At 40.1% G+C, this 72,089-nt stretch overlaps 2 protein-coding genes across 3 annotated transcripts; one reads left to right on the forward strand and one right to left on the reverse strand.

The window, feature by feature from the left end:
* Positions 1–14,042: 14,042 nt before the first annotated feature.
* Positions 14,043–20,049, reverse strand: LOC147628964 (uncharacterized). 2 transcript variants are annotated; one of them, XM_086812144.1, is made up of 8 exons: positions 19,109–20,049; positions 18,430–18,584; positions 17,986–18,023; positions 17,633–17,860; positions 17,304–17,527; positions 16,948–17,105; positions 16,329–16,788; positions 14,043–16,170 (listed from the first exon to the last, which is right to left on the reverse strand). In XM_086812144.1, exons 2-8 carry the CDS (start codon positions 18,541–18,543, stop codon positions 14,402–14,404), a joined length of 2,991 nt encoding a protein of 996 aa, XP_086668270.1. In that variant the 5' UTR covers positions 18,544–18,584; positions 19,109–20,049; the 3' UTR covers positions 14,043–14,401. The 2 variants fall into 2 exon arrangements, with proteins under 2 accessions (XP_086668270.1, XP_086668268.1); XM_086812142.1 differs by lacking the exon at positions 19,109–20,049 and having other exon boundaries at positions 18,430–18,953.
* Positions 20,050–60,078: 40,029 nt separating this feature from the next.
* LOC147628965 (uncharacterized) lies at positions 60,079–63,024 on the forward strand. Its single transcript, XM_086812145.1, has one exon. The coding sequence runs from the start codon at positions 61,619–61,621 to the stop codon at positions 62,552–62,554; it is 936 nt and encodes a 311-aa protein (XP_086668271.1). The 5' UTR covers positions 60,079–61,618; the 3' UTR covers positions 62,555–63,024.
* Positions 63,025–72,089: the final 9,065 nt, after the last annotated feature.

Below are 72,089 nucleotides of genomic sequence, written 5' to 3' on the forward strand. Positions count from 1 at the left end.
AATTAAATTATAGCCTATTTTGTTGAGATATCGAGTATTTGCATATGCCTTGATTGATTGAGAACATATTTATTAGCATGTTTATCCTCAAGATCAATTATATCACTATTTTAATTCACTTTTTTATATAATGGAATGCATTAGTTGCATGTGGATGCATACTAATCAAGCACATTCAAGCAACTTCATGACCTTTTAAGTTATTCTAAAAGATATCTAAATTAGCATTTTTTTAGTAGGTCACTAGAAGTCACCTTTATAAACCACTTGCATATGAAGTTATTCTAAAAACATCTAAAAAAAACTCTGAAATATGATAGATTCCACACGTATATAAACCGCTTGTAAGGTCTTTGATTGATTAAGAACACATTTTTGGTTCTCCTCCATATTAATTGAATCATTACCTTTTTAATCAATATTACTTGCATCACTACTTTTTTCACATGGCTCTCCTCCATATTAGTTGTATCACTACTTTTTTAATCTAGATGAATTAGTTGCTTTCACAAATTTGTCGCTCATGTAGATGCATGCTAATCAAGCACATTCAAGAAATGGTAGAAACAATCTAGTTGAGAGATCAACTAGATCTTGCTATCTTTCTAATGGCCGAACATCAAAATAATGAAATAATAGTTACATTAACATCACATATATTAGCAGCAATAGTATGAGAAAAATTTACTATAACAATAGCTAGTATTGTAGATTTCATTAACTTTTAAGTTGATGTATGGTCATCCCATAATAATAACCACTAAATGAAGTCTTAGGAATATAAAAGGATATGGCCATAGTACATAAACAATCTCTTTTAAACTCTTAAGAGTTTGTCAACCTTAAAGACAAGTGAAACTATATCAAACTTTCATTTAATAGGATTCTTATATTATAAAGTGTTATAAATGCTAAAGGATATGGCCATAGTACATAAACAATCTCTTTTAAACTCTTAAGAGTTTGTCAACCTTAAAGACAAGTGAAACTATATCAAACTTTCATTTAATAGGATTCTTATATTATAAAGTGTTATAAATGCTAAAGGTTTTCAGTTATATATAACCTTGGATGGCTTTGAGGAGGTTAAAAGTTTCATGAAGTTGCTAGTGTTTTTGATAACATGAACTTGTGGATGCACCTTGAGAGAGGTCTTTGGGGGCTCAAGGAAGGGGGGGGGGGTCTGGGGAAGGAGAAAGGGGGCATACAAACTCCCGGTATATAGCATAGATTATAAATGAGTCATCAGGTGATCCTTTCACATATAGCTTAGATTGTGAATGAGTTATCAAGTGATCCTTTCACAAGATACTTGTGTGGTAGACTGGATGGGGAGGGCAACCACAATCCAGTTTTCATGGGAAGAATGCCCCATCAATAAACTTGATCAAACCAGGTATGGTGACAATATCATTGTCATTTTCAAGGTTGTGGGACATTAGCATAACTAAATTCTACGGGTAAAGTCATGGCTAGTTTTTGACCATTAGTATGGTTATACGAAGCTTGAGAAAATTTGGGCCTTTGGAAGATGAAAGAGGCCACATTCAATGATCATTAGCATTGGTCTCGGCAATAATAAATATGTAGAGTGACTTTTACATTTTTGATAGGAGGTGTTATAGAGGTTTTCATAGAATCTAAGTCCAGGAGAGTTTTCACACTTTGATGCTATGGAAGCTGGCTATGAATGGAATCGACAACAATCATGGGAGGCTCTTACTATTTGTAATAATAACTGATGTGGCATAAGGGAGATTGAGGCAAAGGAGGACTACTAGTCTTGCAAGTGAGAGTGGCAAGGAGAACTACTAGTCTTGAAAGTCAGGAGAGGAGGACTACTAGTCTTGAAAGTCAGGAGGAGGACTACTAGTCTTGCGAGTCAGGAGGCAGCCAGTCTGATGGGGGGGCCATGGTGTTGATATGTGATCCGATTAGGTAGGCAATGGCCATGTCAGTGGTAACTCCATGTGGATCATTGTGGGTGGTGTCAAAGAAAGAGGAAGTGGGGGGGTGAGTAGGGAAGTTAGAGGAAGGGGTAGAAGTATCAATATTAAAGTTGGAGTCACTAAGGTTACTAGGGCGTCGAGACGTGGCAATGGGTGGTTTGTCACCAAGCTGAATACGGACGGAAAAGGAAATGTTGCCTTGGAAGCGACAGGATCGACGTTGGAGCTGGCAGACGAAGCGCTGCCAGGTGCCGGTGAGGCAGAGGGGTTTGCCGGAGGAGGCGTCAAGGGGGCGGGTGATGTCGTCGAAGGGGACGAGGGCGGCGCCGACGAACTTATGGTTAGGAAGGAAGGTGCTGTCGGTGTAGACTTGGAGGAGGAGGTTGGCGTTTTTGAGGTCGGAGAGGTCCGGCCCCATGGACAGTTTGAGTTTCTGTTCCCACACGGGGTTCCGGCCGCCCTTTGGGTCCGGCAGCGTCCGTGTCTTCTCCGCATTCAGGCTGTCGCTGTAAGAGACGTAGATCCTCTGGATTTGTGCCACCACGTACGCATGCATGGTGCCGACCCTCTTCACGTCCTTGAGATCCTCCGCCGAGTGGATCTTTATCTCCACCACCCCCATGGCCCCTCGACACAGCAGTTGCGCCGTCCGATCGATCGAGCCGGAAGAGAGAGACCCAAACGATCACGTCTTTTCCCACCTCTAACCCTAACCTTTGGCGTTAACCCTAACCTCTCGGGTTAACCCTTTCAAACCAACTCGCTAACCTTATTAACTTCACCCTTTCAAACCAACTCGCTAACCTTCAAGTTTTTTTTTTGGCTGCTTTTTTGCTTTTTTTTTGGGGGGGGGGGGGGAGGGGGTTTTCCCCCTTTTGTCTAACCTTTAAGCATTTGGCTCCTCAATACCTATAAGCTTTTGTCTCGTCATGCCATACTTGTATTCACCTACAACCAAGATGGTAGGGATGTCTACATGAAAGCATGTAGACACCCACTACCTCGTCCTCTATTGATAATAATCCGCAAGCGGCACACTCATCTGCAATCAAAAGGCTCCCCTTATAACACTTGTATGGGCTCCCCTTATAAACACTTGTATGGGCTGTAGGAGGTGCGAGAGCCAAAGTAGAAAGTTGACTCCTCTACTTGTTTTAGCAAGTCATCCATAAAGCGGCATTACATAACCACTTCTTCAACAAAGAAATGTGTTGTCATATAACTTTTACTTCTCTATAAACAAAAATGCCAACAAAAAGGTTCAGCTATTTGAATTTAGCAAACTTGCAATGAAGCCACACTTGCATCCAAGGTGGCTGAGTGTACATCCGCCGAGCATGGCAAACCCAATGCTACTTTGCATCCCATGATTTGAGCTTTGCAATCGCATATAGAAACCTCGTCTAGAATTAGAGTCTTTTCCCAAAGCTGCATCTCTTCATTGGTCCTATTGATCTGATCTTACAACTTGCCTGACACCTTCAACTTTATTTTTCTTGCTTTTTGCCTCATCTAACGAGGCTCTAACCTGCTCTAGATTTTTCTTCTTCTCTTTGAGCTTTTCCCTTGTTGCAGTCACCATGCCACCTACCATCCGAACATAGCACTCACCATGCTACTATCATACCTACCATCTGAACATAGCACTCACCGTGCTACTATCTGAACATGTTATGAAGAAGCTGGCTACATTGAAGAAGCTGGCTACATTGAATGTGGCATGTTAATAGCAAACACGCTACAAGGTTGTCCTGAAAATGCATTGGTGGCCTCTTGGAGAGGTATCAAAGCTTTTATGCCCCATAAAGCCATGTGATGCTGAGGGGGTGCTAGCCATATGCACATTGCATGGACCATTTTTTTTGTTCTCCATCGGTCCAACTTGCTATGCAAGTTCTTCTGCCCAATCACATTCTTGATTACACCTCTTGGCAAAAACACTACACAAGAAATCTTATGCCTTCCTTTTTTCGAAGGACTCCGCAGTGAGCTACACTTCTCAAATGCAAATTGGTAGATGGTCTAGATGGTCTGTATATGGTGACTTCGTTGATTCATTTCTTGGCTATCATGATGGTCATGATGATGTATTACACACACATACACTATGCTGTATCGCACACACATACTCATGATGATATTGATACACATACACATGATGATACTACACATACACTATGTTGTATTGCACACACATACTCATGATGATATTGTTACACGTACCCATGATGATACTACACATACACTATGTTGTATTGCACACACATACTCACGATGATATTGTTACACGTACCCATGGTGATACTACACATGCACATGATAATATTATACACCTGCACATGACAATGATAATGACGCATATGAACATGGTGCACATGATGATGTATGTGGTATTGATGTGTGTGAGCTAGATCATGTGGACATGATCTCAAGGGTAGGTATGGAATCAAGTAGTATATCGTGGTTTTACACCTATGTCTACCTACCTTCCTAGGGATCATGGGGATGCATTAGATGTTGATGAGGATCTATAGAGGATCATGAGCATTTGACTAATGATGCATCCATTATTACACACACGAGGTTAGTGATACTTCACATGTGGTTCACGGGATACCTATGCTTGTACCTATGGGCATATATATGAGCTTCTTGTGTTAGATATGTTACGCTATTCTTCTAGGGCTTACACATGTGGGTTTATTCAACTAGTAGTCCTAGTTCACATAGATATGTTAGGCTATTCTTCTAGGGCTTACACATGTGGGTTTATTCAACCAGTAGTCCTAGTTCTCATAGTTTCGTGGCAACATTCATGTGGACAAAGTTCATGTATATGAGCAGTCAAGCATAGTTCATTCTTGATTCGAGCATTAGTCCTAGTTCTGATAGCTTACTTGGCAGCATTCGTGTGGATAGAGTTCATGTATATGATCAGTCAGGCATAGTGCATGAGAGTAGTGATGATTTTTTTGAGGTGAGGGTGTACTAAGAGAGGGAAGATTATACATATGGAGCACATTCTTATTAGATCATATGTCGTTGATCTTGATATATTTTTATTTAAGATAGGTATCATCTCATATTTTGTACTCATGGACATTGATCTATCAAGGGATATAGGTCATATAGGTAGACTATGTCTATATGGATGACCTTAGAGACCTTGAGGTCCATGGATGATACCACTTATCTCTCATGTGTGGATTCACTATCAACATTCAGTGATGATTATGATAATCTTGATGATCATATTTTTACTTTGGATTATTATGCACATGTAGATGGTCTCAAGGATATGGTATATGGTATGGATCATGCCTATATACATATTGATGCAGTGGATCGTGCCTTGAATTGTTCGAGAGGTACTACATGGGATGATGGTATTGATTCACATTTGACCTTGAATGATACCAACCTTGAGTTATGTTCATTTGGCTTCTATGATTGTCAACATGGTCCTATATTCTTTGGAGCCGGGACTTTTTTTAATGCATTCTATGCCACTTGGCATGTATGGAATTTGAAAATGTTGCATGTCATTCAGATACATATGTGGCACATTTTGGTTTGGGCCTGCATGACATCGACACCTAGTTATGGTCTACTTTTGTCTTTTATTTATAGCCTCTTGTATATGTTATTTGTGTATATGATCACCCTTTGATTTTAAGGAAAAAATCATTGTAGGAGAGGGGATGGTTTGTAAAAAAATGATTTTAAGGTGCACATGCACATGGGGCATGTGAATAGGCTGCGAAACATTGCCACTATTAAGTACAGCTAGTACTATTGCTACGTGCTTGTACTATTTCAAAAATGGGAGAGGTTGAATGCTTTTGAATCTATTGTATTAACTTCAACTCCCACTCGCACTATGCTTTTCATGTGCTTGGCCTACGATTCAATTGCCATGTACTTAGCTATCGAGCCTTAAAGTTCATGTTTTCATGTGATCGCAGCCTTGAAGAGAGACTCTAAATTTTCCACAGAAGTCGGGGGCCTAAAATATTCCATTTCAGGTGCATTCCCCTCCGGAATATTATTGTTTGGGTACGACTGGACAACCATTGATGTATGGATATACATATATTCATCGGACACACCTCACCAAACGTCCCTCAGCGATGGCGACGAGCTATGCCATAATCTCCTATGTGCAACATCTCAAAACCTGGTTGGGATAGAGATTCCCCTAGTCTCATTCCATGGCGGAAAGAGTCCTTGGCGTAAAGTTAAGATTAGAAGTAGAGCAAAAGAAATATACTTGGAGGAGGCACATAGAGCTATGCCATAATCTCCTATGTGCAACATCTCAAAACCTGGTTGGGATAGAGATTCCCCTAGTCTCATTCCATGGCGGAAAGAGTCCTTGGCGTAAAGTTAAGATTAGAAGTAGAGCAAAAGAAATATACTTGGAGGAGGCACATAGAGCTTTAGGGGCATTTACACATGTGGGCATATGGGAGTTGTGGTTATAAAAGGCAGTTGTCTTTTGTACTTGGGAACTTTTGACAATATTACATTTGTACTTTCTTGGAGCTATTAGCTTCTTGCACAAGCTTTCAGGGCTTTCTTCATGAACCTATGGCTCTACTCTAGGCAGAAACTTGTGTGCACTCCAGCCATTGAGTTTAGTTGTGAGGACTCCAATCATTGAGTTTAGTTGTGAGGACTCCAATCATTGAGGAGCAACTTGTGTGCACTCTAGCCATTGAGTCTAATTGAGGACTCCAATTATTGAGTTCTACTTTATCCCAAGATCCCTTCCTTATAGTAAGCTTCAAATACATCTAGGATATCAAAAATTGTAGCAAATGCTCAAGTAGCTTACCTTTTTCAATTTGTGAAAGAGCCAGCATACTAAGATGCCCATATCGCTCATGTCATAGTTTGCTGCTACCCAAATTAGCATGGATTGTAAACATAGAAAGCTCGTACAAGCTTGTACAAGCTTGTACAAACATCTTAGTTGCTGATTATTCAACTATTTACTAATCATAGGATCTTTGATTATGGCGAGAAACACTTTCACTGCTTCTTCATCTTCATTTAGCTTCTCTTGTTGAAAAGCTATTTTTTAAGGGTCAAAATCCTTGAGGGACTCATAGTGTCTGTAACAAAGCCCATGCTTTTGCAAAGAAGACATATTGAACCATGATCATCAACATGTTATCCTCAATTCGTAGAGAGCATTGCATCCCTTCATCACCAAGCTTGGACAAGGTCAATACTATGTGATATAGGGTTGTCATCTACATCCCTAGTTGGTGGGGGGTGAACATCAACATCAATGATAGTGTCCCAAAGCTCATAGGATGATATGATAGCCTTAACTTCCACCAAAGAGAATAATTGGTACCATTAAGCTTTCCATGGTGGAAAAGGTCTTGCAAAAGATACCATTTCTTCTAAGGGACTTCTAGATAGCAACTGGTAAAGAAGTTCTATACTGAGCCGGAGATCTGATACCATGTAAAAGGATATAACGTCTAGTGAATACAAGAGAACATTCACAAGAACTAAGATCGTTTATAACACAAAACTTTACACAATAATGTATATAGAGAAGAATATTATATTACTAAAATGATGAAGTGATACAAGCTCCGAACCTTGTGAAGGAATCTTTGATGATTGATTTGAAAGTGCTGAGATGGAGGTTGTATACTACTAGAAGATAGGGAGTAAACTTACAGAGTGATGAGTAATAAACTATGTGGAGAAGGGCTTGGGTTGGTTGTGTGGTCCATGGGGGCTAACTGTGTATATATTGACATATATACGTAGGGTGACCATGACCATGTAGGTCTCTGGTCACTCCCATTGCCATCTGGGATCATCTTAGGCCCCATTTATCAAGACATGTTGTCCAAGAGTAGGATTCTAGTAGAGCACGAATGTCATGGCCCCCATCATAGTTCGAATTGCGGTCTCGTGCATTGGATTCTATTGGGGCATGGCTGTAATGGCCCTTGCATAGTTGGAGAAATCATTAGGTGTAGGGTTTATTATTGTGTCTTGTAATGGTAACCATGATTACAATTTTAGTACTTGCACCCCCTCAATTGGTTCTTGCCCCTCGAGTAGTACTGGTTAAATTGATTCTTTTCTTTCTAATCAAAGTGGGTGTGTTATTGTCTCCCCAATCCATATTAGTGGTTAAATTGGTTCTTTTCTTTCTAATCAAAGTGGGTGTGTTATTGTCTCCCCAATCCATATTAGTGGGTCCCAAATCCATATTTGGTCCTCTTATGGGTCCAATGAAGTCAATGAACCGTTTCCATGACTTTGCTCTGGCATAAAATGAGTGGCTCTAGCCACTTTTTTCATTTCAAGTTGAACTCCAGGCCCACCCCCTAGATACCTCCTCCTCTAGATAATAACTCTCCTCCTCTCCTCTCTTGGCTTATCATCTCACTACTGTCTTGTTGATGAAGACTTTGAGTACTTAACAAATTCTACTAGATTGGTATGATGATAGAGCATTCTTCATTGGACTTTTCTTGTGGAGTGGATTGTACCTAGCAGCCCACCCTAAGCAAAGATGAAATTGAGTGCTCCTTTGAGTACTTAACAAATTTTGGTATGATAATTGAGCATTTTTTACTGCACTTTTCTTGTAAAGTGGATTGTACCTCCTGGCAACCCACCTTGAGCAAAGATGAGATTGTGTGAGAAATGGGCAAAGAAATACTATTCTTGGTCCAATTTTTACTTCTTGGGTAACTTTCGATTTTCTCAATTTACTAACTTCTAATAGAAGTATGAGGACTTCCATGATTTCTATGACCATTGAAATGCTCATATGAGCCTTGGGCATGCAATAAGAGGAATCTATTTCTACGATCGTGGTTTATCTAATTCCACAATTGAAGAATTCTTCCAAAATAATAGATATTCCGTGTTAAATAAACTTGAATTTCCACCTTTGTAAAAGTCTTGGGATTTCTATGGTCCAAGAAATTTCACTTCTTTATTTATTCAAGTGAGTCATACTATCATATGGTTATAGAAGTCTAACTTCTATGGTGGTGGAAATTGATTATACGTTCAACTTTCTTACTTAAGGCAGTCTATGAGTGATGGATGCTCTAAAGTAGCCATGGCAGTCACTTCCATTCTACAAATCGTAAAAGTCAAAACTAAAAGTCGTTACAGAGAGAAATTTGGAAATTTTGATGGCAAGTTTTAGGATTCTTCCCTATGCTCAAGATCCTAAATTAATCATAGTTCTACTCTAAATTTCAAGATTCTACCTATGTTAACGATCATAAATTAATCATAATTCTACTATAAATTACAAATACAATCAAATAAATCAAATAATGCAAGAAAAACAACAAATAACAAACAACAAAGATTAATTCTACCCACACACATTTTTAGAAACTCAAATTGCATAAAATTGATAAACATCAAGCTTTCCATATAGAATTATTCATTGTACTTGCCAATGACTCACACAATATCCTCCTTTATATGTGGAATATAATATCAAAAACATAAAAAAAAACAGCACAAAACTCAACCAAAATAACTCTATCAACAATTGTAATTTTCTCAACTTTGAGCCATAGTTGCTCCAACAAACCAAGTTAAAATGTAAGTAAGCAATAGAGCTAATACCTAGTAGTGGTGCCAAAAATGTTTAACCGTATTTATGCAAGGTATCTTGATCATTTTAAGCATTCAAACTTTGTAAACAGGAAGACGCTAGTCGTAGTACGAGAGCTAAGGCTTGTGATTTCTTGCATATTGTATACATCCCATTGTGAGCACCACTATTTTGATGGAAATGGATTTGGAACTTAGCAAATGAAATTCAAGTTCATGCTCATGCAAGAAGGCTTATGGGGCATTATTTTGAGTCATGAGGTATAAAACACTACTGATTCTTCATGGAAGAGTAGAGATGAGAAAGCATTGGTAGTAATTGCACTAGGATTGTATGATTCTTTCATTCATCACATTGCAACTACAACATCATCTCATAGTGCATGGACCATCCTATAAAATTTGTTTGGAGAAAAAGCATGAAAATAAACTTAAAGATTCAATTTTATGACATGGACTTGAAAGTTGAAGATTCTTTTGTGGCATACATCAACAATTTAAATAAACTTAAAGATTCAATTTTATGACATGGACTTGAAAGTTGAAGATTCTTTTGTGGCATACATCAACAATTTAAAGAACATAATGTACTAGTTAGCAAGTATTGATGTTGATGTAGAAGAAGAAGATGCATTGGCAATCTTATTGAAAAGCATGCCCAAGAAATCCAATCCTTTGGTGATAACCTTAAAGAACATGCCAGATCCCACCTTTGATGGCATTGTAAGTTGTCTTATGTAATTTCATATTTTTTACTTGAAAGAAGTGAATAGGGGCCTACAATGAATGGAAAAAGAAATTCCATTAAATAGTTGATGGCGTTTTTAAACCTTTGAGTGAAAACATTACTAATTAGTTGAATGCTTCGAATGAATTGAAGATTAAGGTTTGGTATTTTTTAAAGTTTTTTCACTAAATCAAACAATATGTAGCTGTGAAGGACACACGAAGCGTCATGATTTTGGAGATAGTTACCTTGCGAATACGGCTCACGAGCGCTTGGATCTCTCTCTCTCTCTTGATGGAGGCGATGGTTGTTTGCTGAGATGCGAGAGAAGGGGGAAACCATAAGGGAGGATTGAACGATCAGATCGGCCAGAATTTGCATGCCGCCAAACAGCCAAGTTGCAACCCCTCTTGATGGAGGCGATGGTTGCTGAGATGCGAGAGAAGGGGGAGGCCATAAGGAGGATTCACGAAGGACGATGCATTTTTTCTTGAAAGAAGTGATTAATAAGCTGATTTTGGCATCCAATAAGAATTTTCATGTGAGCCCTGAGATTTTTCATTTTGAGTTGCATCTTTCTTTTTGTAGGTTGGAGGTTTCGAGGAGGATTCCAAATAGGAAATGGGGATGTCTTCATTGCACTTAGGCTCCATGCATCTTGTTCAGATAGAGCATGCAGCTTGGTTATTTGGAATCTAGAAGCTGTGAGTATAAATAGGATATATTGCATACCTTAAGTTCCTTTTTTACACCCATCTATGTTTCAAACTCAGTTCAGTTAGAGCCAATTGCTTACGAAGGTGAATCTTTTATTGAGGAAATGGATCACCTTCGCAAGCAATTGGAGCCAACTATTGCTGAGGTGAATCTTTTATTGAGGAAATGGTTTCTTCCGTATGAATGATCAACTCATGAATCAACTGTGTTAAAAATTGATTCCTATGTTTCCTCATTAGCATTTGATTCTTCATGCATGATAGTTGGCCAGATATGAGTGCATTTGTTGTGAGCCATCCATGTTTCTTAAAATAATCTCCTTGGTCATCTATCCTGCATTCATAACAGAAAAACTATCTTCCAAGGGATTATTTCCAATGTAATGGCTCTACTCAGAGCCATTTGAGTCACCATCCCACGATAGATATAGCAGGATGGGAATTGAGCAATTCCTAACCCTATATCTCCTCAGAAACACTTGCTTTGACCTTGACAATTTGTCATCAACAAGTGAGGATTTCATAGAACCACCAATGGCTATGAACTGGCTCATCGATGAATCCTACCACCCATTCACTCATCTCCTTGATATAAGGCTACCAATGTGATGTTGCTGATGGTATAAAATAACAAAAAATTTGACAAGAGAAGAATCCTAAATCTTTGCATCAAGATTGGCTTTGGTCATCGTAGAGAACAAGCCTTCTTTCACAAAAGACCAAGGTACAAAACATCTAGGGTCCAAATATGAAAATGTGGAAACTCTAGAAAGTGGGTCATGCCTCTAGGTGTCAAAAGACTAGTGATAAGACATGCATGTATTTGTCAAGAGGGAGTGAAAACAAGTGGCACATGTCTATATGTGAAAAAACTATGAAATCTTGTAATCTCCTTTGAATTTTAATAATATGAAAGAAATAATGCTATTACTTTTGTGCATTCTCTTAATAAAAAATAGTTGCTAATTATCTTCTTAATGATGCTCAAATTTCTCTTTGATCTTGGCTAGTTTAGATAATTTAATTATGACATTACAAATGCCTTATAAAAGATTAGATAATGTAGATTCAAAGATGTTATAACCTATATGGTTATAACACATGAGTTGGTTCATGCAAAAACTCATTACCTTAAGTATGGGTATCTCTAGTAGTTGGAAATAGAAATACCATAACAATGGATCATTCTTAGTATATAGGCAAGGTAAAAAAGATCTAGCTAGAACCTAAACTTGCATGTTATAAACACATGGTTTGTAATGATGACGAGTGTGGTTCTCTTCATTAGTGGTGATGAATTTGACTATGTTTTGACATGTGTATTTATGTCATTACCTAGCCTCTGGGATTCAAACAAAAGTAGAGGTAAGTTCCATATGGAATTCACTTGGAAACTACTTATTGCAAAAAGATAAACAGATGATAATTGTTGCACACTACATGAGGGTTACCTACGGTTGTAGTCGAGTGTGTTTGTGTGTTCCCAAAGGTTTGGAGTCTTAGGGAAGGATCTCTTTAGTTCTTAATAAATACCTACATATTCTGACACAAATCTAGGCAAATAATTCTTTCATCAAAGTTAACCATGGAACTAACTTGTGAAAGAAGCATACGGTATGAGAATGAAATGAATGCTTGACTGAAGTAGAAACCTTTCCTATTATGTATGAGTGGGTAAATTTTGTCAACCACGACATTTTTGAGCATGAGTAAACTTTGAAGAGGAAAGATTGGACTACTATTCTTGTGGTGGAGTCATATTCACTCTTTTGAGTTAGTTAATTTTTGTGAGGCTCTCCTATTGAAAATTTTTGAAGGTCTCTTAAGGCTCAATAAAGTCTAAGGTTTTATTACTAAGGTTTATATGTAATTACTTTAAAAATTATCAAATTTAAAATTACTTAAAAAATTCTAAAATTAAAGGAAAATAGGCAATTTTTGAAACAAATGTTTTCCTAATTAAAGTTTAAAAAAACTTTTACCAAAGCTATATAAAAATCGCCTCCTTACCTTTTCAGCTAGACAAAAAAGATTTTCTTCCACACGGAAGAATATTTGTTGGGCAAGAAGCTTCTTCATCCAAGGAGATGGGGTTGTTTTTGCTACCTAGCACACATCATTTTCTTCACCTTCTCTTTCTTCTTCGAGGCCCATCACTATAGCTTTTTAGTTCTTCACTACGAAGACCACGACCATCCTTGAAGTATTTGAAAGAAACATTTTTTTAAAAGAAGATTTCATCAACGTCTATGCATTGAGTAACATGTGGCATTTTCATGACCTTCTACACTACAGAATGAAATTCTGTTCTAAAGAATGTGAAATCTGATTTTTTAAAATTTTTTCCATTTTTCTTAAGTAGAATGGTAAAAGAAAATGCACGGTTTTGCAAATATGAAACTCACAATGGCATGGAAGGATACCAAAATGGAAGAGTTGCAACCTGCATTAAAAAATGCCAGAAAGTAAAATGTGGAAATGAAGATATATGTGCATGATGATGCCATTAGGAGGGGCAAGGTATGCTGAGGAATTGCTGCCTTGGCGAAAGAAAATGCAGATATGCACGAGCTTGTGGAAGAGCTTGAGAAATCACAAGGGGAAGTAGTGGAAGAAAGGAAAGAACTTGCTGAAAAAATGAAAGCCCTTGCAAAAGAAACATTTGCTTGGAAAGAGATTCTTGTGGAACCTTGGATGAAGAAAGGTGGAGACAAGGTAATGCCCTTATAATCAATGGGACTAAAGGAGGCATTGCCTTTTATATAGAGACGCATCAAAATTTCAAAAGATTCACACCAAGGAGATGCTAGATTGTCAGGAGGTGGATGCACTGATATTCCCAAGTCCCAGAGCTCCATTCAAATGATATTATTATATAGCTACTACATGCTACATGAAATCAGATGGGAGAATTGGGGACAACATAGCCTTCTCTTTTGAGAGGAATGAAATATTGCCTGTCAATGGAGGTGGGAAGACTCATTGGAAATGCAGAACAACCAGCACGTGTTGCATTGTCAAAACAAGATATTCTCAAACCAAAACAAATTTCTGAACTTGTTACACAAAGTAGTGACCCATGCATGTATGGGATGATCTCGTAAGTCTTAAAGCTGCTGTATAACCTAGCTACAAAAAAAGACGGCCAAGTATGGCCAACCCAGGTCTGCAAGCCATGACCAGATTCAGAGATTCATAGGATTTGATTATACCTAAAAAGCTACCTTCTTGCAACTGCACAAGCACAAATCCTCACAACAAATATGCACATAGCATATGAAATCCAAAACCAACAGATACTGCTGAAAATTTCTTCATTCAGAAACAATTTGCCTGTATCAAGCTCTGGTAATCTCTGCAGTCTAGCATCCAAGCACAACCAGCCTATATCAAGCTCTGGTGATCTCTGGTGTTATCTGCTGCTGTCTGGCATGTGCTGCAGTTGAACCTGACGGACCATTCTGGACAGTAGCACCAGCATGGTTTTTCACAAGGTATTTGCTTTTGGATTGTAATAAACCCTCTAGAGTTTTGGCTTCTAGATCTGCAATTGATTTTTTTAACTGCTGCTTTTTCAGCTGCTCTTGATCATTATCCTTAGAATTTAAAGACTTGGAAACTCCATCACCTAGCTCTGATAGTTTTGCATTATGTAACTTGTCCTTTTGATTTGATCCAGCCTTATAAAGTTCTAGGTATGATTCGCGTTTGGCTAACGATGCCCGCTCCAGTTTAACACCGTCATGGCTAGGCATACCTCTGCTCTCTGGACCATCAGGCTCTCTTGGGACTCTGGAAAGATGTGAAGCTGTACTAATTTTATTTGTAAGATCAGGGCAAGCATCAGCTTTGATTTCAGTTTTTTGAGTGTTGGCCGTCCCGTCTGGTGCCGGTTTCAAATCACCCCCTATATTGCCAGATTCTTTCTGAGTGAAGTGTCCAGAAGCTACTGCTTTATCTTGCAGCATTCTGTTACTGTTGCATGAAGTCACTGCATCCACAAGTTCTTCTGTCGCGCTTGCCTTCAAGGCATTTGCACAGCCCTCACTTACAGTGATGTCTTGGCTTCCCACTACAATGAATTGAGGAATCCCCATCAATAGCGTGGAAGACTTCTCTGCTTGTGATGACATATTATTAGTGCTTGCTTCAGGCAACACTGCATTCTCTGACACATCTAAAACAGTAGATGATCCCCCTAAAACACTTGTAGAATCCAGGATGCTAATATCTTGCATTCCCAAAGCAACTTTGAGCCTGTGTTCACTATGTTCTGTTTTTGGAGACGCCTCATTACTGATGTGCTCCTGATATCCATCTGGGTTTGTTAATGAGTGCACTGACCCAGTAGTAACCTCTAATGGTGATGGTTCTTCTGGCAAGAGCTTATTTGTTGTGGTTCGATCATCTTTAATTAGGTGCATCTTCAAGTCAAGAAGTTCCTGATCATGTTGAGACTGCAACAACTGAAGCTCTTGTTCCTGCTGCAGAATAAGCAGCCTCAACTCATCAGAACCAATATCACCATCAAGATTGCCTTTAGAAACCAAGAAAGGAAGGCCCTCTTCCGTTAAATCTCCATCTTCTCCTTCATGAAGTAGCATGGAGGACTTCACGTCCAGCGAACGTGAAGGTTCAGTTTTAGAGTTAGCCCTGACCCCCTCAAAGATTTGGGTAGCCAAAACATTATTAACCCTAGTTTCAACGTCAAGGCTGGCATCCAAAGATAAATCTGATCCACCACCTTCAAACTGCTCAGAAGAAAAATCACTGAAGAATCCCAATCCATCTGGCTCTTGTTGTCTGTGATCGGACCCAGTCAGGTTATAGCCAACCTCCTCGAACCTGCCATACATAAAAACCTCGTTCCTAGGGCCAGATCCCACTTCCAAATCATCTGCAGGGCCCAAGATTATGCAGGGATTACCAAGGAGAGACGGTTCATCAGGCTTTATTTCAGACTCATCTACCCCTGCCTCATAAAAAGCAAGTCCTGGTTTCCAATCTGGGATCAGGGCCATAATTTCCGCATCAATCATGTCCGCAATGGTTGTGACATCTTGATCAGACAAATCAAGTTCTGCAACCATTTCGCTTGCAACAGACATTGCTGTATCAGCCTCCACATCAAAATCAAACTGGATATAGCGGATCCCACCTGAGTCAAAAACCTTTTTAGAACAAGAGACAAGCATGCGCTTATATACATTCATAATATTGGAATACATCCAAACTTACAAATTCAAAGAATAATTGCACTTATTTAACAACACAAGTCACATATTCCTCTCATGACAAAACTAGGTGGCAAATCACCTCTTGAGCTCGTGATCTGAATTCTTACAAGTACCTTCTTGTCATCTTGTTTTCTACCTTTTATTCTGAAATCTCTACTCCTTTTCAAACCCTCCTTTGAGCTTGGAGAATCCAACACATGCAGCTTCTCGGATAAAATGGCATTGGGCCTTGTGACCCACCCTTCCTCTGATAAAGTAATTTGGCTGATCTCAGAAACGTTTTCGGGCACTTGAGCAGATGAGTCAAGCATAGCAGACTGTGAGTCAGGAACTGGATCAAGGCCCTTCAGGTCCTCATAAGGATTCAGCATCATAGATTGACATGACTCTAAAGTTTCTAAATCCTCATCGTTTCGAAGAAAGGGATCCATGAGAAGTTCTCTCGCATGAAGCCTCTGTGATGCAGAGGCTAGGCACTTCTCTACAAATTCACGGATCTCTGGATCCTTTACTTTATTCAGTGCTTCTGGTCTCTTACCCTATAAATAATCAAAGCAGAGAGAGCAATGGAATGAACGACATCCTGGGAACTAGAAATATGAGAAGAACATCCTTTCTGTCTGATTACAGCTTTCAAATCAGAACTACCAGAACATGGGCAATGAGATGAAGAAAGAAAATTAAAATGCGGACAGTACCGTGGTAACTTTCTTGTAAATCTGGGCAGCATTTATGCACTCACTGTAGGGGTACTCAAAAGTAAGCATCTCCAGCAAACACATACCAAATGAATAGATGTCAACCAGCTCATTATAATGCTCTTCATAGAGTTCTGGAGCCATAAACTCGGGCGTGCCTGCATATACATGATGGCCCTCAGTGAGTCCTGAGGCACCCCAAGTCTTAAAGCTATCAAAGTCATCATGCATACCAATGGAAAGTTCAGGTTTTTTCCTATCTTAACAAAAACCAAAATGCAATCTCGACTCCATGAGAGTCTACTCACAAAGCTTCAAATCATCAACTCCATCATGCAGATGACTTTCTAACTTACCAATAACACTGTGTGCAGCAGGGGCCTGGCGTAGGATAGCTGCCAATCCCAGATCCCCAATTTTGACTTCTCCATTGTTTCCATTGATAAAAATATTGTCACATTTCAGATCACGATGAATAATAGGAGGGTCGTGACTATGCAAATAGACAAGTCCTTGCAAGATTTGCCGAGACCAGTGTTTTATCGCTCTCAATTTCACATGTTTATGTTTCTTCCGATACCTATGAAGGTGGTACATTCAACAATCAAGAGAAATTCAGTCATATAAGACATGAAGTGACTTGAATATCTCATAGTTTTCAAGATGAACTTGACATCAAACTTACTGTCTTAGAGTTCCAGATGTGAAAATTTCGGTAATGAAATTCATATTATTGCAGCGGGTGTCTACCCAGGAGTTGTAAAACTTGATGATATTCTTGTGCTTCAAAGTCTTCAGTAGATGCAACTCAGAATACAGGCGCTCCATGTCCCCAGCATTATGGAGCATGTCTTGAATTTTCACTTGATTCCATGCAACTTCTATGCCATCTAAATCATCAAAGGCTTTGTATCTGATCATTTGGTTAAAGGAAAAACCAGAAACACGAAAGCCATAGATCACATAGTCAACAAAGCCAAGGGATAAGCCCTCATAAATCAACATAACTCAAGAGGCACAATTGGCAAGAAAGGATACACAGTCTTGTAGGCTCCTTTACCCAAAACTTCATCATACTGCACGAGAAAAAAAAAAAAAAGAGAGAGATGAGACAGGTTGCTTTTTGGCAGCCAGCAACCCTTCTGCAAGATGGTATAAGATAGCTCTGACCACAGATCAGAAAGTTATGTAGATAATGCCCATTTAAAGAATTTCTAATGGTAAAACTGGATCATTTTAAAGAATCAATCTTAGTCAAAAGATCAGATCCAAGGCAGTTTATCAGCTTCCTGGTCTTCAATGTCAAGAACAAATTTATCACAGTTTTTTAACCACCAGAAAACTTCTTTTTGTAGTGTTGACCCCAATCTTACCCCCTAGATTTTTTTTGTTTACGAAACTCCTGCTCATGTTTCAGAAACTGGACGATTGCAGACTATTGAAAGGTGCTATCACATACATTGAAAGCTGCAAACAACTTACTCGGCCATATCTCCCAGTTGGATCCACTTCAATAAATTCAGACTCCTCATCGCTGGCATCATCAGGGGGTTGATCGTCCACAGTAGCACCTTCTTCATCTGAAGATCTTTCCATTTTGTGCTACTCTTGACAAGACGTGCTCGGTGCAGGAAAAGCTGAATGAAGTGAGAAGAAATGATGCACATTAGAGTTAGTCCTTGCAGTCAGGCGAACAGAATGTCATCAAGCTCAGTGATCGATGAGGAGTCTGGCAAAATTGATCGTCAAGCGAACCCTGGCAGTTGGCTGTTCAAGGAATCCAGAAGAGCAGACGAGACAGGAAAGCGGTTGAGACTGAAAGTGCACGCAAGGAGGGGCAGATGGGGAAAAAGAACACAGTAGTGGACTAAGGCGGAGGAAGGTGGAAGTGGCGGGGGTTGGTATGAGGGGAAAGGAAGGAGAGAGCGTGCAAAAGGCAAAAGCAAAAGCTTTGGCAAAGGAGGCGCGGCGGCATGGAGTGCTGTGCAATGTGTGTGTGTATGTGTGTACGTGTGATGATGATAGCGGGGAGGTCCCTCGGTGGCCAAGAAAAGCTGGGGCCTGGCCCTGGAGCGATGGCGATGGACACGCAAGGAAAAAAACAGCGAGTTTTCTTCAAGCTTTTACGTCACGCTTACACAGAACAAAACAAGCCAATTACCTGGGGACAAAAGCTCTCTCGCACGCTGCTTCCATAGCGTTTTGACACAGCGAGAGCTTTGACTTCCTGCACCAAATTCTTTGTTTTCTGTGCTGTTCTTACTCGATAGGATCGTCTTTCTCGTTCTAACCTTCTGCAAGAAAAAGACAGCAGATGTAGCCTTAACTTTTCCGCCATCGACCGCGTTGGGGTCAGCTCCCGAGGCCTTCGAGTCTCGAGATCTGCGGATTCTGCAGCTTTCATGGCCGCCCCCGGGCCACACCCACTCCGAGCTCCCTGCTTCGGCACTCACAGCCTTTACCAAATTGAAGCAGACGGCGCGCAGCACGAAACCCTAGCCCCATCCTCAAGGGAGAGAAGCTGACCCTCCGCCGGAATCTTCATCCAAGCGCACCTTATCCTTAATCGTGACCTCGGGGAAGGTAAAGCAGATGAGGGCCGGAAAATTCTAACGCAGTAAAACCTAACCGTACCTCAAAGCGAGGGAAGCAGTCAATGCCTGAGAAATCCTGCGTTTGCCTTAGTTTCCGAGAGCTTTGATGTATGCAGAAACCCTAACGTCGCAAGCTTGTATACAACACAGAAACCCTGACAATGCCAAACAGCGCTTGCAGAAGAAGAAGCCGGCGCTGCGGGAGCAAGAAACCCTAATTTATGTCTCTGCTCTGTTCATCAGCTGGAGCGGAGTAAATTCAGGCTTTGTTAATGGAATGCTGAGGAGGCGACATGCTGTCACCATGGCCATATCTCTCAGAAGTAAGTGCCGCCGTCGCCGTCGCCATCGCCGCCTCCGTCTGCCACCCCCTCCGCCTCCATTAGCATTCAAACACCCCTCCCCCACCTGTTTTTGATGAAAATCATGATGGAGTGCTCAAAAAGATACACGAAAAAACTTGATGGATTTCGATTTTTTTAAAAATGCTCTTGCGTGTAAAAGAGGGAAGGGGGAGAGAGAGAGATTTCTAAGTTGTTGCATACTCTTGCTTGAGAGAGAGGGAGAGAGAGAGGTTTCTAAGTTGTTGCATACTCTGCTTCTTTTTACGAGAGAGAGAGAGAGAGAGAGAGAGAGAGAGAGAGAGAGAGAGATTAACGTCTCCTAAAGGCCGAAATGGCCCATGAGAACAAAATAAGGTACAACTAATGATGATGATGTCTCATCATAACAAATCTGAAAGAAAGAATGAAAATAGTAACATCCTAAGAGAGCTAAGAGTTGAAAGCTGAACCGCTGAATCGTCGCAGTCAACTCCTCCGGTGGGTGGGCAATGATGGCTCGAATTTGCCGATGGTGAAGGAGTCGTGGACGCGATCCTCGTGGTCGTGGGCGTCTCCCTCTACAGATGGCAATGGCTTTGTCCAGGGTGACTCCTCTGGAGGGTGGTCTGCCAAGTAGGCTTGTAGATGGGGGAGTAGAGGCTGGTGGGGTTACAGTGCTGGCTCTGAAAAAATCAGTGAGGGCTCTCTGTCTAGGCGGCTCTGGTCCCACTACCCTCCTGTCCCTCAATAGGCTCTCTCTGTGTACTAGCCTTTTAATCAAATGTATTGGCTCTTTGAATGGCTATTACAAAGCTTTAATCACATGTTTCTGCACTTGACTAGCTATCCCAACCCTTTGACTGCCAACCCCACACCTTTGACCAACTGCACACACTAGCCCTTCAACCGATTGTACTAGCCCTTTGATCAGTTATACTAGTCCTTTGAAAGGTTGTACTAGACTTTTTCCATGTCTAAAACTTATCCATGCAGTCTGAAACCCAAAATGAGCACTTCAAGTACTACATAAAAAGTTTTTGAAAATCACCGAAATACATTGATTTTAGATTTGACAATTGTATTGGGTGTTTATCACTATTCACACTTGTCTTTATAGTCATAAAATCTTGTTTTTTGAGGAATCCACCTCAGGATATGTGTGTTGGTCTCAGGCTTCAGGTGTTCCTAGCCTCCACCAAGATAGGTTCTTGGAATGTAACATGCACCTTATGGAAAAGAATTTCAAAGATGAGATAGTGATGCAAAGAACATTGTTTGGTCTCCAATTGTGTGTGGGTGTTCCCAACCACCAAGATGGGTTCTTGGAATGTAACATGCACCTTAATATTAGCTTTCATCCTAAAAACAAAATTTTTATTGGTGGTAAGAACAAGTTATAATAGTAAAACTTAGATAACAACAATACTTACCACATAATCGATTGGGAGACATTTTAGCATCAAGAAAAGCCTTTTTCACTATTGTTATTTGCTCACGTGAATGAATGAAAACAATCCTCCAAGAATCGTAGTGATCTTCTTAATGGCTTCAATTACTTGACTATATCACTAGCCATGTTTCTTTTCATCATTAACCGACCCTTCGAAATTAAAACAATCCTCCAAGAATCATAGTGATCTTCTTAATGGCTTCAATTACTTGACTATATCACTAGCCATGTTTCTTTTCATCATTAACCGACCCTTCGAAAGTAAACCCATAAGGAATATCTATGAATGCCCAACGACAATGCACGAGGAGTTACAAATGTAAACATATCTTTAACTCTACCCTCCACCACTACACTGGGAGCATCGACATTATTTGAAATATAAGTTGAGAGGTAAGCAACATTTTGAAATCTTTGCTATCTCTTACATTCTTCTTCTTTCCTCATGGGCACAAATCTTGCTTGGAAATTAAAATATTTACTTGTATTTTGTATTGTGTAATGTTATATTCCTACTAATTCTTACACTTTTTCACAAAGAGGAGAGGAGGGGCTCGGCTCACTCCAGACTTGTGGTGGTGGAGTGAACCCACTCCCCTCCTCTCATCAAGAGAGCTTCATCAAAACAAACTTTTATAGTGCCTTTACATGACACTTATTAATGTCCTCAATTGGAGGAGCATCTTTCTTAATCCAAAATGGGATTAACATCCCCCCTACTTGATGTAGGTTTTGTTCACTGAGGTCGAAAGACCTAGTCGTCAAACTTATGTCTGTAGAAGTTTCGGCATGATTGAAGCTTTTTCAGGGTTCTTCTGAATACTGAGTGTGAAGTCCAGAACCTAGTGTCCACTGTGTCTTCAAACGTGATGTGCATATAGCCGGGAAGATGCCGTAGGGCGATGATAATACATCGTCGTGCCTCTTTCATTGGGGCCTGTGTTCATGTCAAAGCGAAGCTGTTCTGCCTCAAATCCATCATACCTTTCCTTTGGTTGGTCGATAAGGACTACGATCAACTTCAGGAATTTGACAGCAACCACGATGTCTGGATCAGGAATTCGGCGCCAAGCTCATATCCATGCAAGCATTTGTTGTCGCTAGCTTGTAATTTCTCGGAAGGTAGATGGTGAAAATTGTGGAAAATTATAGACATGAGAATCTCTTTGCTTTGCATCATGGAATTGGAGTGGGGTGAGCCTTTGCTGGATGGACATGTAGAGTGGATCCACTCTTTGGGTTGGCGGGGAGCATTGGTACTAATAATGACTATATTCGGGGATCGTCAGATATTCCTTTCGCCAATCTGGTTGTATACCAAAATCGTCGATGCGGGGATTGGTATCATTGGTGGTGATGGCTGAGTAGCCTCCCCTTGTATGAACTGGGTGTGCCTTGCGCCACATGTGGAAATAGTAGCCAATCATGAAGGTGACAATACGGATTTCCAGCATGTCCGCCCCCTAAGTGGGGTTTGCCAGCTTTGTGTGCTTAGCCACGTTCTCCCCTAATGTGCCTTCTCCCCCAATTGGGAACAGCTCCTCTAAATCTGGCATTGGTGCGTGGAGAGGGGAAGGCACATAAGGCTGCCTTCTTGATTCCATTGCAGAGTAAGCATCGGGCATGATCCTTCGGATGGGTTCAAATGGTGTGATTTGCATCAAGACCTTGAACATGAGTTTTGGCTTTAAAAGTGGGTTTCTTGCTCTGATGAACCCCTCGTATTTTATAGCTACCAAGGACTCAAGGACATTCATGTCAGTAAAAGCTTCAATGTCATCCTCAAGTTGGATATTACGTACCTCATCAAGCGGCTGTGGTGGAGACAGATTGGGTGCCAGCATCTCCTCGCGGGGGCTAGAGGGTTAGTGGGAATATCAATAGCGATAGAAGGTAAGTGAGAGAATGTGGGTTAGTGGGAATATCAATAGCGATAGAAGGTAAGTGAGAGAATGTGCAATATGCCTCATATGGGTTAGTAGGAGCTACACTTGGTAAGGGATTTAGTAATTGACTTACGCGATTGAAGAGAACACGGGATAACTGAAATAGAGGATCCTTCTGTCTCTTCTTAACCCTCTCCTGAACTTGGGGGTGGGTGGGTGGGCTTGTTAGTTTGCATAAATTCTTGGAGTTCAGTTATATCTTCTGTGGTTATATTAGGATATTCAATATGTTGTTTATCAAAATTATAAACCACGTTGTGAGCATAGACTCCAAATGCTTATGGATATTTTGATAAAGTTTAATAATACCAAAAGGATGATATAAGGTGGATTCTGAAAGATTTAGATGCTGATGGGTATTATAAACCTCTATCCAACCGTGGCTAATGACCCATTGATAGCTTCTTGCAACAACCTTGTAGTTGGCCAGTGTTATTGGAATATCATCTGGCATAAACAGGTCGAGTTTATCGACACTATTATCTAAGATGTTTGATTGTTATATCACCCAACACCAACTACGAAGGTTGAGCACTATGGGATGTAAAGGATAGAAAAAGATATTAGCTAGGTCGGTTAGTACTATATCCCCCTGAAGGATTCCCATTATGATGGTGGGATTGGCATCTCTTTCCGTATTTTGACGAATGAGTGTAAGGTCTCCTAGACTTAGGTCTTCTGTGAGGTTAATCTCATATTGAAGCAGAAAGAGTGTTAGTGTAGATAAAAACAATGTTAGTGTTTGAGGAGGGGCCGGAGTTCTAGCAAAACGAACCTATCTCCGAGGCTCGTTTAATGAGGAGTTATAATTCATCAGTTTTTTCTGTCCTCTGAGTCCTTTATTGCATGGCGAGCTGGCATTCTAGTTCCTGTATCCTTGAGTCATTGGTAGAAAGGAGGTCGGAATTGACAGCCTCTCGTACCTCTCTAACAGCGGCCAGCTTCTCATATCTTCTTATAGCTTCTTCTTGTACCCTTCTTACAGTGGTGGCTTGTGCATAGCATCTTCAATCTGCTTCATCTTTTCGTTGCCAAGCTCTGGCTACTTCGTAGTGGCTGGCATCTGATCAATCTCCACAATCTTTTCTTGGATCACCTCATTTAAGGCTTTGAGTTTGTCAGCCTGGGCTTTGTTTATCTACTCCCTTTCGGTTTGAAGTCTGACCACTCTTTGTTCGGCTACACAGCAGCAGTGGCTTCATTTAACTCAGTGATGTGCCCCTTAAACCCTTCTTCCTTAGCTACTATGAACGTGGCATGGGCATCCTTAAGTTGTTGTATATGTTGGTCTTCCCTTTCTCTCGCATGTGCCACTTCCTTTTGAAGTTGCTCCTTGGCTTGGTCAACTTGTGCTTGAGCTCCGTGTTTTCTTTGATCAGCTGAACCACTATCTTGCTGAGGAGTTTGTTGTGGTCCTATAATGTTTGGAATCTATTTTCTTACTCTTGTGCTACTTTTAAGATTTTAAGTATTGCCTCTTTGTGTGTGTTGTATGTGTTGCAGCCATTTGCTCCTTAAACACTTGCACTTGATCATTCGCTTCCTCTAATTGTTTCCATAGGGTGGCATTCCTGTCATGGAGCATGTGAGTAGTAAGTAATTGGCATCGCCATACCCTTTGTTCCCACATAGAGGAACTTGTAGAGGTTGAGCCCTCTATTTTGCAGAATTGCAATTGCAACATGCTATTGAGGCCTTCCATGGTTTCCTGTAGAAATCGATTAGCCTCTAAGTTGTGCAAGAAGGAACCTTCTCTTATTGTTCCCTTATCTTCTATTCACCTCTTCTTGCTGGGGCTTGTAGGCTCTTCTTCTCCCTTTCTCTTTTCAACTTCGTGGCCTTCCTTTATGGCTTCTGGTTGTGTTGATGTAGCTTCTTCATACCTTGCACTTATATCTATGTGGGGCACCTGTTGTTCTGCACCAATTTTTGTCAAATGTAGCTGATCCGAAATGACAGAGTTGTGGCGGGGAGTGGTGAGAGATTTGTGAATACCATCTAGGGAGGGCTTGAGGGTGGTGTGTGAAGTGGCAACTTAGGAATTGCGCTTTGCTGGCATGCTTATCTTTTCAATGCCATGTGCTTCTTGTTGCTCTAGAACCTCCTTCAATGAAGCTATCTCCTATGACACTTCTGCGTCCAAGCGTTGGGATTCAACTTCAACCTGCTAGAGGATCCCCCTCATCTTTTTGTCCTTATTGGTTCTCTTACCCTTCTTCAACTCTTACAGCAGCTCCTTAGTGTCTTTTAAGAGTGCTTGTCCCTGTTTCAACACTTTGGGAATGATAGTAGATGGTTCCAAGGATCCTTAAGCTTGGGGTACCTCTTTTTCTTGAGTGCCTTTTGGAATTGGAAGGTTAGCTGCATGGCTAAGCACTTTAGTAAGGAGATAGGGGTTACACACCTTTGATTCGTGTGACTTGAGATAATTTTCCATTTCTCGATGTATGTACCATGCCTAATCTTCCTCTTTTTATTCTCATGAACCTGCGGTTTAGGGGTATCCTGTTATATCTATCCATGGGTTTTACCGACATGAGCATGGACATGGCTCTGCAAGGCTTTTCATCTACTTAATCCCTTATATTTTGTATTCTGTCCCATTGAAGTTATAGGAAATCCTCTTCAGCATATGTATTCCATGGGCATCTACTGAAAATTGTGTACATGCATCGGGAGTGATGGGGGAAACTGCACAGCATTGTGTATCAGCTCCTCTCTGACGAGGACCTACTCAGTGGTGCCATCTGACTTCATCACTGTACCTCTCTTGGTGGCTTTGTCATATTATTTCAAATACTCCGCACATAAGTTTGTGTTGATAGTGCGGGGGAGGATCTTTGCCATTCGTCCACCAAGGCCCACCTTCTCCAGCTTGTTTTTAACCTCTGTATCCTAGAATATCTGTAAATTTTCTGGGCTGTGGTACTAGAGCATAATCTTTCCATGAGCTATTTCTGATCACGAAGCCCTGGAACTTCTGCCCATATGGCCCAAGATAGTTGAGCTTGGTGCCGTGTGATACTCTCTTCTTCCTTTCCACTGGTGACCCTGTGGTACTGACCTGAGTGACGACCGGATTCCCTTTTACTTCAGGGTTTGATGTAGCAAAGGAGGCCATCTGTAACATTGAAAAGAGCATCAGTCGTAATAATGACTGGTAGGAGCTCGTGGTCCTCCTTTTTTGGGGGGTCTATGTGTGTGTGTGTGTGTTCTGATGTAAAGAGTGTTATTAGGGTGAGCAATAAAGGTGTGTGTGGGAATGAGTTCTAATTCATGAAGGTGCAGGTCGTGAAATAGCAGTGCGTGAGAAGTTAATCCGTGAAATGTTAGTACGTGAGATGCTTAAGCCGTGAGAGGCTTAGCACGTGAAGTTGTAGTTTATTAATTTGTGAAACAGCAGATTTGGGTGTTTCATTATTATCAATGGCAGAGAAAGAGTGTTAGTGATGTATGTGTGGTATGAACAATGAATTTTAAGTGCTCGGTCCAATGTTATCCCACCCGAGGGGTTAGTGTGGTTTTCGTGACATAGCAGATTGCTATTTCATAGGTTAAGAGCTCATGCCCTTGGGGAGGCGATTTGGGTGGAGATGTTACATTCTAACATGCAATGGATTGATGATTTTGAAAAACAAGAAGAGGAAGGAACATACTTAATCAATTAAGGAGATCTGTAATCGATTATAGGAGTACTGAAATGTATTCAATCTTTACCCACAATAATTTTATTCATTTACGAATGAAACAAGCGAAGGTGGATAACGTGCTCCTACTTGAGATTGATGGTCGCAAGCAAGGAGGAAGGGACAAACACTGATGCGGATGCAACCCAACAGGCGATGAAGACCAGTGCAAGATGATGAAGATCGAATGCAAGACGATCACACAGAGGAGGTCGAGGAAAAATGCACAAAAAGGGAAAGAAGAAGTATTTATGATTCAGCCGCCGCCATTGGTCCCAATGGCTAGATTAAATGGGTATGCCACGTGCTCTTGTGATGGTGGAGGGCTTATGACCATTTCAGGACATGAACCATTTTGAAGTGTTTCACAGCGTGATATAGTTCTAAGTGTTTCACAGTGTGAAGTAGCCCGGACTAGTTCACGGCATGAACTGTTTGATCCCTTATGCATGTAAATTTTGATACCCTATGGCTTCCTGTATGCTTAAACACTCAAGGCCACACATTATGCATTCAGAGGAGGAGAAGAGTACATGTGAAACGAATGAACGTGTTTCACAGCATAATAGGTATACTCTTTTACCTTGTACCCACTTGTTTGGGGACGGGTACCTCTTATGATCCTTCTCCATTTACGGCCACGTAAAACAATGGGGTACTTTGGAACCTATGGGTATTTGTTGTTGCAACCGCTTCAATTTAGAGTGAGAACTTCGGATTTTTCCCTCCATCCAGTTGAGGAGTGCATCCATCGAATCCTAGTGAACCTATTCTATTTCTTGTACATGTGAGTGCACGTCTTCTTTACACTGGTCCATAATTTGGTTCTACTCTTTTTCCTTGGTGGATAACATTGGCGGTGTCGCACTCCCCTGTTTATTTGATTGAACAATTTTCTTTCGCCAAGCCAATGTTGGTTCTTCTTTATCACTTGATTTAGTAGTGGATTGGTTTTGTTTGTGCTTATGGACCTCTTCTGTTATCTTGAAGGTGCACACAGCATTGGGTCTTGGATTGGTCTTTGGTACCCATATCGTTGCATGCCCTTGAAAGTAGCCCTGTGCTGCTAGTAAGTCCTTTTGGACCCACTGCTTTTGAATGCTGAGTTGAGTGTGGGCTTGCTTGGAATACTGCTTCCTGTCCTTGGGGTGCTTTCATGGTCCCTTGCTCGTAGCATGGCTTTTTTGGTTGGATTCCCATGAGATCTTGTCTGTATATTATAGTACTCTTGGGCTTGAAGCTGGGCTTTGGGAATCCACTATTGACGCACTAGATACTTTTCTGCTTTGCTTATGATTTTCTTATATGGAGATGAGGTTGTGACGTGGACGCCTTCTCTGTTATGGCCTCTTCTTTCTTTGGTACACTGGTGGTTCCATATCACATGTCATTGCCTATTTTCCCTTATTCAATGGACTCCATAATGGCATGGTGATGGTGTCCTTGCCATCATTGAGTTGTATTGTCCGCTCTTCCCATTGGATGTAACAATTATGGCCAAGATCGTCCAAGAATCATCTCTTCTTCCATGGATCTAGCAGATATAACAAACACCTTTTCAACCAAGGGATTATTTCGGATAGAAATATTAACATTCAAAAATTCCACGGTTTTTGTAATTGACAAATGCATACTGCAAACTTGTGCATTAGAGGCTGAGGCTTGTCTAGAGCTACCCATGTTTCATAGGAGATCAAGTTATGACTTGATCCCATATCAATTAATGCAGTACTCTTAGTGTGACTCTCTTTCGTAAAGACTTTTACACTGAGGCTTGCAAGCTCAATGTCTAGGTCATCCTCGTCAAGCAAGGTGAGTGAAGCCATGTTCACATGTAGCATTTTTTCCTGGAGTCTCTGCTTTGCCTTGGCTTCTTCTCAAGCTTGTCTGATTTTTTCTTTGGCTAGCTCCTTCTTTTGTTTCAAAAGATGCTCTTGTGCGAGCATTTTCTAGGTCGGGGGTTCGTAATACTTTTTGACTTTGCTCCCATTGATGTATCCTTCCATTTCTACTCCCTTGATGGTTTCAATTCGGACTGAGCCTTGAGGGGTGATTTCGGACACTCTGAAAGGTCTTAACCCTCTGTATTTGAGTTTCTTTTTCTTGGTGCTTCCAACACCATAAAAAAGGACAAGGTCTCCCGTTTCCAATTCCTTGTGTTTCAGGTTATGGTCAACCGACATTTTCTTCATGGTTTTTGGATCAGCCCATGTGATGCAATTAGCCTAGTTTCATCACGTTTTTCCAAATCAACCAATCTCTTGTAGCTAATGCATTTTTAGTAAGCCTTTCCTATATTGTAATTCGCATGCTTGGAACTAAAAGCTCCATTGGCATTACCACATCAATGCGATGATTTGCGACGTACTACAAGGAATCCTGTAAGTAAGTGTTCAATCACCTCATTAATGAAATGTGAACCTCAATCATCACTGATTATTTCAAGTGGGCAGCTAAATCTAGAAATGATCTCTTCATATAAGAACTTGGCTGTGGTTCGAGCATCGGCTTGTTAGTAATCCAATTCTAGGATTAACAAGAGTTACCACCATTATCTTACATCAAGGAGTCACAGTATATACACCAAAGGGTCATACATTTAAGATATGAAGCAATAATATCCAAAGCTACAACTTGGATGGGCACCCGTAATGGTGTGACGGAGTATTTATGGCGATTCCCACTTCAAGAGCGAGTGGTAGCAAGATAGGATGAAGTCCTAAGTGATGTACTTCATGGATATATTATGAGAGTAGTCATTGTAATAGCATTAGGCCCCTTATGAGCCTAAAGTGCCTGGTCGGCCACAGTTTAAGTGAGTGTGAATACTTATGGCCATGTATATAAGTGAATTTCTCTCATAATACAACATACTCTCCCATTGTGCAATTGAGTCTTGCTCTTGCTAATCTCTCTCCCTAATGCATGCTAGTAGTGAGTGTGTGTGAGTGAAGTGAGGTGAGAGGAGGGACGAGGACCCATAGTGCAACACGGCGGTGTGACAACGCTCGTGGGAGACGCAGTGGAATTGCTATCCAAGGAGTTATAGAGCTTGGAGACCTCAAGGGTTACGAGATCGGCCATTGGAAAAATCCTCATGACAGTTGCGGTTCACCAGGTAATCTCTTTTTGGATGTGTTTCAAGGAGGGTTAGGGTGAGCCATAACATTTTTGGCACCGCTGCCGGGGAGCCATCCCTTGACTTTTTCTATCGTTTTGCCTCTAATCTACGCATAACCCATTGCCCATTATCTTGATTAATGGTTCCCCATGAAAAAGATGTGGATTTGATGGTGATTTGTGTGAGATTTGGTGTAGAATAGCTCTCTTTTTTGTTTTTGAAAAGAATGTTTTTTGCTTTATTTTTATATTAATTTATTGTTTTTGTGGTTTTTCATGTTCTTAGGGCTTACACATAGTTTGTATTAGGCTTAGTTTGCATCCATTTCATCAAATAATGCAATAGAATGCAATTTTTAGTGAATGTTAGCTCTCTTTAGTGTTAAACATAGAACTAAGATCATTAATTCTAGTTTAATTGTGTGTTTGTTGTTCAAATTGTTTGGATTAGAGTGTTAAAAAGCATTAGGAGTAGTTTAATCTTTCAAAAAAAATCTTAAAACCATAAAAAAAACCCTTGAATTTGTCTAATTTCTCTTAATGGACTGGTTTTTTGTCATTAAGGGTGATTAATCTTGTTCAAGAGGCCAAAAATTAGAAAATGTGTTAATTGGGGTCTAAATTGATTATATGAGTAGTCAAAATTGGGATTTTTGAGTGTTTTGAGAGCATCTAGATGCATCAAAACACCTAATAACTTCAAATTTTTTATCGATTTGAGAAATTTGACTCTTTGATTAATTTTATCTTAAAAGAGGAGACTATAATTAAGTGTCTAATTAATCTCCTATTTTAAATTAATTTATACCATTGTTGATGCACAAAGATTAGCATTCCCTTGCTCTGTCCAATGATGTGCTCAATTGTGTGAATTAATTAGGGATTAGTGGTTAATTAAAGTCCTTGATTAGTGTAAAGAGTGAAAGATTAGTGAAAGAATTAATCTTGGATTAATCCTTAATCACTTTTTTTTACATAACTCATTAAGGCTAATGAGCATTCAATGAGTAGATACTCATGAGTTGTCAATCTGTCCATTTTGGGGGTCATTTATGAAGGGTGTAAGAGCTGTCATTAAAAGGTTAACTTTTTTGATTCCCACTTATCTTTTTGGAAAAATGCCCATATCTCTTTCATTTTAAATTCAAAAAATATTTCCCCCCAAAAAGAGAAATTTGTATTTCCCACTAGACTCCCAAAAATAAAAATAAAAAATAAATTTTGATCGTGAAAGCAAATTTCAGCCACCCGTGACGAAAGGCAATTCTGGGGCGAAAAATTTCGATCGTGAAAGACAATTCCAGTCAAAAATTTCGACGGTGAAAGTGAAAGGAAAAGCGGGCCATAAATTTTCGGCCGCCGTGAGATAAATCCCACCAAAAATTTTCGGCCATGAAAGGTAAATCTCACAAAAATTCCGACCGTGAAAGGCAAATCTAGTGAAAATTCCAGCCGTGTGAAAGACGATTCCAGCGAAAAATTCTGGCCGTGAAAGACAAATCCAGCCAAAAAATTTCGGCCATGAAAAAATTTCGGCCAAAAATTCCAGTCATGAAAGGAAAATCTGACAAAAAATTCTCGGCTGTGAAAGACAAATCCGGCCAAAAATTTTCGGCTATGAAAGGCAAACTTGGGGAAAAATTTCTGGCCATGAAAGGTAAATTCGACGAAAAATTTCGGATGTGAAAGAATATTCCGACCAAAAATTCTGGTTGTGAAAGGCAAATCCGACGAAAAATTTCAGCCCCATAAAAGGCAAATCCGGCGAAAATTCCGGCCGTGAAAAGGCGATTCCGGCCATGAAAGACAATTTCCAGCCGTGTGAAAGGCAAATTCGGTGAAAAATTCCGACCGTGAAAGGCAAATCAGCCAAAAAATTCTGGCCGATGAAAGGCAATTTCGACGAAAAATTCCGGTCGTGAAAGGCAATTCTGGCGTGAAAATGGGTCCGTCGGCAAAAAAAGAAAGAAAAAAGAAAAGAAAAAACTCTAAAAACCACCCCTGTTTGGAGGCTCGTATCTCGTAAACCGTATATCCCATGAAGGCGCTCTAGGACTCATCAGAAAACTGACATCGAGCTCTTTGACTTTGGACTCGGTCGTCCGAAGTCAAAATCGACCATTTTGGCCTCCAACTAGCAACCTCAAAATTCGACCCAGAAATCAAGGCAAAAAACAGCAAAAAAAAACCACGAAAAATCGTTTTAAAAAATAGCCCGAAAACGACGACGAGGTATATTCGGGCTACTTTTTTAGGGTCTAAATGACAAAATTACGGATGACTCAGGGAAACAAAGTTGTAGTACTCCAAAAATACTACAACTCCCTCATACAGAGCTTTTCAAAATTCCTTTTTGGAGCACCCTCAAAAACGCTGTGAAACAAGGGAAAAATTCTCAAAAAAATTTCTTCTCAAGACAATGATGGAAAATAGATTTTAGAACCTCCTCTTCCATTTGGGAAGTTTGTAGCATACGCTTTTTTTAAAAAAAAATCTCAGGTCGTTCATGTGCGTACGCCTAAGCTAATTAGGGCAAACGGACACCTGTTTGATCCAACGAAGAGTACACCAAGCCTCTTGAGGCTGTAATGGACTGTGGGAAAGTATAAAAAGCAAAAAAAACAAACAAACAAACAAACAAAAAACAAAACAAAACTATAATTGCTCATTAAGGAGCATTTTGGCACTCCGACATGGCCACGATAGAGAGTGCCAGGGATCACACAAGGACTAAACCCAATGGTTGTCATCTTCGAGCCATTGAGATCTATGCTGCCAGTTCACCTCCCCATGCCATTGGCCGTGCCTATAACAAGTGTGTCATCAGGTTTTACACCCCCTATGACTTCGATCCCACCGGGGTTTGTGGTCCCTTGCCTAACATTCCCGTAAGTCCTATAAGTACCAACCCTTTCGTGGATGCCCACACCTTGGACATACTGACTATTCTAGGAAAGGAGGGTGGCCCAAGGACTCTTTGAGTCTCTTCCAACAAGAGCACTCACATACGGCCTCAATGATTTCATACAAAAATACGGCTGTACAAATTTCTAAAATTATGAGCAAATATAACGGAATAACAGACCCTGTTCAATTCATTCAAATGTTTGAACAGAGATGTGAAGCCTTTGGAAATCCCAACTGCCCCACTAAGGTACATGCGTTGAACTTATGCTTAGAGGAAAAAGCTAGTTGATGGTTCATCGCATTGATGCCGACGATCAAGACCAACTTCAAAACCTTGAAATCAGCCTTTATACATGGCTTTTCCAGACAAGGTAATCGGTGGTGTGCAACAACACAACTCTATTCAATTGAGCGTCAACTAAATGAATCCATTAGAGATTTTATTCTTAGGATAAAACTCTTGGACTCACGTTGTGAATCATGGAAAAAATTAAACAATGTTCAATTGAAGAGATGTTTCATGATGGGCTTAAAGAATAACAGCTTACACAACTTGATCACTGTATCCAATCCGAAAACATTCGATCAATGTTGCAAAGAAGTAATACGATTAGATGACAACATGCTAGAAGATGATTATGCTACGAGGTGTTCCTCATCTAAACCAAGTGAAGCAATGGCAAAAGAAAGATCGATCTCGGAATTAACATTCCCCGAATTTTATGCAGCCTTGCTTAAAACCTTACAACAAACATCCCTAAGAGAGGATGAAAAACTTCAAAACCAGACATCCTTAGTGCCTCTAAAAATGAGGAGCAAAATGCCTTGTGTTGAATGCAATCACTCTACGACCATCCCAATCCTCATTGCGCATACAAGGCACCTATTCTTCTATACTGCATATATTGTAAAATCTTTGACCATGATACTAAAAAGTGTCTCGCTTCATCCACAATGGACTCAAAACTTCCTGTGCACCAAACAGAAACAGTCCAAAGGGTAGAAACTGCTTAGGAAGTGGTTAATCGGACCCTTAAGTGTTGCTATTATCGTGGACCTCACAAGGTGGCAGACTGCACAGTTTGGAATACTTCCATGCCCATAGTCATTGACACCTTGTGACCCATGTGTGAACGATGTGGCATTGATCACATGTTCTAAGATTGCCCAAGATGAGGTTCTTCAATGCAACTTGTCCCACAAAATACAACTCTTAACATCTTAAGTGTACAAAATGGGCAACTGTCCACAGTGCCATTGAATGTGCTTACACGCTTACAAGCCGAGGCATGAGAAACAGCCAAAAGGAAAGCAAAAGACAATACCTCAACATGGGTAAAAGAACATGCTTTGAAACAGAACCTAAAAGAGAAGAAAAAACTTCTAAACCCAAGAAAGACAAGGGACAAAAAACCTATCGAATCCAAGGTCGAATTAAAAGACATGGAAAAGGAGTCTGTAGAGGACATAAACCCAAAAGGGGACATAAACACAAAAGAGCCAAAAGCTATACATGATGTAGAAGCATCCACCTTAAAGGCCACCACACAAACCTCGACACCCATAAGTGTACAAAAATCCAAAAGAAAATTCGATCTCGTCACATGGGTAAACATAATGAAAAACTGACAAACCAAAGAAAGTCAGAAAATGAAACAAGTTCTAGTACATCACTAAGTGAGGATGAAACAAGTTCTTACTCTTCGCTCAGTGCACCACATAGACCAATCAAGAAACTAGAACCCACCCAACCACCCCAAATGGATAATAATGATCACATGATGTATGCAGAACGCAAAAAGCAAGCTTAGGAGAGCATGCTTAGCTTGGTTATAGGGTCACTGGTTGTAATTGATCCTCATAATGCCAAACCTAAAACAACCACCAAGATACAAATCCTAGAGTACCGCTTTCCCTTTCAAGAGGAAGACATACTCTCTACATAAGAGTCATTTGGGACAGATTATACAAACTATACGATTGAGAAAGCATGTGAGGAATTTGATAATTCCCTTATAAGATTAAAACAGTCTCTCAAAACCTCATTCGGAGGAATGCTCTTCTCTCATAAAGCTAGCATCACATTGGCACTTACATCTTTAATGGCTCAACCCGAGTTATATAAGGACATAATGAACTCTATAAAACAGGACTGTGAGGATTCGTAAGTTTCCAAACAGCCCTCATTAAGAATTGTCAGAGGGCCAAGTGTGCCAGTGTATACATTGGGTACTCTTGAAAAAGCTGAGATCCAAACAAAGGATGAAAGTGAATGGGAATATGAAATAGACATAGGATCTGAAGTTGAAACAATAACCGAAACACCTGTGGTTTCTTTGGAAGATTCTATCATGGTATGGTTGGATTTCCCTACAGGCAATGATGTTCAGCGCGTGCAAATGCGCATTGATTAGCCCTCGAGCTAGTCATAACATCGTGTGACAATAGACTTTTGGGTGTCATTGGGACAACCCAAACTCATCCCTACAAGCAATAGTCTTGCAAGAGGAGCCAATGGACAAAACATTGAAGTTCCAGATTCCTTTAGATACACTACTCAAACAATCTATGGCGATATGGAATTTACATTCCATGTTACCCTAGATTCCCTTGAGTATGATGTCACCCTTGGCAGAACTTGGATAAGTAAATCATTGTATTCACTGGATGAATCCATGCAAATAGTCACCTTGAACACTTCTACAGGCAAATCATTGTATTCACTGGATGAATCCATGCAAATAGTCACCTTGAACACTCCTACAGGCAATGTACAATTGCTATTACGGGAGGAAGAAACCTTGCAGGAGCTGGAACTTCCAACATATCTTACTGAAAAGATCCCTAGGGTTTTGGTTGGATTGGAAATTGCAAATAAAATCACCACAGCTCAAGCACAACTTTATCCAACATGAGAACACAATCTCATGACCCTCGAGCTATGGGATTTCAACACTTACGCTACATCCTGAAAGGATTACCTTTACACAAGACTTGAACATGCCATGTCTGGGGTACTTTGAACATACGGTGTATATTGAAACTAACCCCCTCCCTTGCAAGTTTTTTGTGGTTGAGTATGTGTTGGAAAATAGATTTAATCTTGGGGTATAAATGGACTGTTGCTGCCCAAGTACCACTGTGATTTGCTAGCGATAGAGTCATCGTGATGGTCAACGATAAAAAGTTGGCAATATCATATTGCCAGGATGAGGATCCAATTTTAATGGATTTCTATGATGCTGAATGCAAAAGGAAACAGACCTCTTCCACAAAAGCCCCTCTACACAATGACCTACCATTTACGTCAACAACCAACTCCTATAAAGCCTCTAGTCCCTCAACCCCATCCTCACCTATGAAGTTGAATGCCAAAACCTCGCAATCAGGCTATTCCTAAAGAAGTTCCCAGAGCCAAACCATCTATCTCTAACAGGGAACTCAATGGAAAGGCCCCGGATCCTATGCATCTTCATCGACAAACCTCATCAAAGGAGACAACCACATGCTTAAAGGCCTCGTTTATCGACAGCCACTCCACAAGAGACTCTAACATCATTATAACAATGCCCATGAGTCTCAAACCCATAGCCTCAGCACCAGCCAAAGTCAAGGAAGGCCCCAAACCTTTCACATCAACCCTAAAGAAAACTTCACCAAGACTCCTATAATAGTATCAAAATGTGGGTGGAGAAGTAGCTACTTGTAGCTCTCAAGGCTACTATGAAGGTGCTAATCAAATTTGGGTGCCTCGACAGTCAAAACCTCTTCCTCAACAAAGCACTCAAAAGACAAGGAAGAAGAAGAGTACTCCACAACACCGTCCACAAAAGCCTATGCGATTTCCTCAAAGAACTCCACCAATGCAACAAGTCTGGGTACCAAAAACACTGCTACAAGCACAAGGGTACTACCAAAGAAATACCAAAGCTTGGGTCCCCAAGTGCATCACAAATTCCCCTAAGCTTGCACAAAGAAGAAAGCCTCAACACCAAGCACATCGGCACCAAATTACAGTGTTCGTCAAAGATGGGTGCCTGTGCATGTACTTCAAACAACAACAAGGATACTATGATGGTAATTCCATCATATGGTTGCCAAAATCAAACAATGTGAAGAAAACCTCACCATCGACTTCAACCCCAACAACTTCACCTATAGTTCGACAAGAATGTAGGCCCAAGCAATAGCAAGAAAATCCCTCAACCACTCTCATGCACTCAGCACCAACACAAGAGCTTGTCTGTTCAAGCAAACAATCCGCAGTCTTCCCTACTGTCTCGACATCATTTCAGCAAAACAATTTCAAGAAGCAATACGGAGACTTAGGAGCACATCAATAATAGAATAACAATGCTCTTGTCACTCCTCTGGAAGTAAGAAATAAGCACATAAGAAGCTGTTGCTTGCAAATCATGACATAGATGACCCATAAAATAAAAAATTTAAAAAAAAGGTCAAAATCTACAAATTCATAGAATTCCATCTCACGGAATTATAATTCACGGAGTTCCATCTCACAGCTTAAGAACCTGCACTTTCACGATTTTAGCCTCATCACGATTAAGCCATATCACACAATAGCCACTATATATTTGTTAAGCTTATTGCTTACTATTCTTTTGCCTAAATTAATGTAGCAGCTGCTCCATGAGTACATATCCATACTCATGCACTAGAGAACATTTGCACACCAAAGCCTCACCATCGACAACTTCCAAGTATATCTTTGGATGGGAGGGCCATGGTGGGTGAAAGTCTGGTCAATGGTACAACCCATCGCTTGGAATTTTCCTTCACATTGCAAACCTCTCCAAACAATGCTACAATCTTCACAACTCAATGATCTTCAATCCTTAGTGAAGATATCTATGTTAGCCTCGCAAGTCGATGTAATTCTTTTAATCCTCACCAACAAGTGGCTACTTCAGCATAGAGCAGTTCAATATGAGTCCATATGACTCAATTCTCGTACTTCATGTAAATCTGCTTCATAAGAGCACTTAAATATGCATAAAAACATAAAAAGCACATGGACAGAAGAAGACAGGATCAGTTCCTACACAAAGGGACATCATCACAAGCCAATTACTTCAAATGATGAATGTCGCTTCAATAAATCAAATGAGGAACGAAGAATCACCATCTCGTTCTGATTATTAAGTCTATGTTCCTCCGGATCCTTCTCTCTCTTCTCTCCCATTATTAACATCTCTTAGTGTCCCCACTAACAAAAATCACATGTAACCTTGCCGAACAAATTGAGCCAAAAAGAAGAAGAAGAAGCTCACACAAATATAAAAAAACCCCCCCACCCCGCGTTAGGAATTTCCAATACACCACTAGCCTCTTCATTTATTAACTAGTTTTTCTTATTTCCTCCTCTAGAGGAACAAATCCATTCAACATCAAAGCCATTGACAACGCTTGTTCATTCTCCTCACACACAAAGGTCTTCAACGCGATCACGCGAATGTGATCGCCATCATCAGGAAGGGAAGAATGTTAATCCAATTCTAGGATTAACAAGAGCTACTGCCATTATCTTATATTAAGGAGTCACAGTAGATACACCAAAGGGTCATACATTCAAGGTATGAAGCAATAGTGTCCAAAGCTACAACTTAGACGGCGCCCATAATGGTGTGACAGAGTATTTATGGCGATTCCCACTTTATCCTTGTTCAAAGGTTGATCTTGCAGAAAACCATGAGCTAGATAGTTTGAAATCTCCTCACTCCACTCAGGCACCATGTCAAGGTGGAACAAACAAGAATCTAGGAGGTCATCATCAATGCTAGTTGCAGATTCTCCATTTGGAATTCTAGATAGATGGTCGGCCAACACGTGTCCCTTTTCTTAATGTAATCGTAAAGTCGAATTCCAAGAGTAGAAGTAACTAGCATGTGATTCTTCCCATGGTGCAAGGCTTGTTCACCAAATATAATAGGGCCTAATGGTCCACAAAGAATACAAATCTGTTGGCTAAAGTAATGTCACTATTTCTTTACAGCATAAACCATGGCCAACCCTTCATGTTCCATAGTGTAATTTATCTCTGCATCGTTTAGTTGAAATTTGCAAAGCAAACTGGGTAATCCAATTTCAATTTCCCAAGTTGCACCAATACGCATCCTATCAAAAAATTTGATGCATCGATGTGCATGTGAAATACAAGATCCTAATTGGTTGGCCTTAGAATAGGTGCACTGGCCCATAAACCTTTGTAGTTGGTTGGTGAAGGTAATTCCAAGATCAATTTTACCTTGCTCTCATCCATGGAAATACCGTTTTTAGACAACACGATGTGCCCTAAGATTACACTGTGCTTGACCCAAAATTGACACTTCAAAGGGTTTAAGCATATATGATATAATCGACATCGCTCAAACTCCTTTCTCAAGCAAGCCAAATGTTCAATCTAGCGTGAGTGTGCACACAGATCATCAATAAATACCTCCAGCCACTTTTGCAAGTAGTCCTTGAAGGCCATGCACATCAATCGTTGGAAGGTTGCTTGGGCATTGGTGCTTGGGCATTGGTGAGGCCAAAAGACATAACCTTATAATCATATATTCCCCACCCATCATATTGAAGGCCATTTTATGCTAGTCTTCTGGTGCTATGGACACCTAATTATAACCTGAAAACTTATCTAAGGAGTTGTAAGCTTCCTCACCTTCTATCCATTCCAATACATGTTCAGTATACGGCAATGGGTAGTGGTCTTAGAATAGGTGCACTTGACAGTGCGCTTTCTTTAACTTATCAGATGCTTCTTGGCATTCCTCACTCTATTCAAAGAGAATGAGTAGTCTATACAGTGGTTTGGCGATTTCAACATAGAATAAGATGAAATGATGATAATACCCAACCTAGCCCATAAACCTCTGTACACCTTTGTAGTTGGTTGGTGGAGGTAATTCCAAGATCAATTTTACCTTGCTCTCATCCATGGAAATATCGTTTTTAGACAACACGATGTGCCCTAAGATTACACTATGCTTGACCCAAAATTGACATTTCAAAGGGTTTAAGCATATATGATATAATCGACATCGCTCAAACACCTTTCTCAATCATGCCAAATGTTCAATCCAGCATGAGTGTGCACACAGATCATCAATAAATACCTCCAGCCACTTTTGCAAGTAGTCCTTGAAGGCCGTGCACATCAATCGTTGGAAAGTTGCTTGGGCATTGGTGAGGCCAAAAGACATAACCTTATAATCATATGTTCCCCACATCGTATTGAAGGCCATTTTATGCTAGTCTTTTGGTGCTATGTACACCTAATTATAACCTAAAAACTCATCTAAGAAGTTGTAAGCTTCCTCACCTTCTATCCATTCCAATTATACATGTTTAGTATACGATGTTCAGTATACGGCAATGGGTATGGTATTTCCTAGTGGCTACATTGACCTTTTTAAGATCAACACATACACTCAATTTCCCATTCTTTTTTGGCACAATCATGATTGGTGGGAGCCAATCAATGTACTCGATCTCATAGATGAAATTCACATCGATGAGTTTATCAATTTCCCCCTTTACAATCGTTGTATATTTTGGATTCATTTGGTATGGCTTTTTCCTGGATGGTCTTGATCTGTCCATGATCAGAATCGCATGTTGAACCACCTTGGGTGGAACACCCTTCATTTCAGTGTATTTCCAAGCAAAGGAATCCTTGAATTCTTTGAGGAGAGCAATGAGTTCTTGTTCGTTAGCTGCGCAATTAAGTCCTTATTAGCAATATAGATAAGTTTGGGATCCTCCCTTGGCTCTGCAAGATCAACCTCTTTAACTTCAGCTGGACTGTCGTAGGACGTGGATTGGCCATCTTCCTTTACTCTTTTAGCTATCAATGGGACCACTTTTCGTTCGTCAATGGTGTGTGTTTTAAAAGTGGTCTAGCACTAAGAGTAGGTCTAGCCTGTCGTCCTCCTTATCTTTTGTTTGAGCCATCGCTTTCTTAGCCTCGTGCTCAGCTTTAGCCAAGGCCTTGTTTCGTTTTCTTAGTCCTTCCTTTGTGAGTTTAGGTGCTTTTGGCTCTTGAGGTATAACCTTCTCCTCTTGTTTTCCTTCCAGCATTATCTTAATTCTTCACCCCAATTCTTAGAAAACTCCTCGTGCACCTTAGTGACGAGATATCTTAGCCACTGGGCATCCGTGGGTTTACTTCGTAATAAGGCATTTTGTCGAGTGATATACCTCTTTTTTTTATGCCATCTTCTGAGGCGTTGAGTGCTGTTGCGGCCTTGTGATCCAAAACCTTCTGTGCTGGAGGCTTCATCCTCCGTTTCTTCTTCTCTTGGTTGCACATCTACCATGCACACTAAGGTGGTAGGAATGTTTCATGATTCAATGTATTGGGTTTCTCTAGAAGGCAACACATCTATAGTAGCAAGCACATCCATCCAGTTTTCACTAAAATCCGGGGGTGGAAGCGACACGCACATTGCGGCCTCTTCCTTTTCCTATGAATTCTCCTCTTTTGGTTGGAATACTTGTAGGGACGTGGTTCATTTAGTGGTGACCGAATCATTTCCAAACAATTACCCTTCCATTGGGTGTGCCTTCCACATTTGTAGATCGATCTTTAGGATCAGCGAGTGATCTAACACCCAATCATGCACCAATTTGGCTTCCCTCATGAAAGGTCTACCCAAAATAATGTCGTATGAATCCGGTTGGCACAAGAAGTCCATTACAACAAATGTATGATGGTAGCGGAATGAAAAGACCTTAAGTCTTACATTTTTCAACAGCCCCATGGGTATTGAGGATGTTTTGTCTACCATTTTGACGATTAGATCTGCTCTTTCCAATTCTGGTTTACCTCAGTTTTCCCAACATCGTTTTGTAATAATGCTCACCCCCGCTCCTCCGTCTAGGATAGCCAGTGCTTGGTATCCATTATGGTGAATTAGGATCGTAGCATTTGTATCATCACTCTCCTAATACCATCCCAGTTGATTGACATGTATTTTGACGAATCTGGAAGTTTCCTCCTCCTCATGCAATAGGTTTTGCTCTGTTAGAGGTGAGTGACTCTCCTCTGCAGTGGACATCTTCCTTCTTCCGGCCCTTGATATCTGCCATAATGCCCGCGTATTGTGTAACAATGGTCCCAGCAGCATTTTGATGGTGGTGGACAAAATGGCTGTGAGACTGCCTATGTCTCTAGGCTCCCTGGCACGTGAGGGTTCCTTCCATATGTTTGTCGCATATTCAACCCTAGGGAATGACTGGATGGATAAATCTTGCTCTGCTTCCTCAAACATTCTTGACATGAGGTCACTATGAGTCCCTTACTTCTAGAATTAGAGTAGGCACATCCGATTTCCTTTCCTTTTTCATCTTGTTTCTTGGATACACTATATCCCTAGCCCTATTAGCCCTTTATTATTTGGCTTCATGATTTTGGGGTTGCTAGTCTCTCCTTTACAGCTTCTTGGCTGTGCCCATGCTGTTTCGGCACTCGGTCATCTCCTTCCTTTGATTGGGTGAATCTAGTGTCAATGGTATCTTCTTCGGATCCATCCTAAATTGTGACCATGATATCACCTCTACCCACTTTGTTCACTCTTCTTCTTCTCCTAGTTTTAGAGGTTGTAACATCTACTGAGTTTTTCCCTTTGCTCACTTGTTTTTCTTGGCTCGTGTCAGGACATTTAATGGCATGATATTCCCAAGCTTCACACTTATAGTCCTGATAATGGCATGGTTAGAAGTGGAATCAGAACCACTGGCACAATATGGATAGTATTTGATCAAATGATCAACCCCACACTGAACACAGAAAAGTGTTGGCATGGCATTGGTTGATGCTGCCCCAAGGGCTGGGCTTGGCCCGCATTAGCCACATTCTTATGAGGACACTCCACTATTTGATAAGGTCCATTACAACCAAAAAACTGTATTAGTCCCCTTCTCATAGTTGAGTTTATGTCTTTACCTTTCCATTGTACGTGGTTTGAAGCATTGGCATTAGCATGTTGTTTTGTAAGACATAAAACTGTGGTGTGATCTCCACGGGCTCCTCGTAGTAATCAACACCTCACGCATGACTTCCCTCTCGTCCAAGGGCTCCTCAATCAACACCTGGTTGATTTTAGTCTGTGGTGGTTGAACAAGTGGGGGTGGAAATGGCGACATGTCCTGCATTTGGAACATCCCTCTTGGTAAGTAGGATGGGTTTGGCTGCCCTGCTTTACACTGATGGTGCTAGTAAGGATAGTGGCACTCTAGGTGCTGGCAGTTGTGCCAAGACCCTTGGATATCTGCACATGGCAGTGTCATGGTTCCCCAATCTTCCATAATGAGCACAATAAAGTAATCACCTTAGTCTTAAGTGAGGGCATTCAGTACTCGTGTGATTTTGTCTACAAATAGAGCACCAATTCAGCTCTCTCCAAGGGTAGAGATGAGTATTCCTTGATGCTTTTCTCCCATCCCTGACCTTTAGTTTCTCTAGTATCGCATTACTGAGCTCTTCCATTGTCATATTTCCAACTTGCTTGCTCTTGGTTCCTGTGTCCTAGTGACTTGAGACTCGCCATGTTGCTGCCATCAAAGTTGCATTGGCATCTTCTGGTTGTGGCAACTCAAGCATATTGTCCTCATATTGGATTGCCAGCTTACAGCACGAATATAGAGTAGTCGGTCGAGCTAACACTGGATAATCATGTATCTTATGATCCCGGACTCCACTTCAAAAGCAAGGAAGTAACTAATCATCAGTTAGCCTCTTCCTTAACTTGCATCTTGAATTCAAGTGCTTGAGCCGAGATACATAATCTCGCATGGACTTGTTTTCTTTCTGCTTGATACTATGGAGATGAGCCACAGGACTCCATCTGTCACACCACTTCGAGCAAAGCTTAGTATGAACACATTCTTAAGCCTAGTGAAGTTGACTTTATCCTTTCGCTTTAAGGTTCGATACCATTGGTGAGCCTTTCCTTCCAGGGTTAGCAAAAAAGCATTTATCATGGTTACATCACTCACTGGCCCCCCACAGGTCTCATAGGTTGACTCAAAGACCTCTATATGTTGGATTGGGTTCCCATCACCCGAGAACTTTTGCACAAGCTTGGAAATGATATGTGGCTTCATTTGGGATGGTTTGGATTCTAGGGCGGTGCCTAGCTCCCTAATCGTACCTCGGCCCATTTTCGCAGCCATATTTAGTAGATCGGCCCTCCTCGTGACTGCCACCAATAAGAGATTACCTTGTGAACCGCAACTGTCATGAGGATCTTTCCAATGGCCGAGCTCGTAACCCTTGAGGTCTCCAAGCTCTACAACTCCTTGAGAAGCAATTCCACTGCGCCTCCCGCGAGCGTTGTCACACCATCGTGTGTTGCACTACAGGTACTCGTCCCTCCTCTCATCTCACTTCACTCACACACACTCACTAGCATGCATTAATTGTGTGAGCATGTTTTTTTTTTTGCTTTTACTCACTCACTTTGTTTTTGGCAATCATAAGCAATGTTACATGTGATTTGTGTTAGTGAGGATGCTAAGAGATGTTAATAATGGGAGAGAAGAGAGGGAAGGATCCAGAGGAACATATACTTAATCATAAAAACGAGATGGTTATTCTCAGAGCCTCATTTGATTCATTCAAGCAACATTCATCATTTGAAGAAATTGGCCTTCAATGATGTCCCTTTATGTGGCAGGATTCTTGTCAAATATTGTTGAGTAGGACCTGTTCTTGTCTTCTTATTGCCATGTGATTTTTATGTTTTTACGTATATTTAAGTACTCTTATGAAGTAGATATACATGAAGTATAAGAATTGAGTCGTATAGACTCTTATTGAGATGTACCTAGAAGTTGTCGATGGTGAGGCTTTGGTGCAAATGTTCTCTAGTGCATGAGTATGGATATGTCCTCCATGGAGTAGCTGCTACATTAACATAGCCAAAGAATAGTAAGCTATAAGCTTACTAAATATATAATGGCTATTGAAGATTGTCTACGCTGAAGGTGTTAATGCATGAGATGGCTTAATCCGCGATATGTCTTAAATCATGAAAGTGCAGGTTCTTAAGCCATGAGACTGTAATTCGTGAGAAACCTGAACTCATGAGATTGCAAGTTTTTTTTTACCGTGAAGGGATATTCTGTGAAATGGCCTTATCCCGTGAGATCGCAGGTCTGTTGATCATGAAAGGATATTCCACGAAATGGCCTAATCTTGTGAGGTTGCAGGTTTTTTTGGCTGTGAAGGGATATTCTATAAAATGGCCTAAACCCGTGAGTGAAAGTGCAGGCCATGAAATGGAATTCCGTGAAAAGGAATTCCGTGAAGTGTAATTCTGTGAGATGAAATTCCATGAAGGGTAATTCCATGAGATGGAATTCCGTGAAATTGCAAGTTTTGACCCCATGAAGTTGTAGGTTTTGACCTCGATGTTTTTTTATTTTGATTAATTTATGGGTCAGCTAGGGCATAACTTGCAAGCAACAGGTTCTTGTCTACTTATTTTTCACATCCAAAGGGGTGACAAGAGCTTTGTTATTTTATCCTTGATGCGCTCATAAGTCTCCGTTGCAGACATGGGTATTGATTCTTGAATTTGTTTCTCAAATGTTATTGAGGTAATAGGTAGGACTGCTGGTTGTTTGCTTGAACACCACAAGCTCTTGTGTAGGTGCTGAATGCACGAGAGTGGTTGAGTGATTTGCTTGTTGTTGCTTGGGTGTAATTTTGGCAACCATATGATGGGATTACCATCATAGTATCCTTGTTGTTGAAGCAAATGCATAGGCACCCATATTTGATGAACATTATAAACAGGTAGCAGATGTGCTTGGTATTGTACTGAGGCTTCCTTCTTTGTGCAAGCTTAGGGGACTTTGTGATGCGCTTGGGAATCCAAGCTTTGTTAGTACTTTGGTAGTACCCTTATGCTTACAGTAATGTTTTTGGTACCCACACTTGTTGACTTGGTGGAGGTCTTTGAGGAAGTCACATAGGTTTTTGTGGACGGTGTTGTGGAGTACTTTTCTTGTTCCTTGGCCTTTGAGTGCCTCGTTTAAGGAAGAGGTTTTGACTATCGAGGCACCCAAATTTGATAAGCACCTTCATAGCAGCCTTTTGCTACAAGTAGCTGCTTTTCCACCCACCTCTTGATACTATTAGGATACCGTGATTGTGGTTGTCTCGGTGGAGTTTCCTTTTGGGTTGACATGGAAGGTTTGGGGCCCTCCTTGACTTTGGTTGGCCGCAGAGGCTACAGGTTTAAGACTCATGGGCATTGTTGACGATGATGAGGCTAGAGTCTCTTGTGGAGTGGTTGTTGATGAGACGATGCCTTCGAGCATGTGGTTGTCTCCTTTGGTGAGGGTTGTCGATGAAGATGCATAGGCTCCGAGGCTTTTCCTTTGAGTTCCTTATTAGAGAATAGATGGTTGAGCTGTGGGAACTTCTCTAGGAATAGCTATTAATTGCGAGGTTTTGGCATCGAACTTCGTAGGTGAGGATAGGTTTGAAGGAGTAGATGCTCTAATGGAGTTGGCTGTTGACACAGATGGTAGGTCATTATGTAGAGCGGCTTCTATGGAAGAGGCTTGTAACTTTTTGCGTTCAGCATCATAGAAATCCATTAAAGTTGGATCCTCTTCTTTGCAGTATCGTATTGTTAACTTTTTGTCATTGACCATCATGATGACTCTATCTCTAGCAAAGCACAGTGGTGCTTGGGTAGTAATAGTCCATTTATGCCCCAAGATTAAATATGCTCCTCCCAATACATACTCAACCATAAAAAACTTGCAACAAGTAAGAGGGTTAGTTTCAATATACATTGTATGTTCAAAGTACCCCAAACATGGCATGTTCAAGTCTGGTGTGAACAGAATTCTTTCAAGATGTGTTGTGAGAGTAGGGACGAGTACCCGTAGTGCAATGTGACGGTGTGACAACGCTCGAAGAGGAGGCACGGTGGAATTTCTTCTCAAGGAGTTGTAGAGCTTGGAGACCTCAAGGGCTACGAGCTCAGCCATTGGAAAGATCCTCACGATAGTTTCAGTTCACCAGGTAATCTCTTATTGGATGTGTTTCATGGATGTGTTTCAAGGAGGGTTAGGGTGAGCCTTAACATTGGATTTTTCCATCATTTTTCCTCTAATCTATGCATTACCCATTGCCCATTATCTTGATTTAATGGTTTCCCATGAAAAAGATGTGATTTGATGGTGATTTGTGTGTGATTTGGTGTAGAATAGCTATCTTTTCTGTTTTTGAAAAGAATGCCTTTTGCTTAATTTTTACCTTAATTTGTTATTTTTATTGTTATTATTGTGGTTTTTCATGTTCTTAGGGCTTGCACACATAGTTTTTATTAGGCTTAGTTTGTATTCATTTCATCAAACAATGCAATAGAATGTAATCTTAAGTAAATGTTATCTCTCTTTAGCATTAAACATAGAACTAAAATCATTAATTTTAGCTTAATTGTGTGTTTACTGTTGAAATTGTTTGCATTAGAGTGTTAGCAAGCATTAGGAGTAGCTTAATATTTTTAAAATTTTCTTAAAACCATAAAAAAGCCCTTGAATTTGACTACTTTCTCTTAATGGACTGGTTTTTGTCATCAAGGGTGATTAATCTTGTTCAAGAGGCAACAAAATTAGAAAATGTGTTAATTGGGATCTAAATTAATCATATGAGTAGTCAAAATTAGTGTGTTTGAGTGTTTTGAGAGCATCTAGATCATCAAAACACCTAATTATATCAAATTTTTCATTAATTTGAGAAATTTGACTCTTCTTACATAATTTTGCCTTAAAAGAGGAGACCAATTTAAGATTCTAATTAATCTCCTATTTTAGATTAATTTACACATTTGTTGATGCACAAATATTAGCATTCCCTTGCTCTATCCAATGGTGTGCTCAATTGTGTGAATTAATTAAGAATCAGTGGTTAATTAGAGTCTTTGATTAGCATAAAAGAGAGAAAGATTAATGAAAGGATTAATCTTAGATTAATTTTTAATCACTTCTTTACATAACTCATTAAGACTAATGACTATTCAATGAGTAGATGCTCATGAGTTGTCAAATTATCCATTTTGGGAGTCATTTATGAAGGGTGTAAGGGGTGTCATAAAAAGGTTGACTTCTTTTATTTTCACTTACCTTTTTAGGAAAATTTCCATATCTCCTTAATTTTAAATCCAAAAAATACCCCCCCCAAAAAGAAAAATTCGTATTTCCATAGACTCCAAATATTTTTTTTCCCGAAAAATGGTTCACGTCGTGAACCATTTCTGCAACTTCACAGCCTAAGGGTTCACGCCCTAGGAGCCCGCGCAAAAAAAATCAAAAAATCAAAAAATGGTTCATGTCATGAACCATTTTTACAACTTCACGGCCTAAGGATTCACACCCTGCGCGCTGAAAGAAAAAACCAATTTAATTTTTTCGTGGTCCTGTTCAACGACGTGAGACCTTTCATTCACGCGACAAAAATTAAAAATAAATAAATTTCGTTTTTTCATGAAGTCTGCTTCATGACGTGAACTGTTAAGGGTTCACGACGGCGTGAGACCCTTCGTTCACGACGTGGCCAAAAAAAAAGACACTGGAAAACACCCATGTTGGAGGCCCATATCTTCTGAACCATATATCCGATGAGGCGCTCATCGGAAAGCTAACATCGAGCTCTTCAATTTTGTATGTGGCCGTCCGAAGTCCAAATCGATCATTTTGGCCTCCGACTAGCAGCCTCAAAATTTGACAAGAAAATCGAGGCAAAAAACAACCCAAAAACCATGAAAAATTGTAAAAAAAAAACTTCGGGCTACTTTTTTTGGGTCTAAACGACAAAATCACGGACAACTCAGGGAGACAAAGTTGTAGTACTCCAAAAATACTGCAACTCTCTCACACAAAGGTTTTCAAAATTCCATTCGAAACACTCTCAAAAACATGCTGCAAAACAGGGAAAAAAATTTCCATAAATTTTTTTCATCTTGCGACAGTGATGGAAAATAGGTTTTAGGACCTCCTCTTCTATCTAGGAAGTTACTAGCATACGCTTTTTTTGAAAAATTATCTCAGGTCGTTGCATGCGTATACCGCCTAAGCTTTAGGGCGAACGGCCCGTCTGACCCAACGAAGAGAACGCCAAGCCTCTTGAGGCTGTAAGGGCTGTGAGAAAATATAAAAAGCACAAAAAAAAAACGTGTGCTTGCTCATTAAGGAGCAATTATGCAATTAGACATTGCAACGATAGAGGGATTGCCAGCAGGGATCACACAAGGACTGAATCCAATGGCTGACATCTTCGAGCCATTGAGATCCATGCCGCAAATGCACTTCCCAATACCATTATCCATGCCTATAAAACAAGCGTGTTATCGGGTTTTACACCCCCTATCAATTAGATCCCATCGGGCTTTGGTCCCTTAACATCTCCACGACTCCTATAGGTACCAACCCTTTCGTGGATGCCCACACCTTGGACATACTGACTAGCCTAGGAAGGGGGGTAGCCCAAGGACTCAGTGAGTCTCTCCCAACAAGAGCACTCACATACGGCCTCAGTGACTCATATAGAAATATGACTGTACAGATTTCCAAAACCATGGGCAAATATGACGGAACAATAGATCATGTTCAATTTATTCAAATATTTGAACACAGATGTGAAGCCTTTGGAAATCCCAACTGTCCCACCAAGGTATAGGCTTTGAACCTATGCTTAGAGGGAAAGGCTAGTCGATGGTTCATCACATTGATGCCGGCGATCAAGACCAACTTCAAAACCTTAAAAACAGCTTTTATCCACGGTTTTTTAAGACAAGGTGATCGGTGGAGTGCAGCAAAAGAACTCTATTCAATTGAGCGTTAACTAAATGAATCCATTAGAGATTTTATCCTTTAGATAAAACTCTTGGACTCACGATGTGTCATGGGAAAAATTAAATGATATTCAATTGAAGAGATGTTTCATGATGGGCTTAAAGAATAATAGCTTACACAATCTGATCATTGTATCCAATCTGGAAACATTCGATCAATGTTGTAAAGAAGCAGTACGTTCAGATGACAACATGCTGGAAGATGATCATGCTATGCTATTCCTGAAGAAGTTCCCATAGCTCGAACATGCTATGCTATTCCTGAAGAAGTTCCCATAGCTCAACCATCTATCTTTAACAAGGAACTCAGAGGAGAAGCCCCAGAGCCCATGCATCTTCATCGAACAAACCTTACCAAAGGAGACAACCACATACTCAAAGGCCTCGTCACATCGACAGCCACTCCACGAGAGACTCTAGTCTCATCATTGTCAACAATGCCCATGAGTCTCAAACCTCTAGCCTCTGTGCCAACCAAAGTCAAAGAGGGCCCCAAACCTTCCATATCAACCCAAAAGGAAACTCCACCAAGACAACCACAATCACGGTATCTTAATAGTATCAAGAGGTGGGTGGAAAAGCAGCTACTTGTAGATCAAGGCTACTATGAAGATGCCAATCAAATTTGGGTGCCTTGACAGTCAAAACCTCTTCCTCAACGAGGCACTCAAAGGCCAAGGAAAAAGAAAAGTATTCCACAACACCGTCCACAAAAACCTATGCGAGTTTCTCAAAGAACTCCACCAAGTCAACAAGTATGGGTACCAAAAATATTACTACAAGCATAAGGGTACTACCAAAGTACTAACAAAGCTTCGATTCCTAAGTGCATCGCAAAGTCCCCTAAGCTTACACAAAGAAGGAAGCCTCAGCACCAAGCACATCTACCACCTATTTATAATGTTCATCAAAGATGGGTGCCTGTGCATTTGCTTCAATAACAAGGATACTATGATGGTAATCCCATCATACGGTTGCCAAAATCGAACAATGTGAAGAAAGCCTCACCACCGACTTCAACCCCAACAGCTTCACCTAAAGTTCAACAAGAATGGAGACCCAAGCAACAACAAAGCAAATCACTCAACCACTCTCGTGCATTTAGCACACCTACACAAGAGCTTGCGTGTTCAAGAAAACAACCAGCAGTCCTACCTACTGCCTCGACAATATTTGAGCAACAAATTCAAGAATCAATATCCACGTCTGCAAAGAGACTTATGAGCGCATCAAGGACAAAATAACAAAGCTTTTATGTGAAAAATAAGTGCACAAGAACTTGTTGCTCGCAAGTCATGCCCTAGCTGACCCATAAAATCGATCAAAATAAAAAAACATCGAGGTGAAAACCGCAACTTACGGGGTCAAAACCCACAATTTCATGGAATTCCATCTCAGGGAATTACCCTTCATAGAATTCCATCTCACGGAATTCCTTTTCACAGAATTTCATTTCACTGAATACCATTTTACAGCCTGCACTTTCACAGGATCAACTTTCACGGGTTTAGGCCATTTCACGGAATATCCCTTCATGGCCAAAAAACGAGCAATCTCACGGGATTAGGCCATTTTGCGGAATATCCCTTCACGGCCAACAAACCTACAATCTCATGGGATTAGGCCATTTCACGGAATATCCCTTCACGGCCAAACAAAAAAAATCCTGCAATCTCACGAGTTCAAGTTTCTCACGAATTATCGTCTCATGGCTTAAGAACCTGCACTTTCATGATTTAAGCCATATCACGGATTAAGCCATCTCACACATTAACACCTTCCAGAGACGATCTTCAATAGCCATTATATATTTAGTAAGCTTATAGCTTACTATTCTTTGGCTATGTTAATGTAGCAACTGCTCCATGAGGACATATCCATACTCATGCACTGGAGAACATTTGCACCATGTTAATGTAGCAGCTGCTCCATGAGGCTATGTTAATGTAGCAGCTGTTCCATGAGGACATATCCATACTCATGCACTGGAGAACATTTGCACCAAAGACTCACCATCGGCAACTTCCAGGTACATCTCTGGATAGGGGGCCATGGGGTGGGTGAAAGCGTGGTCAATGGTACAACCCATCGCCTAGAATTTTCTATCAAATTACAACCCATGTCTTCAATTGGAGGAGCATCTTTGTTAATCTAAAATGGGATTAACACTAACCAAACTTGAGTCTTATCTTTGTTAGTGTTAAAATCATTCAGCAGTATGTGTGTGCTTAGATTGCATCCACCATAGCCTGGCCTAGATCCATGTATTTCAACATGGTACTAGAGCTTGGTTGTGCCATGGTTATGGTTGGATAATTACCAAGTGTTAGTACTCTCTAGTTTAATAATTTGGTTCTTAAGACAATTAAGGTTTTCTCATCCGCATCAGTGAGAAGGTGAGATTTATCTCTAGTATTTTGCTTGGCATTCTTTGTGAGTGGGAGAAAGAGGACTCTGTCTCATGTGTACAATGGTAAGTTTTCAAGTTAGTGAAGGATGAATCTTGTGCATTACTCGACCCTACACAATAATGCAATCAAGTATAGCAACTCAAGGATCCATAGCTTTAGCAAAGCAGCTCCCTGAAGGCGTAAACCTTAGCAAACATTAAGAAAATTAGCATTAGTAGTAAAACCTTAAACCCAACACAATAGTAGTTGACAGCCTAGCCATTTCTCAGTCAAGCTCAACCACCAATAATCAGTATAGCAGCATTCCTGTAGAAGCAAAAAGTAGCACGCAAAACCTTCTGGCATGAAGATTATTTGTTTCAACACTTTATGCAGTACCAAGAACAACTAGCCAAGGGAATCTCCATAGCTTCATGAAGATGGCAAGATCAGATGACAACAGTGAGATTAGATCCAAGTGGATAGTATGTTTTTTGTGTGGTTTGAAAAACCTAAAGGATAAGGTTGTAAAACCTTGGTGTAAAAGGAAAAAAAAGTCTTTAACAAGGACTACTTCATATGCACTTATATTGTACGCTTTGATGATATAAAAGGCAAGCCACTGGGGAACCTTTAGGCAATTAAATGAACTTCATCACATTAACAAAGTACCAAACATAATTATAAACGCTGCCATTATGAGACCACAAAAATATGGAACATGTGTGACAACTAGAAATCGGTACATGCATGTGAGTAAGCAAAGCAAGGGTGCATACATATGTAGCCTATGCATGCCCAAAGCACAAGTACATAAGATGAGCAGGCACATAGCAAGACATCCACACATAATTCATCAAATGCCCTCAATGAAGAAATCATGAAGCATCTCGCACCATACAAAGTAGCAAAGAGCATCCAGTCTACCAAAGAAGCTAACCAAGAGCCAAGTAGCATGATCAACAAGAGCTAGGACAAGAACATCAACAAAGTAGAAAGAAGAAGCATGAAGCTAGCACCAAGGAGTCTTCATTAAGCAAGGAGAGCTCTAGCAACTCACTTCTCTAAAGAAAACAAGCAATCAATGAACCTCACTACCCAAGCAATCAATGAACCTCACTACCCAAGCCTATGTCTATCCCCAATCACACCTGACCACCTGCTGAGAGTAGCAACTTATGCAGGGGGTGATGACATATTGTAATACCACACTTGACCACCTTGAGTAGCATGTTGCACTAAGGGTGAGGGATGGATCCTTTGTAACTCACATCCAACCACATTGAGGGCAAGGTATTATTAGAGGACCAAGATCAAGAGCATGCACCAAATCACACTTGGACATTATCCCACATGAGCACATTTTGTAAGAGATGCACCCTCCTCATATAAAAAGATCATTTTCAAGCAATGAAAACATGCAAGCTCTCAAGTCTTTCTATGGGTACAAATCTCAATTTGTAACCTAACTAAACTTGAGTCTTATCTTCATTAGTGTTAATCATTTAACATTATGTGTATGCTTAGATTGCATCCACCATAGCCTGGCCTAGATCCATGTATTTCAACATTTGTCTCCCAAGGCCACCTCAAGTTTGATGTTGTGACTTATTAGTTCTACGTCATCATCCATGTATTTATTGGGCTAATTTGTATACTATAAGTTAATTTCGTCAAGATGGGATCCAAATTTTTGCTTATAAGAGACCTTTAAAAATGGTATATGATGATATATAGCTATCTAGCATTGATAAATTTAAGTAATTTAGTATATGTGCATTTAAGGGGGCACTCATTCACACTTAGTTATTTAGTATATGTGCAATTAAGAGGGCATTTATAATTTAGTATATGTGCATTCAAGAGGGAACTTATAATTTACTATATGTGCATTTAAGAGGGAGCTTATAATTTAGTATAGGTGCATTTAAGAGGGCACTCATTGACACTTATTTATTTAGCTATATATGTACATTTAAGAGTGCACACATTGACACTTAATTATTTAGCTACATATGTGCATTGTGAATGAAAACTTCTTTTGTTAATGATGTTGCTTCACTTAGTGCTATGAAAGATGTCAATTCTCCAAAGGTTGAAGTGGTGACTTTCTTAAAAGTTTGTATCATATTAGTTCTCTCTCCATAAGTAAATTCATTCTCATCATTTGTTCTCTCTCCATAAGTAAATGCCTTTCATCTTGGTTCCCTCTCCATAAGTAAATTCCTTCTCATCATTTGTTCTCTCTCCATATGTAAATGCCTTTCATCTTGGTTCTCTCCATAAGTAAATTGCCTTATTTTCATTTGTTGGCCACCCCGCTATATTAAATCCATATAGGATAGCCGCTATATTAAATTCCTTCTCATCATTTTTTCTCTCCATAAGTAAGTTCCTTTCATCTTGGTTCTCTCCATAAGTAAATGCCTTATTTTCATTTGTTGACCATGCTATAGTAAATCCATATGGGATATCCAAGAAACCATGAACATTCTCTTTTAGGAATAACATCAACCATGTTATCTTATAAACTCTTTCCTTCATGGCATTGACAGGGCTATAGAAAGCCTTCAATTCATTACCCTCATTATGAAAAAATGCTATAGTAAATCCATATGGGATATCCAAGAAACCATGAACATTCTCTTTTAGGAATAACATCAACCATGTTATCTTATAAACTCTTTCCTTCATGGCATTGACAGGGCTATAGAAAGCCTTCAATTCATTACCCTCATTATGAAAAAATTATCTAAGAAGGCGACATGTCTTCTCTTGTTTGGCATGCTCTAAGTGCACCACAAAATTTTGTGAACAATCAATCACTTCTCAAATTCACCCTTTCTTAGAGAGTGGGGCTTGCGAAAGATAAAAATTATAATACTATAAATTATGTGCTACCTTTAAGTTTTGCACCACATTGTGGTAATTATGCACCACATAAGTGAATAAATGCATAAAAAATCACAAATCATAAAAACCTACATAAAGAATTAGACATAGTTCACTAGAAAACTTGTACCCACTCCTTGAATGATTAAAAAGAGTCTTTTAATGCATTAAGTGAGCTCTACTTTGGGTAATCTTGTGAAACTTCTTTCCACGAGTTCTAATTAAGTCTTTTACTCACCACTTCTTGGATCCTCATGAACACCTTGTGTGATTGCAAGCAACTTACATATAAGAAACCTACCATTTAAATATATTAACACTCTAAAGTAAAAAAACAACAAAAAGTCATTACCTATTTACTCTAATGAAAATTATTTTGAAATCACTCTTGAAAGAATCGAAATCAAGAGTGCCTCATCCCCCAAAGAACTCCATGAGTGCAACTTCATGTCTTTTGGAAGTTGTTAATGGATCCATGTGGGGGTTGACGATGGGCCTTCTCATTAGAAAGAGTATAAATATTCCCATTAACAACCGTAAAATTTTTAGTGGTCTCTCTTACTTTATTCACTTGAGAAGTAAGAACAAATGTACTAAGCTCACCACCTGGAGTGATAATCTCTCTTTCCTATGCTCTTCGTTAGTTGAACTTTATTGATGAATCTCATGCTATTGTGGCCTTTTAGGTTTCGTAGATCTTCCACCTTTTGAAGGCTTACCCACTTCATGTTTATAGTGCTTCTTGTCATTTAAAATGTGATCTTCTTCTAGAGTTCTTTCTTCAATATCTAAGTAGGAACTTGGGAAATCTCAATGCAATGCAAAGGTTTTGTAGATCTTCCACCTTTTGAAGGCCTACACCCATCATGTGTATAGTGCTTGAGATCATTTGAAATATGAGCTTCTTTTAGAGTTATTTCTTCAATCTCTAATTGGGAACGTGGGAAAGCTCAATTCAATGCAAAGTACACCCAAAGTGAAAGGTGCAAGCGAGAAGTCTCGGCCTGAAAATGGCCTTGACCGCTATTTGATGTCAGCCCGACTTTTGTAACTTGTCTCGATTTTCTTCAATAATAAAAATGCCTTTATTGAAAAAAAAAAAGAAAGGTGCAAGCGTCACAATGATATTATCATTTTTCCCAAAGCATTTATGAATTGTGATGGGCCACACAAATTACTCATAAAAAGGAGTTTCTCACTCACATATGACTCCCTGAGTCATTAACTTTGAGCAAGACAATACCACTATCGGGATCTTCATAATTCCACACTTCTCCCACATGAAATCTTTGCCTGAGGGAGGGAGGCTTTGGAGGTACTCTCTCAAGTGCTTTCAAGACGGCACAAAACGTGACGGCAAAGGAAGCCCGCCCAAACAACAAGGAAGGCCACAAAGGGCTACCAAACAGAAGCGGCTCCACACAAGGCCACACAAGCGGCTGGCTTCAGAGGCGGCACTCACAAGAGGGCTTTCTCAGAGGCGGAAGTCGCGAGGCTTTGAGGCGGCGGCGTCGGCGGAGGCGGCGGCGGCCACCCTACTGGGAAGACTACGGGCGGCTGCCGCTATGCACGCCACCACTTCACGCCGCATAGTGGTAGGACTTTTTAACTTTACAACTTAATGGGATCCCCCCCCCCCCCCCCCCCCCGCCCCCCCCCTTTTGCTTTTTTGCTTTAGCTATCCAAACTAGGGAACTTGGTTGCTTTTGTTGATTTTGTTTGGATTTGTCTTTTTGAACTATAGCTCTTTGTACTTGTCTTTGCCATGAGTCCCTATACTGAATTTTTTGGTTGGGTGCACCGCGTACGGGCGGGCGGGTGTGTGTATAAGTGTTAGAAAAAAAGTATTTTCCCAAAAAGTAGAAAACCTTTATCTAAAATTTGTGAACTTATCTATCAAGGAAAATCTTGAAATCTCTAGGTTTTTGTTCTATACCTTCTCAAAATCTAGAGGTATTTGCACCTTCAAGTTTTAAACTTAAAGGTATTTTTCAAAGTATGCAAGTGCAAACTACACTAAACTCCGGTTTTTCTCGAACACCTGTGTGTGTGTAGTGGTGGGTGGGTGTGTGTGTGTGGGGGGGTAGATATGTATATTTATATCTTGAAAATCTCCCTTTTACTAGTGGCTCCATACTGATCTTGTCTTGTACTAGTGGAACAGTGTAGGCTCCATTGTAAGGGAAGTAAAATCACATGGTAAGAAAGGTCAAATGAGGTGAAAGGTCACACATTATTCATGGTAGCTGAAAATGTGCAAGTGTCTTTAGATTAAAAAAATTATCTTATGAGAATTTTATTGCTTTTGCTCTAGATGCAAAATGAGTGTGCTACTACACACATGTGTACAGAGATGCAAAATGAGTGTGCTACACGCATGAGTGTAGCAATAAAATTATCTTATGAGAATTTTATTGCTTTTGCTCTAGATGCAAAATGAGTGTGCTACTACACACATGTGTACAGAGATGCACCCACTCCCCCCCCCCCAAAAAAAAAAAGAAACCAACACACACATACACATTGCCATGCATACTGCTATTAGAAGGCATTGCAATGATAAGGATTTGCACTTTACCTTATGCACATAGTGAATGGGGCTAAAGATGAGTGTTACATGTAAAAAATATATTTGGTAAAACTATGGCTGCTAAGATGGATCCCCTAAACCATATATGTATGTTTTTTTAAAATGTGCAAGTGGTCTTAATAGACACACCACACACATGTGCACGAGCGCACACGCGCGCGCGCGCACACACACACACACACACACACACAATAAAGGTTTGAAATTCTACTTTTGCATGCATCTAAGTGAATGCAAGCACACACACACATGCATGTGTACATACACACACATGCAGAGACACAAAATTTACAATTATAAGACATTGCCATCTTAACCATTAAAACTTCATATTTTGCATAGATGGGCTACATATCCACACATAATGTGATTGCAAGACATTGAGATGTTAAGGATTTAATGTTAGATGTGTAGTTTGAAGACTTTTACTACATGTAATTATTAAAGGGAAGAGGGGAGGTGTGTGTGAGAGAGGGAGGCTTCTCTCATACTTATCTAGCGTTTTGTGCACTTTACTACTTGAAGTGGCCTGGCACCTACATGCATTCAATGCCACAAGAAAGTGAAATAAATTTTAGAGGTGGACACACATCGACCCCCCAATTTGGAGAAAGGCCTAGGTAGGGCCATAGGTATAGGATATGTAAGTAGGGAGTGGAAGAAATTGAGAATGCAAAGTGAACGAGAAATATATGCCTCACCTTTAAAAAATTTCCATACGAAAATCCAAAATAGCCCGTTGAGAGATTCTAAAAAAGAATTGAGCCAATTGTCAAAAATGCTATAATAGTGTAAAGTTCTTAATTAGTATAGCTATCTTCTTCAAGTTGTTGGCTTTATAAAGAGTGAAAAAGAAGTGTGTATGTTTCCTTAAAATATGTTACTCGAAGAGAGGCTCTCTCTCCCTTGAACAACAAGAAAGAATATAGAGAAGGTGCCAAGTGTGTGGGGCCATAAGACTTGAAATGAACTTGTGCTTGCTTGAAAATGCCCTTCCAAATGTGTGAAAAATAGTTTTGGCACAAATGGTTTAAAACCTTAATCTCCAAAGATTGAAGATAATTCTTGTTAATCCACAAAAATTGGAGGCAGTTATAACTAAAACCTCCCAAAATTTAAGAGCTTTGAAACCTTGAGTGAAAAATTTGCGGGTATTTTTCAAATTTAAGAGTTTTTTATACACTAATGTACCTCAATTTTTGATACACTCCTATACCTCAATTTTTGATACACTCCTATACCTCTTTTTCTTTTTTAGCACACAAGCCTTGTATAGATTCTTTTTTTTTCATTTGGATTAGTCCCCATTGATTTGGACACTTGGCTAAAACTAGGGCCTTGCTAGAAATCGATGTTAGAGGTGGATTTGGACACTTGATCAAAACTAGGATGGCCTTACTAATGGGTAGGTCTACAAAACTAGGAGTGTGTGCTGCCATCCGTTGTGAAGCCCCTTGGCATCGAACCCGAGTCCTCCTCATGGAACCCGACGGTTCTACCACTTGAGCTACACGCCGATCGCGGCAAGCCTTGTATAGATTCTCACACTAGCATATAAAAATGTATTAAGATAGTGATAATAATACATTGGTTAAGCTAGTGAAATGAATAAGAAAAGTAAGAAAAAAAAGAAGGTACTCTTCTTTAAAGGCAAAGGTGGGTACTGTGTGTATGTCAAGCTTTCTTTTTCTTTATGTAACAAACCTTTTTTGTATATAATCCCACTGAAAGCATGACCAGTCACCCCATGTCAAATTTTCTTTTTCCTTTTTTTGTAACAAACCTTTTTGTATATAATCCCACTGAAAGCATGACCAGTCACCCTCCACACTTTTGTTTAAGTGAAAAAATAGTCACTCACCCCACACACACACACAAACACACTATTTTCATGTTTTATTGGAAGAAATCATTTGAGAGACCTGGTCTCAACAAAAACCAAAAAGAACATAAGGAGGGTCCATTTTGTAGTAGTGTTGTGGACACACACACACACACATTTAACTCTCTCTCAGAAGCTGAGTTGTCCTTTTTTTTGTAACCCCACCAGCCAGCTGGCCTCCTTTTGATATCCAGTAGGAAATAAAAAGACTTGCCTAACCTTAATAAATGTATTATCAACGACTCTCACCAAGGGTACATTTTATACTTCTAAAGGTCCAATTCTTATCCTAGGCTAGTAATTTAAAGTGGAGCTTTAATTTTACCTTATTTAGCACCATGTGGTTGATCATTAGATTTCAAATAAAATTGGAATTAAATTATTAATGTATCTATGACAAATAACTGCCAAATATCTGATTGATCATTGGATGCTGGAACTCCACAGCTCAACAGTCACCACTGGAGCACACCCTGCACAAACCCCAACCTCACGCTCAACTTTGGCAGTTGTTGTATTTTTCTTTTTGTCAAAAACAGAGCTTGTAATAGAGAGATATCTAAATTATATATATATATATATATATATATGCTATTATTATTGATTCAATTCTTATGCACTGCTGACAGCAGCTGAATCGCTTATTTTTGAAGGCCAAATTAGCTTAGATTTACTCCTAAACGTTTACAAAAACTATCCAACAGCCATGATGCCACCAATTATCGATTGTGATTTCCAATGTTTTGACCAAATTATTTATTATTATATATAACTGTGATGAGCCCAATATAGAATTATTGCTTAAAGAGGCCCATCAAATGCTTGGATCATGCTCCCAGGTACTGCTTGGGGCATGCATAGCCTAGTTATGCTCATCCACGAACGGTCTCTTAGCTGGCAAAAGGTTGAAATATGAGCCAAAAAATATCGTAGTGATTCGATATCTGTTTTTTACTGTTCTTTTCAAGCAAAATTAAGCTGTTGGGCACTAGTTAATCAGTCCAAGAAATGTGGGTTTAGTATCCTTGTAAGCAAAATTAAGGTTGTGGCGACTCGGTAATCGGTTGGATTTCAAGCTATCAACCTACTGCGCTCTTGTTAATGAATGGGATTTTGGGTCGATTAATCCCAGAATTAAGCGAGTGGGCAAGCGGGCACTAGTTAATCATGGGTTTGGAGTAATTTAAATTAAATTGAGTTGGTAATTAGTAAGGTGGGGTTTAAAGTATTTACACGCTTTTTTTTTCCTTTTTTTGATGTGGCCTTCGATAAGCTTTTACTGTGTTTTTCAAGCAAGAAGACAGGCTAGCGCCCACAACAAGGGTGGGTTTCATGATGCATCAACAAGCAAAAAACAAGCTGGCCAGCCGCTATACCTACACTTACTGCGTTGGAAACTCTGACAAAGAGAAGCATGTTGTGAACCCAGGGGCTGAGGCTTGGAAGAGGAGGGTTAAACACCTCTTCATCACATCAGTTAAACTCTCCACTTCTCTGGTTTTTGTGATGCCTATGGCCCCTCCACTCCCACCCTCCCCCCCAACACCCCATTTGTGTGCTGCCCACACCCCATTATTGTCTCTCTCCTCTTCTCCACATCCCTTCTTCGCATTTCCCCTCTCTGGTCCCCTAGCCTTTGCTTCTCTTTGCACCCCCAGACATGACCCCTTTACCTTCCACTTCCCCTCTGTCTAGCAGCATCAGGTCCCCAACCTGGCCCTATCTACCCCCCCCTGTCTCCTCCTCCTTGCCCCATCCTGCTTTCGCTAAGACCCCAACTCCATAGCCACGCAGACGTCCAACAATTTTAGCATATTTCTACCCTTGGGTTGCATCAAAAATGCACTTCCTGGGCCCTGTCTTGGCAGCATTCCATGTACCCAACTCCTTAGCCATACCGGGATGCATTATCCTGCACTCACCCTGGGACCTGGTTGGGCATGCGATCTGTTAACCTTCACCCCAACAGCACACCGGAGCACGTCCCATTCTTATAACAATGCCAGACAATGTCCTTTCTAGCCCTTCCGGAACCAAAGTCCAAGTACCCCTTATGAAGGGGAAGATGCAGCAGAATCTAATAACATGCTTATACGAGACCAAGCTTGCTGGGTTATGCAGGCATGTGACCATCACATGGGTAAAGAATGCTAAGGGGCACGGCCTATGTGTGACAGTGGACGACCCATCATGCCAGTATTCATGCAAGGTGAAGATGAACCCATGGTCGTTTTGGAAGAAGCAAGGGGTGAAGAGCTTTGAGGTCAGTGGGAGCAAGGTGGGGGTTTACTGGGACCTGTCCTCTGCGAAGTATGTGTGTGGGCCTGAGCCCCAACATGGGTTCTATGTTGCAGTAGTATGCAATGAAGAAGTGGTCCTTCTACTGGGTGACAAGAGTAAGGAGGCTTATAAGAGAACAAAGGCAAGGCCATCCATTATAGATGCTACTCTGTTGTCACGGAAAGAGCACATCTTTGGTAAGAAACTCTTCTGCACAAAGGCGCGGTTTGATGAGTCTGGCAAGGCCCATGACATAGTCATAGAGTGCCAAACTGATGCACATAAGGAGCCCTACTTGACTATAAGGGTAGACAGGCAGCTGGTTGTGCAGGTGAAGAATCTGGAGTGGAAATTCAGAGGCAATCAGACTGTGGTTGTCGATGGGGCTGCAGTAGAAGTGTTCTGGGATGTGCACAATTGGCTCTTTAACAATGGGTTAAGCAACGCAGTCTTCATCTTCCAAGCTTGCAGTGGGCTTCAGAGGGCATTCAACAGCAAGATTGATGGGGTATCAGCTGCAATGAAGTGGTCTGGAGACCTGAATGGGAGCATTTCTGTGATGAAGCTAGCAGGGGCAAGGAGTCTAAGATCTGCCCATGATTTGGTTGGCTTGACTGGCTCTTCTCTTATGCTACAGGCATGGAAAAGTGATTAGGATGATATGCCTCAACAGCCATGCCTTTGATGATCAATTTGGCAAAAGGAAAAAACTACACCATTATCAGTTATTTATGTGTGTATATAGAGGTGTCAATTGCGTGGATGTTGCTGCCCATTTACACGGACTGATCCCAGCCTCCATTCATTTTGAGCCCCCTTCATTTGGGAGTCTCCAATTTGTCCCAATAAGTTAACTTCTTGAAAAAAAGACACTCTAGTCAATAACCAGCTTTTTCTCTTGAGTCTTGACCTGTTGCAAAAGCAGCAGATCCTGAGGTTTCCACCATGTGATGCTGGGTGTCCTAATGTTGCTACTCATGCCTTCACAAGAGTTTACTCTTTTGGTGGCTTTATAAAGCATGCAAATTTTATGAACAATTTTGTTTTAAGTTGTCATGAGAATCTTTAAATCATGCCCTTCTTTATTGTCTACTAGCTTCCTTGAAGGGTGAAATTTTCCTGGTTTCCTGAGCTTTTCGGACACTCTCTCAAAAAAATAATTCTGTGAAATCACGTTGTTGCTATTCATTAATGTGCACATCTCTGTAGGGGTCCCTTAATGGGACCAAGCTTGATTCCTGATGGGTGTTCTACCAGTTTCACTCTAATCTGAACCTATGCGAACTTTAATAAATGTGCAGTTTTGTTAGAACTATATCTTGAGTGTTCATATTCATTTATATCTTGAGTGTCCATTAAATTATGCCTCCCTCATAGACCTGCCCATTCCCCTTCCATGTGGCAAGGTGAGAGAGAGAGAGAGAGAGAGAGAGAGAATGTGGCAATGTATTAACGTAGTAGAATGCAACACAAGGGCATATACGACCAACGGTGGGACTTGAACTCGGAAAAGGTGAACGAGAGAGAGAGAGAGAGAGAGAGAGAGAGAGAGAGAGAGAACTCCTTATTTCAATGTTTGGTTTGCTTAGCAACCACTTAGCAGTATTCAAATGACAGCTTGATGCTCAGGAAAAGGCATGTTCGCTTTGTCTGGGGAGCTTGCTCAACCTTTGAAAAATTAGTGATACCTCAAGAAGAGAAGGAAAAATGTTGAGCTTGCTCAACCTTTGAAAAATTAGTGAAACCTCAAGAAGAGAAGGAAAAATGTTGCCTCGAGAGGAGAAGGAAAATTTCGGTGGAGTTCATGATGACGATGGATTACCTATTACTTTGTGTGTTGCGGATTCATCAAAGTGTAATGCTACCTTGTGTTCACTCTCTAATAATGGATATTCTGGTTGCAAGGGTAGAAATACCTTGAGATTCAAAGCTACAATAGATGAAAGGGTGGCACATGTGTTAGTGGATAGTGGTAGCACACATAGTTTTGTGAATTAAAAATCATTGAACAACCTCAAGTTGTTTCCTTGTCTTCTTCGCATATCTTTCAAGTAGCAAATGGAACAAAGGAGAATGTACAGTGGTTTGCAAGGAGGTGGATGTCATGTTTACAAAATGAATACACATGCAAAGTTGATCTATTAGTGTTGGACATGGAGCCATGATGTTGCAATTGGTTATCCACACTTAGCTCTTTTAACATGAATTTGCAGCAAGGGTTCATGAGTTTTCTGCATGAAGAAAGGGTGTATCACATTGAGGGGTCTTACTTCTCCAAGTTGACATTGATCAATGGCACCAAACTCAAGAAAACGGAGTGTGTTATGCATTACAACTTTTAAAGATGAAGCTATTAATGGAGATAACAAAGTAATGCAAGGGTGTATCACATTGAGGGGTCTTACTTCTCCAAGTTGACATTGATCAATGGCACCAAACTCAAGAAGAAGCTCATGGAAACGGAGTGTGTTATGCATTACAACTTTTAAAGATGAAGCTATTAATGGAGATAACAAAGTAATGCATGAGGGCATCGCTAAGCTTTTAGAAAGAGTACAAAGAGTTGTTTCAAATGCCCAAAAGCTTACCTCCAAAGAGAGATGTTGATGGTATTGAGCTTGAACCAAATGCAAAGGCGGTCAATAAGTCTCCATAATGGCTTTCTAAGGTGGAAAAAGATGAAGAGGTAAGGCAAGTTAAGGAACTCTTGGATACGGGGTGGGTGGAACCAAGTTAATCACCATTTGCTTCTCATGTGCTTTTTGGTAAAGAAGAAAGACATTGGGACATTTCGTATGTGCATTGACTATCGTGATCTTAACAAGGTCACCATCAAGAATAGATTTTCCATATCTTGTATGGATGATCTTCTTGATGAAATCAAGGATGCCAAGTACTTCTTGAGTTGCGGTCAGGATGCCATCAAATTAGAATAAAGGAGGGTAATGAGTTCAAAACAATATTTAGAACTGAAAGAGGGCTATTTCATTTTATGGTTATGCCATTTGGATTATGCAATGTGCCTGCTACTTTCCAAACATTAATGAACAAAATACTATAACCCTTCCTCTTCAAGTTTGTGTGGATGTCTTCGAAAATATCCTTATCTATAGTAGCATACTAGAGGATGAGCATTTGATGTATATTAGAGAAGTGCTTGAGGTATTGATGAGCAACCACTTGTATACAAAGGAGAGAAAAATGTACTTTTATGGCTCAAGAAGTGGAGTACCTTGGGTACATTATGAGCAAAGAAGGCATTAAAGTGGATCCTAAGAAGGTTAAGTGTGTGAAAATGTGACCTACACCTATAAATACAACTCAACTAAGGGGATTCTTGGGCTTATCTTCTTTTTATAGAAGATTCATGAGAAGAGGTATGTAGAAATTACAGCCCCACTCATCAATAAGCTTAAGAAAGAAGCCTTCTATTGGGATGTAATAACAAATAAGAGCTTTGAGGAGCTCAAAAAGATTCTCACATCAGCGCCTATTTTGGTTTGCCCGAATTTCACTAAGCCATTCATGGTGAGGACAGATGCATGCGAAAAAGGAATTAGGGCAGTTTTTTACCAAGATCATAGTGTGATTGCTTATGAGAGCCGCAAGTTGAGTGACAAGGAAATGTAAATGCATGTGTATGATCAAGAGATGGCTGCTATTATACATGCTATCAAGAAGTGGCACCACTATCTCTATGGGAGTCACTTTTATGTGAGAAGTGATTCATCGAATGTTGAGGTAATTTCTTTCTCGACTACATTTGTCTCCTAAGCAAAGGTGGTGGCTAACCACCTTTCAAACCATGATTTTGAGATTACATACACAAAGGGCAAAGAAAATGTGGTTGCTAATACTCTACCTAGAATGTTGGTATGCTCTTTGTTGGCCATCTCCGAAGTGCATAAAGATTGGATCACGGACATTCAAGAAGAGTATCTCTTGGATGAGGAAGTGTCACAAATGATACAGAAATTATAGCATGGTTCTCATAAGGATTTAGTTCATTTTAAGCTTCAAAATGGTCTCTTGTACTACAAGGAAAGAGTCTATCTTGTGCCCATGTTAGAATATAAGTAAAATGGTCTCTTGCACTACAAGAAAAGAGTCTATCTTGTGCCCATGTTAGAATATAAGCAAAATGATCTCTTGTACTACAAGAAAAGAGTCTATCTTGTGCCCATATCACAATACAAGTAAAAAGAGATGGAAGAAATGCATTCATCTCCTATTACGGAAATACCTATGAAAAGATAAGAAATGGCTTTTATTGGAAAGTGATGTGGAAGAACATATATGTGTCAAAGTTCATGCCTTATCAATTCAATAAGGATCCAAAACATAAGCTCGGGGGTTTACTTTAGCCCTTATCTATTTTTGAGGGAAAGAGGACACACATTGCTATGGACTTTATCACATGACTTCCTCACACAAAGAATAGCTTGTATGTGGTTATGGATAGATTGACAAAGGTAGCACATTTCATCCCTACAAAGGTTAAGTACACGGCATCTATGGTGGCAAAGTAATTTGTGGAGTACGTGTTCATATTACAAGGTATGCTGAAGCAAATTGTTAGTGACCATGATGTTAAGTTCATGAGTTTATTTTGGAAAACTCTATTTGAGACCATGGGAACCAAGTTGACTCCTAGTACCACTTATCATCCTGAGACCGATGGTCAAATGGAAAGGGTGAATAAGGGGGTGGAGACTTATTTGAGACACTATTGCCATGAGACACAATATGCATGGGATGATTCCTTGCTTATTACTGAATTTGGTTGCAATAGTACTCATCATGTAAGAATTAACATGTCACCATTTGAGGCATTGTATGGGCATAAGATCAATATACCAATGGTGGTAATCAAGCAAGAGGTTATTAATCCAAATATAAAGGAAGAGGCGGAAAGAATGCAAGCAATACTTCAACAATGCAAGGCCAACATCAAGAGAAGACAATGCAAGGCCAACATCAAGAGATCAAGAAAGAATGAAGCACTATGAGGATTCTCATAGAAGACTATTAGAGTTCAAAGAAGGGGATTATATGATTTTAAGAATCACTAAATCAAGATATGATTCTCTTAAGGGCAACACCAATACCAAATTAGCTCATTGCTATTATGGTCCCTACAAAGTTTTGAGGAGAGTTGGTGAGATTGCATACCAATTATTGCTTCCATAAACTACCAAGATACATGATGTATTTCATGTCCCATTTGAAGGCTTATGTTGGACCGGAGGTGCAAGTTTTTGATGAGCTACCACTTGTGGATGAAGAAGGAAAATTTGAATATGTGCCGGAGAGTATAATGGGCAAACGAGAAAGAGTACTTCTATGATTGGTGTGGATTACCTCTTGAGAAATCTTCATGATAGCTCGATTATATGTTGGAAAGGTTTGAAGGGCTTTTGGATACATATCATGAGGGATATTGTTACCAAATGGAAGCTATTTGCTTGTTGGAATTTACTATTATTATAGTTTAGGCGGCCCTATAAGTGGAGGATTTGAGTTCTCAGGCAAGAAATCTTTCATATGAATTACACATTGATATTGGGGGTCATTTTTAGGAATGATTTGAGAGCATATTATGTAGTTTTTGGTGTATAGAAGGCACTATGTTATCATGGGCAAATTTGGGGCCATATACATCAAGGCCATTATATGCTAAATATGGTCTACATGGTTATTGGAGTTACATTCCATTTCATGAGCTAATTTTTTATGGTTTCGAGGACGAAACCAATGGAAGGGATGGTTTGTAACATGGTTACACATACCTTATATATAATTGTATGGGCCAAAGGCCATGGTCAAGTGTAAAAGGCCACTAGTAAGTGTAGTGTGAAAAGGGACCCAAGTACATAAGTCCATGGACATATTTCATTTGGTGACTTTTGGAATATACAATCTTCTCTTGAAGCTAATTGCTCAAGGATCCAAGGTGGTTTGTCTACCCTTGTATGCATTCCATATAATGAATGCTACGATGTGTGCAGTCCATCCCTACTGAGTGTGCAACCATTTCTTGCATTGAGGAGACGTGGTGTTAGTCTTGGAGAAGGACAATGTAAGACACTTCATTGGGATACATGATCAAGATGGAACAATGGAGCATTGGAAAGATTATCTTGGAGAAGGACAATGGAAGACACTCCATTGGGGTACATGAGCAAGATGGAGTAGTGGAGCTTTGGAAAGATTATTTTCCACTCCCAAGAGGGGATTCTCTATTTGGAATCCTGGAAAGGTGCTCAGCATGAACATGCAACGACCCTTTTTTCATGGTGATAAAAAAGTCAAATTTTAAAAGGATAAGCAATGTGATTCCGCTAGTTATATACACTAAGCATAGCAATGCTTAATGGTTAACAAAGAAAACAAATTTACTAGCCAAAAGATAGTGTTTGTATTTCTTTATAATAATGTATATACCATGGCTAAATCTTCCCTCTCAATTGTGTTATAATTTACTAGCCAAAAGACAGTGTTTGTATTTCTTTATAATAATGTATATACCATGGCTAAATCTTCCCTCTCAATTGTGTTATAATTTTTAATTTATTTAATTCCCCCATCTCTCCAATCAAAACTAAACCCCCAATCACGCCTACATTTAACCTTCCATTTTTAACAACCCCCCCCTTCTCTCCTTCATCATTCTATTAAACTCCTACTCCCTATATTTGTCCCCCTCGACCCTCTAATTTCTTAGAAGCTTGATTTAATTATTTTTTCTCTTTTCTATTGAACTCCTAGTCCCTATATTTGTCCCCTTGCCCACCTAATTTCTTATAAGCTTTATTTAAATTTTTCTCCCTTTTTTACTATTGTTAAAAACCCCCCTCTCTTTTTTTTTCCTTTTTATCAATTTCTTATAAGATTTAATTAAAATTTTCTCCCTTTTTTACTATTGTTGAAAACACCCTCTTTTTTGTTTTTCGTTTTATTAGAAGGAAAAAAATAGCCCTCTTTCATTCCCTACCCCCCCTTCCCCTCCCTAAAATTGTCCCTCCTCTCTCTTTTTAAAATTTTATTATTATGTTTCTTTATTAATCTTATTTGTTATTACCCCCCCTTCCTCCTTTTTATTTTTATTTTCTATTTTTACTGATTATTATCTATGTTGTTTTTTTCCTATTTTGTAAACCACACACACACACACACACACACACACACACACACACACACACACACACATATATATATATATATATAACGATGATGATGATGATGATGATAATTATTATATATTTTTAAAAAATAAGAAAAAATAAAATGGTGCGCATAAGCCATGGTAAAAAAGTAAGGTGCATAAGCCAGGGCAAGTAACAAGGCTCATACCACATAAGCACAAAATATATATTAACCATGGACAACCAAGACACAAGGAGAGGAGAGAAAAAAGAAATCCTAGATTTCTAAAAAATAAGAGGAAAAATCCCTTCGATTTGACCCTTTGTATTCCGGCTTCCATTCCTGATTTGACCCTTTGTATTCCAGCTTCCATTCTTGCGTTTTGCTTCTTAATGTCTTTTACATACTGCAGCAACGCACGGGTTAAGTACTAGTAAGCACAAAAGGCACACAAAGTAGCCTATGCATAAGCTCGGGCACGTATAAACTCAGGCACGCAGAAGCCCAAGCCAAAGCATATAAGCCACATAGCTCTCCTAGCAACAAGGCAAGCAAACATATAAGCCGCGTGGCTCTCATAAGCTTGCTTCTCTTAGCCTTGTTTTAATGCCAATCCCTTGGAGTCTTTGTTTTTCTGCTTGAGTCCACTTCTCAATTGGGCACTCTCAGTTGAGCAATTCATATAAAACATATGTGCATTAGCCTAAAGCCAAGGACATAACCCCTGCATAGGAATGTAGGTACACCAAGATGTCAGAAGCTGCTTTTCCAAACATGCACCAAGACACGGCTCATGGTTCTTCTTGAACACAATCACTAGCTTGATGCCAAAGTACTACAAAGTATGCATGCACTATACCATCGTCATCAATAGCCATCCGAGTACATCTTTAGATGGGGAGACCATGGTGGGTGAAAGCATAGTATGGTACGACCCATCACTTGGATTCCCTTAATAGGTGGAGACACAAGCAGTTGTTTTAATGAGGCAATTGCCATTCTTTTTTGACAACCCGATCTCCCCAACTGGCCCCCTCAATGACAACCTCCTCATAACTAACCCTTTAATCTTCTCTCAAGTAATTTGAATAAATGTTAAAAGAAAGCAAAAAAAGAGAGTCGAAGAAAGAAAATGAGTTGGGGGATATGTTACGAAGTGGAGGAGAATACACATGGGCACACCTTCGTCCCTTACATGACACCTACAATAATCACTAAGGGATTCACACTTCATGGGCACATCTTCCATGAATAGGCACTCACAATAGCTAGTATCTACACCAAGCCTCATCATCGATAGCCATCCAGGTAAATCTTTGGATGGGGGGGGCATGTGGGGCCAAATGTCTAGTCCATGGTGGGCCGAATGCCTAGTCCACCATGGCCGAATGATTAGGCATTCGGCCATCGTGGGCAGAATGCCTAGTGCATGGTATGACCCACAATGGCATGGATCCTCTTTGAATGTGCTGGAACCTCGAAAGATCTTCAAAAATTACAACCTCTTCTTCAACTATAATTAACACAATAGAACCCTCTACACGAAGCCCAATCTCTAGTACACCATGAGATTTGGGAAGCATACACTATTGCACCAAGGAATCCTATACCACCAAAAGTAATAGCCTAACGAAGGTCATCCTGGTACAAGAAACTACAAATCAAAGGCATGGGCCCCTTCTATCACTTTCCCTCTATTTGTGGGATCAAACCACTTACAACCCTAGAGATGAGGCCTTGCATCAAGCATTTCTATGCCAACACTACACTGACATACTGCTTACCTCAAAATGGCCAACTAAAGCCTTTCTCCAATAGGCCCCATATGGATTTCCTACTACTAAACCTCACTAGTAACACACCTCTCAGAAAACCAGTAGCATCTTCACCACCCTAGCTTGGGGATGCTAGGAAGTGGTTACCATTAGGAAGGGGATTATGTTTAACCATTCTGGTTAAACATAACCCCCTTGGGGATGCTAGGAAGTGGTTACCATTAGGAAGGGGGTTATGTTAACCATTCTGGTTAACATAGTTTTAACCTTAATGGATAAGTCACATGTATGTCCTTGCTCAAGGCTAGAAATAGAGGCCTCGAACCATTTTTAAGCTATGGGTGATTAAGTGTCAAAACTAACCATTTCAATTTTGACATTAAGTAATAGAAAATCATTCCCTTGGAATAGAATACTTGTGAGCTCCCTCCTCTTCTCCCTACAATCTTGGTTGCTTGTATTTTGTTGAATCCTAAATCCTACCATAGATTGATGGTGTTTGTAGGAGTAGGATTGATGGTGTTTGTAGGGATAAAATGGATTAAAGGCTTCTTTCTCTCATAAACTTCCCTTCTACTCACCTTTTTTGAGCCTTTTGTTAGATTAAACCACCATGAAGGTAACCCTCTCCTACCTCCATCTTGGCAGATAGAGCTCTCCCTCCACACGCGTAGCCAATGGAAGCACTCTAGTGTAACAACGGAGTGAGGATGATGTGAAGGCTAGCACACCCACATCGGGAAGTTACATCCAGCGGCTCTATGGAAAAGTTACCAATGATACATGTTTTGGCATAGGCAAGGTAAGTTCTTGATTTGAATAGCTTGGGAACTTTAGAAGAAGCAATTAATAGCCCAAGACTTGGGGCAACCAAAACATGTCATGGCAATATGACCTGGATTTTTTTGAAAGAGCTCAAAGGATTAGAGCATGATATAAAGGCATGGAGCCAAGGCACATGACTTTCTAGTTTACCAAGTGTGTGTACCAAGAAGGCACCTTTTTCTATGCGATGGATCTAAAGAAGGATATAAAGGCCAAAATTTTTGAAATCTACAATCTTACCACATAGAGGAGCTTGAGGGTGAAGAAGGTATGGTCCCTTACTCTCCTATGCATTTTTTTTGTTGTTGTTGACTTAGGAAGGTTGAATTAAGAAAGGCACTACACAAGCTTTTGTCATTAGCAAAAGATAATATTTGATATATTATACACAAGCTTCTGTCATTAGGGCAAAAGATAATATTTGAATCAAGAATGGCACATACA

This window comes from Cibotium barometz, chromosome 18 (assembly GCF_041138505.1).
Source record: "Cibotium barometz isolate CiBa-2024 chromosome 18, ASM4113850v1, whole genome shotgun sequence".
NCBI lineage: Eukaryota > Viridiplantae > Streptophyta > Polypodiopsida > Cyatheales > Cibotiaceae > Cibotium > Cibotium barometz.

Coding starts and splice junctions, on each gene's coding strand:
- LOC147628964 (XM_086812144.1), bottom strand. CDS start 18,543: ATGGAAAGATCTTCAGATGAAGAAGGTGCTACTGTGGACGATCAACCC. Junction 17,861..17,985: donor AAAGGAGCCTACAAGACTGT/GTATCCTTTCTT, acceptor CCAAATGATCAG/ATACAAAGCCTTTGATGATT. Junction 17,106..17,303: donor TGCTGCACACAGTGTTATTG/GTAAGTTAGAAA, acceptor ATGTATATGCAG/GCACGCCCGAGTTTATGGCT.
- LOC147628965 (XM_086812145.1), top strand. CDS start 61,619: ATGCCAGACAATGTCCTTTCTAGCCCTTCCGGAACCAAAGTCCAAGTA.